This window comes from Gambusia affinis, linkage group LG23 (genome assembly GCF_019740435.1).
Source record: "Gambusia affinis linkage group LG23, SWU_Gaff_1.0, whole genome shotgun sequence".
NCBI classification, from domain to species: Eukaryota; Metazoa; Chordata; class Actinopteri; order Cyprinodontiformes; family Poeciliidae; genus Gambusia; species Gambusia affinis.
In genome coordinates this window covers 13,149,569-13,204,285 of record NC_057890.1, presented here as the reverse complement: position 1 = coordinate 13,204,285, position 54,717 = coordinate 13,149,569, and the positions used below count along the sequence as shown (strand labels likewise).

Below are 54,717 nucleotides of genomic sequence, written 5' to 3'. Positions count from 1 at the left end.
AAAACGACATACTACTATACTATGTGCAAAAAGACATACTATACTATGGTAAAAAACGACATACTATACTATGACGCCAAAATGTGCAAAAACGACATACTATACTATGACGTCAAAAATGAGAAAAAACATACTATACTATGACGCTCGAAAATGTGCAAAAAACGACATACTATACTATGGCGTCAAAATGTGAAAAAACGATACTATACTATGACTGTCGAAAAACTACATACTATACTATGACGGCAAAATGTCAAAACTATGACATATACTATACTATGACGTCAAAATGTGCAAAAAACTACATATACTATACTATGACGCCGAAAATTGCAAAAACTACATACTATACTATGACGTAAATGTGCAAAAACCATATACTATACTATGACGCCGAAAATAAAAAACGCATACTATACTATGACGCTTAAATGCAAAAACTACATACTATACTATGACGTCGAAAATGTGCAAAAACCACATATACCATACTATGACGCCTAAAATGTGCAAAAAACGACATACTATACTATGACGTTGAAAATGCAAAAAACGACATACTATACTATGGCGTCAAAAATGTGCAAAAAAACTACATACTATACTATGACGCCGAAAATGTGAAAAAACGTATATACTATGGCTTAAATGTGCAAAAAATCATATACTATACTATGGCCAAAATGCAAAAAAACGACATACTATACTATGACATCAAAAACATTAAAAAAAACGACATACTATACTATGACGCCAAAATGTGCAAAAAACGTATATACTATACTATGACGAAAATGTGAAAAACGCATATACTATACTATATGACGTCAAAAAATGAAAAAATGACATACTATACTATGACGCTTAAAATCAAAAAACATACTATACTATGACGTCAAAATGTCAAAAACGACATACTATACTATGACGCCGAAATGTAAAAAATGACATATACTATACTATGACGTTAAAATGTGCAAAAAACGACATACTATACTATGACGTCAAATGGAAAAAAACATATACTATACTATGACGTCAAAATGTGCAAAAACGACAAACTATACTATGACGTCGAAAATGTGCAAAAAAATGACATGATATACTATGACGTCTAAAATGTGCAAAAATCTACATATACTATGCCGACGTCAAATGTGAAAAAACTACATACTATACTATGACGTAAAATGTGCAAAACGACATACTATACTATGACGTAAATGTGCAAAAAACCACATACTATACTATGACGTCAAATGTGCAAAAACGCATATACTATACTATGACGTCAAAATAAAACTACATACTATACTATGACGTGCCGAAAATGTGCAAAAAACGACATACTATACTATGACGCCAAAATGTGCAAAAACTACATACTATACTATGACGTCCGAAAATGTGCAAAAAACTACATACTATACTATGACGTCAAAATGTGAAAAACGACATACTATACTATGACGTAAAAATGTAAAAACACATACTATACTATGACGTAAAATGTGCAAAAACGATATGCTATACTATGACGTGTCAAAATGTGCAAAAAAATGACATGCTATAATATGATCAAAAACGAAAAAACGACATACTACATACTATGACGTCGAAAATGTGTAAAAAACGACATACTATATACTATGACGTCAAAAATGTGTGAAAAACGACATACTATACTATAACGTCATACTATACTACGAGGCCAAAAATGTGCAAAAAACCACATACTATACTATGACGCCGAAAAATGCAAAAAAACCACATACTATGACGTCAAATGTCAAAAATCTACATACTATACTATGATGCCGTAAAATGCAAAAACGACATACTATATATACTATGATGTAGAGAATGTGCAAAAAACGACATACTATACTGTGACGTCTAAAATGTGCAAAACAACATACTATACTATGACGCCGAAAAATGTAAAAACCACATACTATACTATGACGTCGAAAATGTAAAAAATCCACATACTATACTATGACGAAAATGTGCAAAAAACCATGACATACTATACTATGACGTCAAAATGTGCAAAAAACGACATACTACTATGACGCTTAAAATGTGCAAAAACTACATACTATACTATGACGTTTAAATGTGCAAAAACCACATACTATACTATGACGTGAAAATGTGCAAAAAACTACATACCATACTATGACGTAAAAATGCAAAAAAATTACACATACTATACGTCAAAAATGGCAAAAAACGACATACTATACTACATTAAATAAAAAAACCATATACTATACTATGACGCCGAAAATGTAAAAAACGACATACTATACTATGACGCCGAAATGTGAAAAAAACTACACATACTACTACTATGACGTAAAATGCAAAAACGACATACTATACTATGACGTCAAAATGTGAAAAAAATACCATATACTATGACTAAATGTGCAAACGACATACTATACTATGACGTCAAAATGTGCAAAAACGCATATACTATACTATGCCGAACGAAAAATATGAAAAACATACATACTATACTATGACGTCAAAATGTGCAAAAACGACATATACTATACCGGCTAGTAAAATGCAAAAACTACATACTATACTATGACGAAAATGTGCAAAAAATACCATACTATACTATGGCGCCAAATGTCAAAAATCCATATACTATACTATGACGCCGAAATGTGCAAAAAACGACATACTATACTATGACGTCGAATGTCAAAAAACCACATACTATACTATGACGCTTTAAAATGTGCAAAAACCACATACCATACTATGACGTCAAAATGTGCAAAAAACGACATACTATACTATGACGTCAAAAAAAAAAACATATACTATACTATGACGTCAAAATGCAAAAAACTACATACTATACTATGACGTCAAAATGTAAAAAAACTATACTATACTATGACGAAAAATGTGCAAAACATGACATACTATACTATGATCAAAAATGTGCAAAAAACGATATACTATACTATGACGTCAAAAATGAAAAACCACATACCATACTATGACGTCCGGTAAATGTAAAAACATACTATACTATGACTATGAAAATGGAAAAAACGACATACTATACTATGACGCTGAAAATGTCAAAAAACTACATATACTATACTATGACGCCGAAATGTGAAAAACGACATACTATACTATGACGTCGAAATGTCAAAAAACGACATACTACTACTATGACCGAATGTGCAAAAACGACATACTATATACTATGACGTCAAAATGTGCAAAAACACATACTATACTATGACGCCGAAAATGCAAAAAACGACATATACTATACTATGGAAAATGTGCAAAAACGCATACATACTATGGACGCTTTAAAATGTGCAAAAACTACATACTATACTATGACGCTTAAAATATGTGCAAAACACATACCATATATGACGTTTATAAAATGTGCAAAAACGACATACTATACTATGGACGAAAAATGTGCAAAAAACGACATACTATACTATGACGCCGAAATGTGAAAAACATCATACTATACTATGACGCTTAAAATGTGCAAAAACGCATATACTATACTATGACGTCGAAAATGTGCATAAAACGACATACTATACTATGACGTCGAAAATGTGCAAAAAACGACATACAATACTATGACGTCAAAATTGGCAGAAAACACGACATACTATACGATGACGTCAAAAATGTCGGAAAAACGACATACTATACTATGATGTCGAAAATTAGCAAAAAACTACATACTATACTATGACGTCGAAAATGTGCAAAAAACCACATACTATACTATGACGCCGAAAATGTGAAAAAACACATACTATACTATGACGCCGAAATGTGCAAAAAAAACCACATACTATACTATGACGTCCGAAAATGGCAAAAAACCATACTATATACTATACTATGACGTCAAAATGTAAAAACATACTATACTATGACGAAAAAACTACTATACTATACTATGACGTCAAATGTGCAAAAACGACATACTATACTATGACGTCGAAAATGTGCAAAAAAACTACATACTATACTATGACGTCAAAAATGTGCAAAAAACGACATACTATACTATGACGTCGAAAATGTGCAAAAAACGACATACTATACTATGACGTCGAAAATGAGCAAAAAAACGACATACTATACTATGACGTCCAAAATGTGAAAAAAAAGACAAACTATACTTTGACATCGAAAAAGTCCCAAAATGACATACTATACTATGACGTAAAAATTGGCAGAAAAAACGACATGCTATACTATGACATCGAAAAAGTCCCAAAAATGACATACTATACTGTGACGTCGAAAATGAGCAAAAAACGACAAACTATACTTTGACATCGAAAAAGTCCCAAAATGACATACTATACTATGACCTCAAAATTGGCAGAAAAAACGACATACTATACTATGACGTCGAAAATGTGCAAAAAACGACATACTATACTATGACGTCAAAATTGGCAGAAAAAACTACATACTATACTATGACGTCGAAAATGTGCAAAAAACGACATACTATACTATGACGTCGAAAATGTCGAAAAAACGACATACTATACTATGATGTCGAAAATGAGCAAAAAACTACATACTATACTATGACGTCGAAAATGTCGAAAAAACGACATACTATACTATGACGTCGAAAATGAGCAAAAAAACGACATACTATACTATGACGTCGAAAATGTGAAAAAAACGACATGCTATACTATGACATCGAAAAAGTCCCAAAAATGACATACTATACTGTGACGTCGAAAATGAGCAAAAAACGACAAACTATACTTTGACATCGAAAAAGTCCCAAAATGACATACTATACTATGACGTCAAAAAAGACAGAAAAAATGACATACTATACTATGACGTCAAAAAAGACAGAAAAAATGACATACTATACTATGACGTGGAAAATGTAAAAAAAAATGACATGCTATACTATGACGTCGAAAAAGTCCCAAAAATGACATACTATACTGTGATGTCGAAAATGAGGAAAAAACGACATACTATACTATGACGTCGAAAATGAGCAAAAAAACGACATACTATACTATGACGTCGAAAATGTGAAAAAAACGACAAACTATACTTTGACATCGAAAAAGTCCCAAAATGACATACTATACTATGACGTCAAAATTGGCAGAAAAAACGACATACTATACTATGACGTCGAAAATGAGCAAAAAAACGACATACTATACTATGACGTCGAAAATGTGTAAAAACGACATACTATACTATGACGTCGAAAATGTCAAAAAAAATGACATGCTATACTATGACATCGAAAACGTCCCAAAAATGACATACAATACTGTGACGTCGAAAATGAGCAAAAAACGACATACTATACTAGGACGTCAAAAATGTGCAAAAAACGACATACTATACTATGACGTCGAAAATGAGCAAAAAAACGACATACTATACTATGACGTCGAAAATGTGAAAAAAACGACAAACTATACTTTGACATCGAAAAAGTCCCAAAATGACATACTATACTATGACGTCACAATTGGCAGAAAAAACGACATACTATACTATGACGTCGAAAATGTGCAAAAAACGACATACTATACTATGACGTCGAAAATGTGCAAAAAACGACATACTATACTATGACGTCGAAAATGTGCATAAAACGACATACTATACTATGACGTCAAAAAATACAGAAAAAACGACATACTATACTATGACGTCGAAAATGAGCAAAAAAACGACATACTATACTATGACGTCGAAAATGTGAAAAAAACGACAAACTATACTTTGACATCGAAAAAGTCCCAAAATGACATACTATACTATGACGTCAAAATTGGCAGAAAAAACGACATACTATACTATGACGTCGAAAATGGGCAAAAAACGACATACTATACTATGACGTCGAAAATGTGTAAAAACGACATACTATACTATGACGTCGAAAATGTCAAAAAAAATGACATGCTATACTATGACATCGAAAACGTCCCAAAAATGACATACAATACTGTGACGTCGAAAATGAGCAAAAAACGACATACTATACTAGGACGTCAAAAATGTGCAAAAAACGACATACTATACTATGACGTCGAAAATGAGCAAAAAAACGACATACTATACTATGACGTCGAAAATGTGCAAAAAACGACATACTATACTATGATGTCGAAAATGTGAAAAAAATGACATGCTATACTATGACGTCAAAAAAGTCCCAAAAATGACATACTATACTGTGACGTCGAAAATGAGGAAAAAACGACATACTATACTATGACGTCGAAAATGTGCAAAAAACGACATACTATATACTATATACTAAATAAAATGTGCAAAAACATATTCTATACTATGACATCAAAAAAGTCCCAAAATGACATACTATACTATGACGCTAAAAGACAGAAAAATGACATACTATACTATGACGTCAAAAAAGACAGAAAAAAATGACATACTATACTATGACGTCGAAAATGTGAAAAAAATGACATGCTATACTATGACGTCAAAAAAGTCCCAAAAATGACATACTATACTGTGACGTCGAAAATGAGGAAAAAACGACATACTATACTATGACGTCGAAAATGAGCAAAAAACGACATACTATACTATGACGTCGAAAATGTGAAAAAAACGACAAACTATACTTTGACATCGAAAAAGTCCCAAAATGACATACTATACTATGACGTCACAATTGGCAGAAAAAACGACATACTATACTATGACGTCGAAAATGTGCAAAAAACGACATACTATACTATGACGTCGAAAATGTGCAAAAAACGACATACTATACTATGACGTCGAAAATGTGCAAAAAACGACATACTATACTATGACGTCAAAAAATACAGAAAAAATGACATACTATACTATGACGTCAAAAAAGACAGAAAAAATGACATACTATACTGTGACGTCGAAAATGTCGGAAAAAATGACATACTATACTATGACATCGAAAATGTGCAAAAAACGACATACTATACTATGACGTTGAAAATGAGCAAAAAAACGACATACTATACTATGACGTCGAAAATGTGAAAAAAACGACAAACTATACTTTGACATCGAAAAAGTCCCAAAATGACATACTATACTATGACGTCGAAAATGTGCAAAAAACGACATACTATACTGTGACGTCGAAAATGAGCAAAAAAACGACATACTATACTATGACGTCGAAAATGTGCAAAAAAAGACAAACTATACTTTGACATCGAAAAAGTCCCAAAATGACATACTATACTATGACGTCAAAATTGGCAGAAAAAACGACATACTATACTATGACGTCGAAAATGAGCAAAAAAACGACATACTATCCTATGACGTCGAAAATGAGCAAAAAAACGACATACTATACTATGACGTCCAAAATGTGAAAAAAAAGACAAACTATACTTTGACATCGAAAAAGTCCCAAAATGACATACTATACTATGACGTAAAAATTGGCAGAAAAAACGACATACTATACTATGACGTCGAAAATGTGAAAAAAATGACATACTATACTATGACGTCGAAAACATGTAAAAAACGACATACTATACTATGACGTCGAAAATATCCAAAAAATGACATGCTATACTATGACGTCGAAAATGTGCAAAAAAATGACATACTATACTATGACGTCGAAATGAGCAAAAACGCATATACATACTATACTAGGACGTAAAATGTAAAAAAACCATACTATACTGTGACGTCGAAAATGAGCAAAAAACTACATACTATACTATGACGTCGAAAATGTGAAAAAAACGACAAACTATACTTTGACATCGAAAAAGTCCCAAAATGACATACTATACTATGACGTCACAATTGGCAGAAAAAACGACATACTATACTATGACGTCGAAAATGTGCAAAAAACGACATACTATACTATGACGTCGAAAATGTGCAAAAAAATGACATGCTATACTATGACGTCGAAAACATACAAAAAAACGACATACTATACTATGACGTCGAAAATGTGCAAAAAAATGACATGCTATACTATGACGTTGAAAATGTCAAAAAAACGACATACTATACTATGACGTCGAAAAAGTCCCAAAATGACATACTATACTATGACGTCAAAATTGGCAGAAAAAACGACATACTATACTATGACGTCGAAAATGGGCAAAAAACGACATACTATACTATGACGTCGAAAATGTGTAAAAACGACATACTATACTATGACGTCGAAAATGTCAAAAAAAATGACATGCTATACTATGACATCGAAAACGTCCCAAAAATGACATACAATACTGTGACGTCGAAAATGAGCAAAAAACGACATACTATACTAGGACGTCAAAAATGTGCAAAAAACGACATACTATACTATGACGTCGAAAATGAGCAAAAAAACGACATACTATACTATGACGTCGAAAATGTGAAAAAAACGACAAACTATACTTTGACATCGAAAAAGTCCCAAAATGACATACTATACTATGACGTCACAATTGGCAGAAAAAACGACATACTATACTATGACGTCGAAAATGTGCAAAAAACGACATACTATACTATGACGTCGAAAATGTGCAAAAAACGACATACTATACTATGACGTCGAAAATGTGCATAAAACGACATACTATACTATGACGTCAAAAAATACAGAAAAAATGACATACTATACTATGACGTCAAAAAAGACAGAAAAAATGACATACTATACTGTGACGTCGAAAATGTCGGAAAAAATGACATACTATACTATGACGTCGAAAATGTGCAAAAAACGACATACTATACTATGACGTCGAAAATGAGCAAAAAACGACACTATACTATGACGTCGGAAATGTGAAAAAACGACAAACTATACTTTGACATCGAAAAGTCCCAAAATGACATACTATACTATGACGTTAAAATGTGCAAAAAACGACATACTATACTGTGACGCTTAAAATGAGCAAAAAACGTATACTATACTATGACGTGAAAATGTCAAAAAATGACATGCTATACTATGACATAAAAACGCCCCAAAATGACATACAATACTGTGACGTCGAAAATGAGCAAAAAACGACATACTATACTAGGACGTCAAAAATGTGCAAAAAACGACATACTATACTATGACGTCGAAAATGTGTAAAAAACGACATACCATACTATGACGTCGAAAATGTGAAAAAAACGACAAACTATACTTTGACATCGAAAAAGTCCCAAAATGACATACTATACTATGACGTCAAAATTGGCAGAAAAAACTACATACTATACTATGACGTCGAAAATGTGCAATAAACGACATACTATACTATGACGTCGAAAATGTCGAAAAAACGACATACTATACTATGATGTTTAAAACAGGTAAAAAACGACATACTATACTATGACGTCGAAAACATGTAAAAAACGACATACTATACTATGACGTCGAAAACATGTAAAAAACGACATACTATACTATGACGTCGAAAATGTGAAAAAAACGACATACTATACTATGACGTCGAAAAAGTCCCAAAAATGACATACTATACTGTGACGTCGAAAATGAGCAAAAAACGACAAACTATACTTTGACATCGAAAAAGTCCCAAAATGACATACTATACTATGACCTCAAAATTGGCAGAAAAAACGACATACTATACTATGACGTCGAAAATGTGCAAAAAACGACATACTATACTATGACGTCAAAATTGGCAGAAAAAACTACATACTATACTATGACGTAAAATGTGCAATAAACGCATATACTATACGATAACGTCAAAAATGTCGGAAAAACGACATACTATACTATGATGTCGAAAATTAGCAAAAAACTACATACTATACTATAACGTCGAAAATGTGCAAAAAACGACATACTATACTATGACGTCGAAAATGTGCAAAAAAACGACATACTATACTATGACGTCGAAAATGTGAAAAAAACGACATGCTATACTATGACATCGAAAAAGTCCCAAAAATGACATACTATACTGTGACGTCGAAAATGAGCAAAAAACGACAAACTATACTTTGACATCGAAAAAGTCCCAAAATGACATACTATACTATGACCTCAAAATTGGCAGAAAAAACGACATACTATACTATGACGTCGAAAATGTGCAAAAAACGACATACTATACTATGACGTCAAAATTGGCAGAAAAAACTACATACTATACTATGACGTCGAAAATGTGCAATAAACGACATACTATACTATGACGTCGAAAATGTCGAAAAAACGACATACTATACTATGATGTCGAAAATGAGCAAAAAACTACATACTATACTATGACGTCGAAAATGTCGAAAAAAACGACATACTATACTATGATGTCGAAAATGTGCAAAAAACGACATACTATACTATGATGTCGAAAATGTCGAAAAAAACGACATACTATACTATGACGTCGAAAATGAGCAAAAAAACGACATACTATACTATGACGTCGAAAATGTGAAAAAAACGACATGCTATACTATGACATCGAAAAAGTCCCAAAAATGACATACTATACTGTGACGTCGAAAATGAGCAAAAAACGACAAACTATACTTTGACATCGAAAAAGTCCCAAAATGACATACTATACTATGACCTCAAAATTGGCAGAAAAAACGACATACTATACTATGACGTCGAAAACATATAAAAAAAACGACATACTATACTATGACGTCGAAAATGTGCAAAAAAATGACATGCTATACTATGACGTCGAAAATGTGCAAAAAAATGACATGCTATACTATGACGTTGAAAATGTCCCAAAATGAATACGACATGACGTCGAAAATGAGCAAAAAACGACAAACTATACTTTGACATCGAAAAAGTCCCAAAATGACATACTATACTATGACCTCAAAATTGGCAGAAAAAACGACATACTATACTATGACGTCGAAAATGTGCAAAAAACGACATACTATACTATGACGTCAAAATTGGCAGAAAAAACTACATACTATACTATGACGTCGAAAATGTGCAATAAACGACATACTATACTATGACGTCGAAAATGTCGAAAAAACGACATACTATACTATGATGTCGAAAATGAGCAAAAAACTACATACTATACTATGATGTCGAAAATGTCGAAAAAACGACATACTATACTATGACGTAAAAATTGGCAGAAAAAACGACATACTATACTATGACGTCGAAAATGTGAAAAAAACGACATGCTATACTATGACATCGAAAAAGTCCCAAAAATGACATACTATACTGTGACGTCGAAAATGAGCAAAAAACGACATACTATACTGTGACATCGAAAATGTGCAAAAAACGACATACTATACTATGACGTCGAAAATGTGTAAAAAACGACATACCATACTATGACGTCGAAAATGAGCAAAAAAACGACATACTATACTATGATGTCGAAAATGAGCAAAAAACTACATACTATACTATGATGTCGAAAATGTCGAAAAAACGACATACTATACTATGACGTCGAAAATGTGCAAAAAACGACATACTATACTATGACGTCGAAAATGTGAAAAAAACGACATGCTATACTATGACATCGAAAAAGTCCCAAAAATGACATACTATACTGTGACGTCGAAAATGAGCAAAAAACGACAAACTATACTTTGACATCGAAAAAGTCCCAAAATGACATACTATACTATGACCTCAAAATTGGCAGAAAAAACGACATACTATACTATGACGTCGAAAATGTGCAAAAAACGACATACTATACTATGACGTCAAAATTGGCAGAAAAAACTACATACTATACTATGACGTCGAAAATGTGCAATAAACGACATACTATACTATGACGTCGAAAATGTCGAAAAAACGACACTATACTATGATGTCGAAAATGAGCAAAAAACTACATACTATACTATGATGTCGAAAATGTCGAAAAAACGACATACTATACTATGACGTCGAAAATGAGCAAAAAACGACATACTATACTGTGACATCGAAAATGTGCAAAAAACGACATACTATACTATGACGTCGAAAATGTGTAAAAAACGACATACCATACTATGACGTCGAAAATGAGCAAAAAAACGACATACTATACTATGACGTCGAAAATGAGCAAAAAAACGACATACTATACTATGACGTCGAAAATGTGAAAAAAACGACAAACTATACTTTGACATCGAAAAAGTCCCAAAATGACATACTATACTATGACGTCAAAATTGGCAGAAAAAACGACATACTATACTATGACGTCGAAAATGGGCAAAAAACGACATACTATACTATGACGTCGAAAATGTGTAAAAAACGACATACTATACTATGACGTCGAAAATGTCAAAAAAAATGACATGCTATACTATGACATCGAAAACGTCCCAAAAATGACATACAATACTGTGACGTCGAATGAGCAAAAAACGACATACTATACTAGGACGTCAAAAATGTGCAAAAAACGACATACTATACTATGACGTCAAAATTGGCAGAAAAAACTACATACTATACTATGACGTCGAAAATGTGCAAAAAACGACATACTATATATACTATGACGTCGAAAATGTCGAAAAAACGACATACTATACTATGATGTCGAAAATGAGCAAAAAACTACATACTATACTATGACGTTGAAAATGTCGGAAAAAATGACATACTATACTATGACATCGAAAAAAATTACATACTATATACTATGACTTTGAAAATGTCGAAATACATGACATGCTGTACCATGACGTCAAAAATGTCCCAAAAAATGAAATACTATATTATGACGTCGAAAAAGTAAAAAAAATGACATGCTATACTGAGTCCGAAAATGTCCAAAAAAATGAAATACTATACTATGTCGAAAATGTCCAAAAAAATGTAATACTATACTATGACGTCGAAAATGTTGAAAAAATGACCAACTATACTATGACGTCGAAAAGTTTGAAAAAAATGACATACTACTAGGATGTCGAAAATGTCAGAAAAAAATGACATACTATACTATGACGTTGAAAATGTCTAAAAAAATGAAATACTATATTATGATGTCGAAAATGTCGAAATAAATGACATATTATACTATGACGTCAAAAATCTGGAAAAACGTCATATTATGATGTCAAAAAGTCGAAATAAATGACATATTATACTATGACGTCGAAAATCTGGAAAAACGTCATATTATGACGTCGAAAATGTCATAGTATAGTATAAGTCTTCAGTCTAGTGATTTGGTCTCAACTATCTCTTTTTTTGAAAGGTAATTTTGTTTACAGAAACTTCATAATTTATTTTTTGTTTTTGTTGATTTCTTTATTTATTCTGAATATTTCAAAAGTCTTCAAGTTCCAGTGTTTAAATGTTCATTAGAATTTAAAGTGGATTGATACTTGAGAATGTGTTCTTGCATTTTTATGCCACTATTACTTGAAAATGTTCTCAAAACAACAATGTTATCGCAATAAGTTCTGGGATAGTTTATCGATTCATCGTCCAGCAAAATGTGTTACCATGACAGGCCTATGTACAGGTATAATTTCATTGATTGTTTTTTGGATGGCTGTGGAGGAGGTAAGCCGTCTCATCCTTTTGCCTCGCTTCCTGTGGCGTCAGTGTGGAAGCTGCTGGTCCGGCAGCAACAGCTACAGACCAGAGGAGAAACGGGAGATCACAGCATCTGCTCTTTCTGGGACCTCTTCCAGTTCTGCCTCCGATACAGCGCCCCACTTCAGGAGGATATCGAAAAGTCATGTCTGCATTTGTGTCATTTCTTAGTCCAATTGCCTGAGTTTCTTAAAGTAGTCCACACTATCTGGGCAGATGAGTGAGGTAAAGTGAAACAGCTAAGGAGAAATGGGAAGCAGCCAAACAGTGACAAGCACTGGCTCTGAGCCCTCTGGCTCGATGCGGGAAAGCAATAAAGGTGGCGTGCAGCTGAGCTAACAGCTGACAGAAACAGGAACCGATCCTTGGCCAAGGTCAGGAAACAGATCATGCACATATGCACCCACATCCACACGGGGTTGGAGTGCAACAGCAAAACGGGGTCAAACAACACCAGGGAATTATGCTGCTGTGACCCGGCACTCAACACGGTTCTCAGACTGAATGGACCCGGAGCAGAAGGACAGCACTGTGTCTGTGTGATACAACGTAGGTGAGGAATTCATGTGAATAGTGATCACTGATACCAGGTATAGTCCAAATGATATAAGCCTGATGCATCCTGTAACATTTGAAATGCTCTACTGACCAGCATGAAACCCATAAATCCTGTTATTGTCATGACCCATTTAGTACCATTTGCAACAACATGTCAACAAGTAATTCAAGTATTCAACAAGAGGTGTTCAAAGCAGCCCCTCCAATGATTTTGACCCCTAATCTGACTGCAAATCAACAAAAATACAAATTTGGCCACCGGCACAGTGTTGTTTGATTAGGGCAGAATTATTACCAACAAAGTTAAATCTTCCTACAAAAAAAAAGTTAGTAGCAACAAAGTTTTTATATTTTAGTAACTGATTACCCTTTGAATTCATGGTAAATACTAAAGCAGACTCACAAAATTTAATCTCAGGCTAAATACAGAAGAGCTTTCAAACAGAGTGATCTAAATTATGTTTTAATTTCCTCTTATACATACATTAATTTCCAGAACTGAACAGCAAATTGTCTTAAATATCAACCAAAGGTGTGTACTTTTAGCCTACGTTTGTAATAAACAAACCAAAATTAAACATGAACGACAAATCTGATCGATTCCACAACTTGTTTAGACACAAAAAATACAAGAAAAGGAGAAAACTGATTTGGATTTAACAAGGTTTCTCCCAGAAAATATGCTGAGCCTGGTGGCTGGGCGCTCAGCAGTCATTCATCCAGCGGCCCGTCTGTTTTTCAGTTAAATTTTTTTTTAAATTGACAAGAAATTTGAAAATATCACTTGGTAATTATGTGTTATTGGAAGATTAATATCTGAACACCAACCATGAAGTCTTAAAAAACACAAACATTAAAAAATAAGCAATATTAAGCCTGGTGGGGGCACAAGTAAAGCCTGGTGACCCACCAGGCTTATAATACAGTGAGGGAAACCCTATTTATCATGTTTATCCCAAAGGGAGCTAAATTTAGTTACTCTTATTGAGTGAAGAAAATATATTTTTTGTTATATTTTCATAGAACAAAACCCTATTTTGTCAAGTTAGTTTTTGCATTTAAAATATTCACTAACAAATTAGCTTAATTACTTAGTTTGTTGAATTTAGCTTATGAGAATCATGAAAATTGACCAGGATAATGGATACATTATAAAATGACCCACTTGTTGCAATCATAACCATCTCCTCTGAGAATTTGCATACCTGGATAAATGTGTGACTATTTTACACAGGTGCCATTGTGATTGGTTGGCTGCTATATAATCTACATGTATAATAGTTTGCAAAGCCACCAGCTTGAGAGATAGCAAACACTGAAAAATTAATGAGAATGTGTGAGTGAGCGGGACAAAAAGAGAGCAGAATAGGTGTTAGACAGCAGACAGAAAGCTAGAAACAAAACCTTTTTAAATCCTTTTCTATTATTCTGCATTTCTGAAAACTCACTGCTGCTCGAGAGACTAATTAACTTAGCTGAAGCATTTTTTTTTTTAAATAAACATGTTTTCCAGGTGGATATTAGAATCTGAATTTAAAATAAGTTTGTAAATCAAATTTAAAACTAGAGATGCACAATCTGGGATTTTTAGCCTATATGTTGATATACTAAAACTCATTTGGCCGATAACTGATAACCGATACCAATGCCGATATTTTGGTCCAATACCTACTTACTGAAACTATATGGCTTTCTCTACTGTGGAAATAAAATACTGCATTATCTTTGTCAATTTAGCAAGCTACCAAATGCAAATGTAGGCTGAAAATGATGTAACGCTTTCAACTTTCATTATGCTTAATGTCAAATTTATTTATGACATTCGCTCTCTCTAAGACAATGTCAACACTCAAACACTCATTGTCACTTGTTCATCATATAAAAACAACAGCTTTTATATTTGTGAGTTATATTAAATTTTACAGCTAATATCAGCAGATACTGATACAATGCCGAAAATATGGTGCTTCCCTATTTAAAACGTATCAAATTGTAACTTCAAGATATTAATTTTCTCTGCATCACAATTAAATGCAAACTTAATTTGCATTGCATCAGCTTTTTACACCACAACAAACATCTGAGATTGCTGCATCTATGGAGGGAGCACGGTGTTGGTAACTCCAGATAGCTGTAATTACTTTGTCAAAGATTAATTAGGCGAGAATAAGCTGAATTAATGAGGTTAGTACAGACACCTCAGCCAGGCCTTAGAAACTGAACACCACTTCAGTTGAGAATTCAAAGGGTGTGAATGAATGAATGATTGAGGTAAACTGACAAAAGAAGAAGTGGGGAAAAAGTTGCATAAATCAGTATTCCTCCAACTTTATAGAAAGAAAAAACTAGAATCACACAAACGGTGTGAACAGCAAACAAGATCTAATCAGAACCAAGTAAACATTCTCACTTATTTCTCCTGTTGCCTTGTGAATGAAAAGAAAATCCTCTGAAAAAAACAAGTGCATAGTATCTGTCTGAGCATCACAGCACACTCTGAATCATTCAAACTTAAGCCTATCGTGTATCGCACCGAATCTACAATGCAGCATAACACCCATGACTATTTATCACTCCACAAACAACAGTAAATAAAGCGACACACACATCAACTTTTCATTCCCCCGTCATGTATCTGCTCAGAGGGCTGCACCGTGGCTGATACAGTTTCCCAAATCTGACAGTCGCAATGCTCTAAGTGCAGCAACAGTAACCAGAGACCCCCCAAGATAAATGGCTCCGAGTTCAGTGTCAGGGAGTAGGCAACTAATGTGGTCCTGTTTTGACCAGATAACACACACTGCTGCTGCGTGTGTGTGTGTGTGTGTGTGTGTGTGTCAGCTCATCGACTTTCTAAATTTATGCAGGACAGATTTATTTAGCTGGTTCTCATCGTAGAAAACAGGAGGCAAGGTCATGGCAGCCATGTTTTACCCTGGAACAACTCTACAGAAATAGTCTGGATTCATTTTCCTACGACTGCTTTTTAAAAACAAACATGTACAACAACATTTTAAGCTCCAACTTGGTAGTTTGTCATTGATTCCCGTCTTTTACAAGCACTTAATAGGAGTTGGTTTAATTAACATTAGTTTATAGCAAATCATATATAATGTGCATCCTGCACATTTAGAAGAAAATATTTCATAGCAAACCATTCAGAAGGTTAAGATTCATTATAGTCATGATGTTTTACTCTAATTCAGTCTAATTATTCAAGTATTAATAACTAAAATCATAGCTTCAATAATCGACAAAAAGAAGCAAAATTTTTGTCAAATGTTCACCTAAAGTCAAGTGCAAAACATTCAACCATTACAATTCAAAATAGAGTAAATCAACAATCCCAGTATCTTAGATTCAAATCTGCATTTTAAAGCTACAAACTGAAATATATTTTATTGAAATATTGGACAGAGCTATGCAAGACTAAGAAAAGAGGCGGCTAAAAACTTTAAACTGTCAACAAGATTGCTGCATATTTTTCTTACAAAAAACATGCAAGAAAATCAGTAAAGGCACAAGAGAAGAAGAAGAGAGGAAGAAAAGTTAAAATACAAACAAAAAAGAAGGGCAGACACTAGCATGAAAGGATGGGCAGAAATAAGGAAAAAAAATATTTTTATATTTTTGCTATGTTTTTCCATATTTATGTATGCCTGAAAACCATTTAAACTAAATGCACACCACACTTTTCAGATTATTTAAACATAACAAAACATGCATTATAACAAAACAACTGCATTATTTTACTTTTCTTCCACCTCGCAACAATTATGTTAGGTTGTGTTTTTCTTTCACATAAAATCCCAACAAAAACATTTCAGTTTGAGGTTGAAACATAATGCCTATATTATAAAATTAAAGTACTGCATTAAAAATCTGCTTTCAGCCATTATAATCCTCTAAAACCAGCAAATACGTGCAAAGTTAGCGTCACACGTCAACAACAGCAAAGACCAAAAACTTCAGCTGACCCAAAACCACAGGTAAAATGTACAAATTAAACATTTCAATACAATAAACCAAGCTGTCTTACCTCCATGTGTGTTTTCATTTCATTAGCCAACATAGTGTTCATGGGTCTCATGCATAAAGCGTGCATGTGCACAAAAAATGTGCTGCGCCATATAGCACAAGTCGGCATATATAAAAATGAACTTTGCGTCAAAGTTTGCGTAAATATACCCGCACCTTTTCGCTGGCGTGAAAATGTGCGGGAGTCACGCAAACTTTTTCTGTGGACAATATCAACCTACAAAGCGTCAAAAGTCACCTAAAAACACTGAAATCTGACTACATTCGGTGTTATTTAGACCAAGAAGCACCAAACCCGATGTTTTTCATGATTTTAATATTTATTGTTTCAATGTAAACGATGAAACTGAACCGCATTTATCCTCAGACAATAAGCACTCAAAATAAAGAAAATTAAAAATAAAGGTATGTGAAAACCTTGCTCAAATGTAAATAATACTTTTCCTCAGTTTTTGTCTCATAAAGAGGTAACGCATTGGTCATAAAATGCATCTGCGGGGTAATTTCATTCTCACTAAAAGAAGAAAACAGGGTTGCATCAGCAGATTAACTCAAACTTGCTGATTAAAAATAATCAACAGGTTTGATTATTTTTAAGGTGATCAATGTGTGTAAGCAATCACATGTATATAAGTAGCTGCGCAAAGGTGGGCCGCGTAATTGAGGAGCACTTTGTAGTACCGGTACCGCACTTTTCTACATTTTTGCCTACGCCAAGTTTTAGTGTGAAAACTGCGCACTCTTTTATGCGTGAGGCCCCAGGTGTGGCCAGAATTAGCTTTAGTCATCTTACTAATTTACAGCGGAAAACTTACTTTCTTCCGGCACTTTGTTTCTTTAGTCCCAGTTATGCTCGGAACGGAATGTAGTTGCTAATTTGCGGTTTGTTCCTCAAATTTTGCCAAACCAACCAACAACCGTGGCTTCCTCGTTGCTGTTACATTTGCGCATGCGCAGTTGAAACTTTATTGAAATTTTAATGTAAAACTCCTAAGTCTTATTGCGTTGATTTTTCACTAAAATGTGTATTTTAAGACATGTAATTGTTCATAAATAAGTATTTAAAAGCCCATCAGAACAAATATAGCAAATAATCTCCATTTTAAATTTTTTAAATTAGCCTACTCAGTTGCACTTTTTCTTTTAAACCGATGCTATTTTTAATAATGACAGTTTGTTTTTCTTAGAATGTAAATTTTCTCATGCTGTAGAATTTCTGTTTTTATATTTTAGATCAACATGTATTTTTATGGCAAGTCCCAGAAAGAGCAATGTGCTTAAAAAGAGGGTACAGATTATGGCTTTTACCTTGTAATTATCTGGTCCTGGTTTAGCTCTCACTTCATCCCTAAATTTAAAACTTCTCACAGAAAGTGGGCCAAAAAAAACAAGGTGCCGCCATCTGTTTCGACCAGTTGCAGAGAGGGCACATGAAGACGAGAAAAACAGAGCGAACAGTATGAGGGTGAGTATAAACACAGAAATGGCTGCAGTAAGGCACACTGAGAGAACACAGAGCAGCTTTGGGAAATAATTTTGGAGCAAAATTAGAAGTAAAGATAATATTTTCCTATCTAAACTTGAAGCTGGTTCTATAAGAGGCAAAAACTTGAGGGTTCTGCTTTTGGGGATTTAATTCAATCTGCAGTGCTGAAATAAGATTGTATAAGATCTTTGGGACTATGTGTACTGATGTCTTTCTAACTCCTGTCAGAAACTCTGCTGCAGTATTTGAATCCTCATGGAGAGACTTACTGAAAGAAAAAATTGCAGAAATTCTTTAACTTTGAAGGAATATTCTTTAAAATGGTAGCATTGTGTTAAATGTACAAAATAAAGTGATTCATTCTGGTCTAAATAAATGTTTTTTGGCATTCATTGAGACCATATTTGATCTATTCATGGCAGATTTCAATGATCCACATCATGAGTTGTTTGGGATTTTACTCACCCATAGATAGTGTACAGTAGAAACCAGATATTTACAAACTGTATAAAAGGTTGTTGCCATTTTCAAACATTAAGTCATTAGGTTAGGATAACCAAAACAATTTGCTAAATGCAACACAAATATATCATTTGGGGAATGAAACAACTTTACCAGACCATCTTAACATCTTCCTAGAGCGGGATTATGACTATAGGAACAATCCAGATCAATAAAGACAAGCACAAGGTACAACAATTGATGTAGTTTAATCCTGAATAAATTACAATCTTTTAACCACCAGTAAACAGTATCAATATATTAGGATAAAGATGTGTAGAAATATGATAAGAAAACTAACCAGAAAATTTTCAACGCACCAATCAGACACTAATTTTAAAATGCACTTAATTATTACTATTATTAATTTTCTACATCTCAAATGTAGCTTAAAAACGGACTCCTTCCAAGAATACGCAGTTACTACAGCAGGTTTAACAGTTTAAAAGTTACAGAAAGGCCTCCTGAAAGATTGTAACTTTCACTTCAAAGTGCTCAGAATAAGAAAAAGTTTAAAAATAGGCATAAAACATGGGATTCAGAGCTGACAAAGTGGTAGAAAACATTATAAAAGCACAGCATGAATCACAACTTCCCTATAAATTATAAATCACGTTTTTTTCCCCCCTGTATGAAACATTTACCTTTGATCCAAGCTCAAATGAACAAACGCTTTCCAAGTACAGATAGTCCCCCTGGCTCTGAGTGAATGCAATTTTAAATGTTTTTAAATCATTAAAACTTTCCCCATACCATTTATTTTTAATGTGCGTCAAATTGCACCAAAAGTTTCATGCCGGCTGGTGGACCTGAAAAGGCAGAATAAACTTATACAAAACATGCTCCTGTAATGCCAGTAACTCTCTTTAACATTAAGGCAGAAGTGGAAATTAAAGGCGAAACATAATTTATACTGAAGGTAAAGTTTAGAGATGAAACATGAAACATTTACTTATTTATGCATATATGAACAATTTAAAACCATTTCCAATCAAATGGTAATGACATGCAAGAACAGTCAGAAAGATTGCTTTCACACCAAGTTCCCAAAATAAAGAAAAAAGTGATTAACATTTATTATTCACAGTTAAGACGCATGGATCATATATTTTTTTATCTCCATACTGATATTCTCTCAATATGTATATATATTTGTAAAGATCCTTTTTTATTCTTCCAACTTGTTTTAGTGTTTAGGTTTAACATCCTCACAAGCAGAGAGGCACCAGAGAGGTACAAATGGTTTGAATCAGATCATTTTCAGTTTGACTGTAAACTCAAAAATCTGATCTTTTCACAATGCTCCATACATGACACCCATTAGATTGTGCTCACAACACTCTTCGGTGTGGAAGTTGTTACTGAAGGAAGCACTGATGTGCAGGAAGCCAGTTTGTACCTGCCTCCAGGTAGCAAATTGATGCAAAGCAAAACTTCAGTAGTAAAGTCGCTTTGTTCAATTCTGTCAAGCATTTAATTTTTGTTTCTTAAACGCTGAAATTTGCTAGATTAGAAAATGTTGGCCAGCTAACGGAAATCCCAAAAATCACACAGAGAATGCAGTTCACATTAACAATGCCAGCCATTGATTCAAGAGTCTAAAGAAGCCATCGTAGTTTTATTTTCAATTATATAAATCTTGCTTTGCTGCACCATTTCCACTCCCTGATACAAATGATCTGACTGCTAGAGAGAAATATTAAATGAGAAATATAAACAAGTGGAAATAGGTTTCACAGAACCCTGAGTTCAGCAATCTACCACAAATCTCTGACTGGTGCATCTCTAAACACAACATTAAAGTCAAGTAGTACCAAAGAACTTGATAAGCTGGTATTTACTGCAATACCTTCCAGATAATGGCTCATGTTTGACTAATAACGGTGAAGAGAAAACATGTAAACTTGCTCTTGCTGCTACACATTTTTCTGAATAGTAGTGATTTGTTATTGTGATTGCACTTGTCCTGTCCTCATGCTACCCTCTTTAGGATGTAGAGGATACCGATGTTGTCGATGGTGACGAAGGTGGAGAAGTCGGGCGACACGTGGATCTTCTTGAGGGCGCTTCCTGTCGGATAAAACGTCTGCAGGGATTCACCTCTCGCCACGTTCCACCACTGGATGCAACACAGAGAAGAGAGAATCACTTCATTTTCAATATTTCCAAACTTTTACAGTGAAGTACATTGAAGCGATTCCATCGTTCAGCTTTTTAGATATGGAATAACTTGAATTAAACATACTTTTCAACATAACAGGTGACTCTGAGGTATTTCTTCCTCTTCTTAATGTAACCAACAATGATGAATGCCAACATATAATTCCATATCTGCTACAACACACTTATTAATTGAAGAAAACTCCACATGAGAGCTTTAGGAGGTATATAAAAACGGACCAGGATGGATTTGTAACATCGGGTAGCACAAACGCACATGGAGAAGCTCACATTCCCCCTCGGCTTCCCTCACCAATTCGGTTTAATCTGTGCTTAAAGCCGACATTTTTTGCACAGCAGCTCAGTCTCACCGGGAAAAATCAAAGGCACATCAAGTCAATCATTGATGGCTGGGGATGAGTGTGTTTGCAGACGCTCATCTTTGACAATATTTAGCATGATAATGTCACATCAAAGCAGGGGACTGCAACCTCTTCCAGCTACATAAAAAAAAAAAACATGAGTCACATCAGTGGGTTGAAGCTTTTACTGGAGCGTTCTAGTTGTAAAGCCTGTGTGATGCCGACTGTGTAAATCTATTTAACATGGGAGGCGAGCTCCTCCATTTCCACAAACAGGAAAACAGCAAAACAGAGGAGAGGAAATAAATGTGACTCCATCCATCGTCCAATCAAGTCTGACTATCTTCTGTCTCACTTCCCAGAGCAGCTGTGGTAGATCTATTAAATGTGCCTTGATTAAATTACACACGGGTAACTGTGTTTACTGCTACTACGGTTGTAAATTGAAGATATCATATTAAAGAGCCTGAATACAAATTCATAACACATTTTTTTATGTTTCCCAAGTAAAAAAAAGGATAAAAACACAAACTTTTGTTGGCCTATTCTATACGTTTCCAAATAAAATGCTATGAAGTTTGTGGTTTTATTGTGACAAAATATGAAATAAAAAACACTGGACTATATTTCAGATGTTTGAGTGGAATTGATTTCATATAATTTAACAGCTACACAAATGTCTGTGAGTGAACGTTTCATCATCCATCTGTTACTGGTTTTATATATTTTTAATCTTATTATTGCAACTTTGTAAGCTTTATTTTTACTGAACACCCTGGAAATTTTATTGTAGAAAAACATGGACTTTGCTCATAAAATTTTTTTTTTTAAATCAGTGAAAAGGATATTAAAACTTCAATGCATTTGTGAAATATACCACATCCAAAGAGAGGGAGCAAAGAATAACTGCTGGTATTTCACACCCACCTCAAGATGTTTAGTGTTTACCTACCATGATGAAATTGTCAGATGTTTAGTTGAACATCAAAGCTACGCTCAAGGCTTAAAGAGAGTCTTCATGACATCTAGTTAAAGTAATTTCACATTTCTGCATGACTCGTAAATATAGATACACACACTAGGGACGCTAAATCACACCCTTTTAGACTTTCTGATGAGAAATAATTACCAAAACCAGCAAATGCAAGCATGCAGCAGCGATGGTGCATTTCTTCAAGCCAAGGTCAGCCATATTTATGCAAATAAATAGAACCATACACCTAAATTATGCTTCTAAATAAAGGTTCAAATGTATGCATTTTGTGTACTCTGGGAGACAAATTTTAAAAAAATATATAAAAATCATCCTAAAACTGTTAAAGCTTGTGACTTGCAGTAGTTAAGTGTGGATGTAAAAGGGAAGGCAACTCTTTTGATATAGCACCTTTCAGCCGGAGACAATTCAAAGTGCTTGTACAAAAAAGTTAAAAACAACATACAAGAATAAAATAAACTAAACACAAAAATAGACAAAGTAAACATTAAAAAATTTTAAATATAGAGAACGAATAGAATAAAAAATTTTAAGAATAGGCAACTTCAAATAAAAAGATTTTTAACCTAGTTTTAAATAAACTCAAGGTAGGGGCAGTTTTATCTGATTAGACAATTATCTGATTATCTAATCAGATAATTTCAGTAAAATTATCTGATTAGGTTTACTGTCACATCAACTGGAACACGGCTAAAGCTAACGCCTCCAGCGAGTTTCCATTACATTCACGGCAACAATTCATTATGCGGTAGATGAAATCTGGAGTTTCTGATGACAAGAAGACAAGAATAGATGTGTGAATGGAAGGAGGGAGGATGAAGGAAAAGCTAACATTTGAAGATATAGTAGAATCTCCATGAGAGTTAAGATAAGAGAGCTGCCAGATGTAGCTCAAACAAAGGAATAGAGCTGCGATTCTGAAGCAAACACACAGGCATCTTCGCAGACATATATACTGGTAAAAAAAGAAAAGAGCAGAGATAAAACAAAAGTGTTTAAATGAGCCGAGTGGCAGGATAGTGGGAGAGAAGAGAAGACAACAATGTGTGAAAATCTGGTTATTTTCAGAGTGGGCCTGGTTTTATTACAAGAAAAGTCACAATTCAGAATAATTAACACGTCGGGGCGATGATGAGACTCAGAAGGAGACGTGCATTTTTATAAGTTTGTACTTGAAAGACTTTTAAAGACAACGAAAGGTTAAAACAACAGAAAGTTTGAAAAAAGTCTAGAGAAGACAATGGTTTTTAACTCAAATTCAAATATTTGTGAAGAGGCCATTTTTTAAATATGGAAACTGGAAGGAAGAGAGATGGAGGGCTAAATGCATGAAACGGACAGACAGACGAACAATGGAAAAATGGAAGGATTTATCCAAGATTTATACAATGGGACAAAAAAAAAGTTTGAGGAAGGCTAATTTTTTAACAACTTTTTGATTTCGAACACACTTATAACAAGAAAGCGGTTCAGCTCCACTTTTTGCCAACTCTGTGGGAATCCTCACACTTTCTGGAGTCTCAGAAACACACAGGGGCCCTTTGTGGTTGTGTGCAACATTACCCATACCCCACAACAGATGGCTGATATCAACACCATCTCTGCAAGGCAATTGATTTATGGGACTTAGTGATGCAAGTAGATGCTAAATGACTGCGCAGTGTGAGAACACGGTTTGCATTTTCTGAAATTTATCAAGTTTTATTGTTTGCTGAGGCAGCAGGAAGTAACCAAAGTCCTGCTAGGACAGCTATAGCTAATTTTGCTGCTCAGCTGCAATTTAGTATGACATTTTAAAATAATTTATAATGATTACAGATAATTAATCATTAATATACTGGACAGATGCCCATTTTAAATATGAAGACAGCTTCAGACTCAGCAAACAGCTTTTTAATTAATTTAAGTAACTTTGGGCATGCAAGGGTGAACTTTGATTAATGTTGATACTGCTACATCTGTAATACAGTCCACTCTACAAAACAATTAAATAGAGAAGCCTGATTTATTGCAAAGTTTAGGATTAAGCAACATCAAGTGAAAAAGTTGGAAAATGCAAATGTGTTACCAGATTTTATGCTACTATATCTTGGTTTTAAATTTGTGGGAAAAAATATTTAACAGTGTGCTCATCTACACTTTTAGCTTAAGTTGTGTTAATAGACTAGTTTTTTTATTGATTAATAAAAAATATATCAGTTAATTGCATGATAAATTAAAATAAACTCAATAACTTTATTTGCTTGATTTATGGTTTTTATTTTTGCTCTCTTTTCACCAAAAACTGAGCGATAAAAGTCTTCAGTCTGATGCTTTGATCTCAACTACCCTTTTTTTTTTTTAAAGATAATTTTATTTACACAGACTTCATATTAATTTTATTTGTTGCTTCTGTTGTTTTCTTTATTTATTCTGGATATTTCAAATGTCTTCCAGTTCCAGTGTTTAAATGTTCACTAACATTTAAAGTTGATTGAACTTTGAGAATGTGTTCTTGCATTATTATTATTATGCCATTACCATTATATTATTTGAAAATGGTCTCAATTTTATCATTTTATCATTTATCGCAATAAGTTTTGGGACAATTTATCATCCAGCAACATCTGTTACTGTAAGAGGCAAAGCAGATGGCTCTAAATATTAGATAGTTGACTTTCCAGTGAAAAATACTTACTACTCATAAATACGCCACAAAAACCTCATTTAAAAATACCCATTTAATATTTTAAACTTGTAAATTAAGCAATGGTTTTTGTTTCTTTTGAGTTGTTTGATTAATATGCATTTGTGCTTAATTTCTTGTATTTTTCCAAGTCTATTTGTCTATATGCTATATGCTGGAACTTGTACTTAATAACTAGAAATGCTTATGATTTTTTTCTTCACTAGCTTGTTTTTCTTTTTTAGTAAATACATTTGGGTTTTTCCTGGCAAATGAAATGGTCACAATCCTAACGCAGCATTCAGGCAAGCAGAGCAACACCAGAACCGATCCAAGGCATTCAGCGTTGGGTGCTAAAAGCTAAATAGGGCTGCTTATTCAGGCTACATGAGGGAGAGTGAGCACAGCTTACATAACAAAGAGAAAAAAGCGACAAAACTGTCTTGTGTGTGTTTGCAAAGATCAGAATAATGCTTATGTGTGAGTGAAAGGATGGTTGGGTCTTTCACAGTGTTGCAGAGAGGAAATCCATCTTCCTCTTACATAAATAGCCCAACTACATATAGCCCAAGGGGAGTAGATACAGTTTATATGTAAAAGGAAAAAAAAGGAAAATCAATTCACAACAATGGATAAAGCCTGGAGAGGAAGATTAACGTAAGAAGAGAGCAGGTTCAAGTGATTTTATCAAGAAAAAGTGAAAAATTTGTAAGTGTTCTTTGCGACCGGATCAAGATTCTATAGCTGAGGGACAAAGTGGGACTCTAAGCTAAATTATTCATCCAAGGTTTCATCTGCTGAAATATTTATGGCAGTCAATCCATTGAATGTTTCTTCTCGACACGTTATGGGACTTCATTCCCTTTTTATAGGGATTTCCAGCAGATATCTATTAAAGACCAGACAAGGACTGCAGGAAAATGGAGGCGAGTAAGGAATGTAAAATTTGGAAAATTCAAAGGTCAGCGTACTCTTTTTAACGTGAACATTAAGAATAAAACCTGGAGACGGAGTAAAAAACTACTACACACACAAATATCTCCAAAGTAAAAATCTGATGTTTACTTCATGGCACTAGGTTACCAGAAAACACACTCATCTCTTAGCAACAGATTAACAACAAATATTGTTGTTGTTCAAAAAACACAAGATTTGTTCTGCTCTTTGGAAATGCTACTTATTTTAACAAGAATTGTGCAGTAGGTGAATTTGGCAGAAAAGCTAAAATTTTTATTTTTTGTCATTGATGGCAACAGACTTTCAACACAAAGGTAAAAATCTGATTTATACTTCGTGGCAGTTTGTTATCAGAAAAAAAAAAAAAATCGCTCATCTCTTAACACCAAATTAATTATTGTTTATTAAACATAAGCTATTTTGAAATACTGTTTATCTGCTTAGACACAAGAAATTTATTAGGAAGGGAGAAGGGAGGCAAAGCCACAAAGAGGGAACGAAAATCATCCAAATAAGGGAGATCTGAATTTTGGAGAGTACTGCTCCATTTCCAACATAAAGAGCTCAGCAATAAAAAGAGGATGTGCGCTAAACTGGCTGGCCTGCATTCAAAATCCTTCACCTATTAATCAAACAATATTTTATTTATTTTACTGTATGAAGATCAGAATAGAGGAAAGTAGGAGCTTGAAATAAAAAATACAAACTACACAGAATGATTGAAGTTAGGTGAGTTAATTAATCCACTCATTTAAGGAAACACACACCATCTTACTGAACCTTTTCGTCCGAGTAATCTGCAGCTCTAGCTCCACTCTCGAGTTTTATTTTGGTGTGATTTGCTCGCCCAGAGAGACCATTTTTTCCCCCCATTGCAGTCAGAAAGACAATTAACCCTGGCTTAATGAGCAATGCGGGAACAACAACTGGCAGATTAATATTTCACCAGCTTGTGTTTATTCCCCAAGACGAATGAATCCAGGCCATATTCACTCTGAACAAAAACCCCATCAAAGTTTTTTTTTTCTGTTTTACAGAAACAAACGCCAAAGCGGAGTCAGGTCATGCAGCAAACATCTGGGTGATGAACAGAGTGCTTGCTAAACTATGTGATAGCTTGTAATAATGGAAAGCAGAAAGTTGAAGTAGAAGGAAATAAGATGAAACGAGGCAGATGGGGTTGTTTGACTCTTCAGAGTGTGTGAAGGTATTTTTAGAGGCAGGTCTGCCTCTACATTGGAGCTGCACAGCGGGATGTTTGTTTCTAGAACAGCGTGATGGAAATCAAAACTCCGACTGCTGCCGTAGCCAACACCATGGCCCGTTAACAATGTCTCATTTAAATATCCGTCCTGTCAGAAGACAGCAGTCATCAAAATGTGTCATTTATGAAAAGAGGGACTGAATTGAAAGCTACAGGATGGGGAGCTTTTTAATATCAAACACAGCTTTTATTTTGGCTCCTAAACAACTCCTAAGACTCACCGTACTCCAGTGTGACAGAGAAACAATAAACTGTCGCTATAGTCTAAGAATAACACGATGAGAAGGTGGGAAAGTAAGATGACTTCCAATCAAAAGTTTGAAGCTATTAATAAAAAGTCAGGCCTGATTATATTTAGAGACTGTTGACAAGGCGTTATATTTTTAGGCTTTTATTGCAGCTTGTCTGTGGTACATTGTAGAGGCCTGGAGAACAGGAGCTGTATTTGTAGTAACAGGAAACCTGTGGTGGCTTTGTGGTGGTTTGAAGCCACAGAACCAATTTAGTAAGAAGATCTGCAACCCGTTCAGTTGCGTTTGGTATTCAACCCATCAGTCGTAATGTGAACACATTTGTCGGAGTTAAGATCGATTTTGATCCGCAAACCGATTCCAAAGGGAAAAAAACAGATATGTCAATGAGCCTATCAATAATCATTGAACTATCTGCTAATTTTATTATCTTAGAAAACAATTTCATCTATAGGTTTTTCAAGTTTTTCACTGAAAAAATGTCACACTAACACTATGCTGGCAGGCAGGTTAATAATTGGATATAATGGGAGACCAACGGAGTAATTTCTTATACTTTTCTATTTAAATTCTGGACTAAATCATGTGACTGCTACTCTGTGTTTAACCAGTCATAAATATGATCTCATAAAAACAAACAGGGTTATGAAAGAACAACCTGCTTTGAAAAAGGTTGTTTCCTTCAGCTTGCAGGATGGATTAGTCTGGTCAGAATATGAGTGCATTTCCCTTCGCTTTCTGCTGCTATGCAACCTTTCCTACTTTCTGACAGGTTCTTTATCCATCAGCTTTCTCTCGAGGGAAGGTCAGAACAACCTTCGCTCGTTTATTTCATCTCATTTCCCTGCAACCACACGTTTCTTTGAGTCCTCCTGTAACACTTCAATGGCCGCCGCAGAGGTCTCATAAGGACACGGTTAATGACGGCAGCTCAGGCAGAGAGCACATAAAGAGAATCGGACCTGTTCCGTAGTCCGTGTTAAAAACACAATCACAAAAGAAACCTCAAGGCACAAGAGCGGAAAAAAATCCAAGAAGTCTCTAAGGCACAGGAAGGAAGCATGAAGGTCACAAAAGTCGATAAACAACGGAAATGACAGAGAAAAAAATGAAATTAATGTGTGAAACGGTGAGATACCTTTGGAGGAAAACAGGAAGAAAAGGTTTTGAGGGGAAAAAATACAGAATGAATGTGAGAAAAGTATAAGAAGCCAAGATAAGGCAGTATTATGGTTTTCTCTTACTCCTCCATCACAGGGAACTCTGATAGCCGAAGTCTGTCAACAGAGATGACAGGGGAGACCAGTTGTCTTAAACACAGCAGTGCATCTTGGTACACACCACCTGGAAATGTGTATGCGTTGTAGATGAGCTCTATATGAACGTGTTTGAGTGTTCAGGCCTGGAAAACCAAACTTTTTGTGGGAATCCTGCACCAGAGTATTGGCAAAAAGTATTCATATTCCTTAGGGTTTTTCTCAACATTTTATGATGCTACAAACACACCTTCATGAATTTTAGTGGGATTTTATGTGTACAATGTAGTGCACAATCATCAAATAGAAAGATGATTTACTTTTACAAATAAAACTAGAGAATTGCACAACAGAAAGCTGGTGAATACAATGTCCCGTTACCGTTAAAATCTGTCACGGTTACAAAAATATGTGTCAAGATTTAAAAAGACACTTCTGTGCTTTTGTTTTTTTTTGGGGTTTTTTTCGTTGTTGTTGCAAGATGATGGTGTGAATTATTCTGGGCTTCTGGGTAAGAGTGAGCCTGCAATCACGACAAGCCTTTTCACACCTGCTACCTCTTGGAAAGCGACACTGTGACGGATTGTCTCGTTGTCAGTTAGAGAGTGTGCATGTGTGTGTGTGTGTGTGCGTGTGTGGGCGTGTGTGTGTGTGTGTGTGTTAAGGCTGAGTGTGAGGAAGGACCTGGAGCAGAAAGAGGCCAGAGAACCAGTTAGAGTCCTCTCATAGGAGCGGACCACACAGCTACATCAGCCGTCTGTTTTACAACAAGATGGACCAAAACACCCAAGATTCTTGTTACGTAAAGAGCCACACTCCCGATAAGATGCATGAAAAGAGCTTAATTAAACTCTCTACTCCGGTACCTTCTCACAACGGGGAATTAGACATGCATATACTCCCACACAATGGCCCGCTGCTTTTAATTACTCTAATACAAGTCAACCAAGCATACAGACAAGGGGGGAGTCATAAAGCATACAGTGAGAACAAGGAGGGCCGAAACGAGTAAAAAAGAAAAAAAGAAGCTGGTTGAGAAATTATTAAGGCAGAAACACAGACAGCGGCGAGTTAAAAAGCAAACAACGAGACAAACAGACACAAACAAGAACTCTCAAGGCTGAGGGGATCATTGTTGCGTCAGTCTGAGCGGCGGCTCTGAGAGGCATCACCTGCTGTCACTTCTCCTGCTTCTATCAGACCAATAACAATGTCGCCCTGCTCAGCAGCAGCCGCTACACACCGAGCCGCTACACACCGAGCCGCTACACACCGAGCCGCTCCGTGAACAGAGCCGAGATCAGAGAAGATTTGAAAGCTGAAAACTCTCCACTGAATTTGAAAAGACAAGCAGCCTCTCCGCTTTGTCGGCATTAAAACTACAACTCTCTTCCAGGAACAACAGTCAACAAGAAATGATGTGTAAGTGTTAACCCCGTGAAGGTGCACAAGATTTTGATTTATCTGTATCTTTTTGATAGTATAAACAATGTTATGGTGATACAAAGGTAATTTAGTAAACTAAATATTATCAATCAAGATATTGCGTTTTACTCAATGCATTTGATTCTCCTTGATGAAATATCCTCATGAGGCATTCAGATCTTTCTTCCAAGATTAACAAAACAATAATTAGAAAGGAAAAATTAATCTATGAACTGGTTTAATACACAATTAAAACATCCCTTTGACCACATTGATATTCAAGAAATGAAGATTTGACGTCTGGGAGACACTTTTAATCTCGTTTTACAAGTGCATTAGATAGAAAAGACATTTGTTGACTCCAATAAGAGATGCGCAGGAAGACATGCCGACAATAATCATTAACGCAGATGGACCACTAAAGATAATCTCTGTGCTCTCTTGCTCTGCTGGCTCTATTATCCGTCATCAGAGGCAGACAGTCCGTGGTGGTAATTACAGTGACTGGCAGGACTTTCTCTAGAAGTCATATGGCAAAATAATCCATCATCTCGTCACGTCCAACCAAAGACAAGAAGACGACGAGTCTGAATAAATTTGCGGGGATGATTGAAAGTTGCGGTTGCTTCAAGTGACATTTTTGTGTGATCTCTACTTTAGTGAGAAGGAAACAAAATCCCTGGTGTAGATAATAATAAAAGTAAACATAAATTTATATTAGAAGGAATTAGTGTTCTATACAAATTACAACATTTTAATAACTACAGTTTAGTTTTTCAGTATGGGAAGAAAAACTAAAGCTTTTTGAACAGCAACATGTAGTTACAGATTATGAAATTAAATAAAAATATGTATTTTACACATAAAGAGGTGAAAGGTGTGGTGTGCATTTGTATTCAGCTGCCATAAATAAAATTATTTCCCTCCATTTGTAAATAAAGTCCGTGTGTTTAGAATTTTATGAATCCAGCTGTTCAGTGAAAATTGGTATTAGAATAATATGCTAGGGACCATAAAATGCATTAATTGATGCAAGTAGCATACTAAAACAATTTATTATGGTTCAGCTCATTTCCAGAGTCTCTAATCTCACCAATATCTATCAGCTCTGGGTGATATCACGACATGATTGGCCCAAACAGCAGCAGCATCCACTGCTATCAGCTGAAACATCAACCCACACACACACACAAGCACATGTCAGCTCCCACACATACGGCATCAGGAGTTATCTTCAAACATAAACCCTCATCGATCAGAAGTGCTCTCCCATGGGAATTACATCACTGCTCAGCAAATAGCCAATCAGAGGCGGGCTGAGATCAGCCGCTCCGTGACCCCATCTGCTATAAGAGTCACATCACAAGGTGGAACAGAGGTAATGTTTGCAGTCAATCTTTAGATATGTAACTGTAAAAAGATGCACTGCTTCATTACATGGGCGACAGAAAAGAAAAGCAGCTAAACTGAGCCTCATTTTCTTCTGATTGTTTGGTTAAAGTGCTATTTTAAGGCCTGCTAGATTGGCAGACAGCGACTGCCTTCCTCCATCTGCTCCCTTACGCCAACTCCAGCTCCAAATGTCTGATGTTTAGTCATTTCTCTGCCTTCCTTACCAGTAGTCGTCCTTGCAATAAATGCAGGCTTATCTGTGAACTGCTGGGAGGCTTACTGAATTGGCTGTGGCAGCCGGTCGAGCTGCCAGAGTGACTGCCAGCGTCGCCTCAAACGCAAGCCGGAAGTTTATAATTCAAAACGATCTAGTTGGTGTCCTATCAGCCGAATAATAAATTCAACACTTCCAAAATATAATGTTTTTGCTATTATCAATTTCTCTAAATCATGATTTTTTTAATGTCGTATTTTATCAATATTTTGAATGTCAGCAGTATTCTGCACAAATGAGTAGGAGATACTTCCAACAATGTCATGGATTCTTTGTCTCTCCTCTCATCTTCCAGATTCTGTAACCTTGATTTCAAAACGAATTGCAAACTTTAATTTGAACAGATGACTTTGGACCGATGAGTTCTTTTTCTTCATATCCCAGATACGTTTGATTCTGAGTGTGGTGGCTCTTGATGAACTGATTCAAGTCTTAGTTCGGTTGTGAAAATCCCCAAAGTTCTTACACAAATTTTGCTTTAAAATCTTCTCAAGGCTTCATTAATCCCTGTTGCTGGGACACAATTTGCTACCACACTTTTTCCTTTCACTCAACCTTCTATGAACAGAGTTGAGTATAGCACTCTTTAGCAATGATCTTTTGTGGCTTCCCCTCCTTGTAAAGGGCATCAATTACCATTTTCTGGTCATCTGTTCAGTCAACAGTCTTCCCCATGATTGTGTATCCTCTTGAGCTATATTGTGTTTAACTAACACCCTCATGTTTAATTGGATAACTGAGAGAAACTTGAAACTTCTGAAGAGAAAAATATGTTCTCTACTGTGAACTCCACATAAATCTTGTGTTTGCGTTAGCATACCTTGATGTAGCCTCCGGTAGAAACGAGCACAGAGTTGTTTGGGGAGAAGTGCAGATCAGTCACCCAACCTCCATGTACAGAATCAGTGGCGTCTTTACTTTCCTGGGAACAAATCTTCAGTAAAGAGCCATCTGTAACACTCCAGATCTGTGGCAAAAAAGAAAAAACTCCATCATACATCATACACCTGATGAAAATCCATTTTCCACCGTTGTTAGACAATCAGTTCTCTCCATTATTGGCAGCATGACTGAACACTTAAGTGCAAAAAACATTTCAGTCACATCCTGAGATTCTTGTTGACTTCTCATGTTTTTTAGGATCATAAAACATCTTTATTACATACTGAAGAATCCATTTGTTCCCATTTCAAACAGGTGGATCAGAAATATACAGATAACTAGTCATTGTTTCCCCACTGTTACTCCGCCAGAGGAATTACTTTCCAATTGTTTACGATTATGTGAGCGCGTGTCGCATTTAAATAGCTCATTGATCCCAAGCTACAGGCAAACTGAGAATTCATCCTGATGGGAATTTTTCACGACTGTATTAACAGAACATTCATTAGTAGTAACTAAACCCGACAAAAATGCAGAGAATCAAACATGCAGGAAGTATCTAGGAGTATTAATCTTTTTATTTTTTTAAATTTGCAACTTATCAGTTTTGATCTGACATGTGAATGTGTATAACATCTTCTTCTAATTTATTTTGATCCAAGGTTTCCCCCAGAAAACTTGCTAAGCCCTGTGGTTGGGTCTGAGGGCAGTCATTCATCCAGCCGTCCGTCGTGTTTTTGAGTTAAAAAATGTTTAAAGTCAACAGAAAATTTTAAAATATCACTTGATAATAATGTCCTATTGAAAAGATGAAAGATTAATAGCTGAACACCAACTATAAAGCCTTAAAAAGACTAAGATTTTAAAAAGTCTTAAAAAACAAAGCAATGCTAAGCCTGGAGGGAGCACAAATAAAGCCTGGTGGCCCGCCAGGCTTACAATACACTGGGGGAAACCCTGTGATCATCTTAAAGGAAACTGGTTGCGTTTTTACTTTTCCCCCCAAACCAGTGCTCACACTTGATCCTTTTCAGAAGTGTAATTGTTGCAGTGTAACGTATCTGCATGCATGATGCCCTTGACAAGTCCTTTAAGGCCTTAATTTCATGAACTAATTCCAACAATATCAGATATCAGTAAATTTAAGAATTACATAACAGTTTAACAAATCACAAACTGTTTTCTAAAGAATCCAATCCTTTAGGTGTCGATATTCTCAATGGCTGTCTCAATGCCAAGAGCATTTAAATGATCTTTTTGTGCTTTGAGCTACAAACTTCAGGCTGTGTTTTAAAGAATCTGGGTCCATTTTAGAAAAATCCAGTTCAGGTTTTGAAGCAGATCTGACTAAATGCACTCCAGATTTAATTAAAAGCACATGAAATAAGTCTTACAGGTAAAACCAGAAGCTACAAATCAAATTCAAACTTCAGGGTCATTAGCATGTTGAGATGTGCCACCATAGCTTGTGTAGGACAGAGGAGGACACACTCCCCCCTCGTTGGACAGGGAAAGAAGAAAAAAAGGACAATTGAAAAATCTTTCAGCGCAAAACAGTTGCCTCCCTTCAGCAGGATGCCGCCAAGGGTAGGAAGTCATACTGCACTGCACATCTTTGACACGAACACATTACATATTATTCTGTATTTTGGCCACAGAAACGAGTGGAGATTTAATTGAATTTCTTGCAATTAGATTGAATTGAACAAGTCACTTTAAAATAGTGAAACTTTTAAACTCTCCACCTGCCACTGCAGCGTTTTCTGTTGCATCTCTCATTACTTTAGACTACTTAATTCAACTTTGTGTGATTTTTATTTATTCTTTATTTTTGCACATGAACTTCAGGTCTCCAGAGCCTTAGAGATCCAATTTGCTCTCTCTGTCTCCTCCCACCAGCAATCGTCTCCTCCTCCTCAGGCTCTCCCTCTACTTCCTAGTTTACACCTCAGCCTCCTGTCTTTCATCTCAATCCCTCCTCACATGCATCCACTGCAGTAATCATGATGTATTAGTAAGCACTTACTCTAAATGAGTGACGACATGTAATTAGAGGATGATTTCTGGGAATAAATGTTGACGGCTCTAATTACTTTTTGTATTCTGAACAGGAAATTAGATGGTTTGAGGCGCTGTCGCTGCATTCAGTCTGCAATGTGTGATTAAAAAAACCCCTGCTGCAATCCCTTTAATTTACCACAATACAAACTGCTAAAGCAAAATGGACGGCTGGATTTCATGAGTACGCACTCGGATCTCTCCGTTGTCGTCTCCCGTAGCGAGGCGTTTGCTGTCCCAGGAGAAACGGCAACTTCGGACGCAGTCTTGGTGACCTCTCAGGGTGAAGACACACTGCCAGGATTCGCAGCTCCACAACTAAACATGGGGTGAAAAGCAAAATTATGCAGAGAAAATAACTCTTTCAGATTTGATTAAAACCTAGTCTACATAAAAGCATGCATTTAGTAGAACTGAAATGAGTTGCAAAGTTCTACATACTCGTGACAACCTGAACTGCGATTAAAACTCTTTTCTTTTATAAAAATGCAAAAGAAAATAGAAAAGAAAGAGGACCCAGAAGGTAAACTGTCCCATCTGCTCTGTATAAATATAAACATAGCAGCGTTTGCTCATACAATAGCAGCCTTTGCCCTGATAAATCTTCCATAACTTGCTTTATGATGCTACAGCTCCTTTGTTTAAAATCTCTTTCCCATCACCAGGTTCCTTTTCAACCTCCTTCACCGTCACATTGTGTTACATAATAAATAACTCAACCTCTAATTATGCACTTCATTTGGCAGGCAACACTGCAAGAAAAAAACCTGGGAAAAGTGGGGTAAGGATGAGAAAAGAGCTCAACAGAGCACTTTGTGATGCTTCTGAAAGGCTTGAAAAGGCAACACTTTCTGGTTTGACCTCGGGACAGATGGAAACCAGGGACATTGGTGGTTGTGTTGTTGTTTGTTTCTGTGAGCCAGAAAAGCCCCGATTCGGGCTGGAGAGCAAGGACTCTGTGGCTGGCTGCTGACCAGCCCGATAAACACACACACACCTTAATTATGATCGCTGCCAAATCCGTAAAAACACACACTTGCTGTGGGAATCCAGGTTGGCGGGTAACCAAACCCAAATTCCCACGTGAAACTTGGTAGCAGCGGCTCCTGATTGAGTTATTTAACAAAAGGTAGAGGGATCGTGTTGGATTTGGTTTTGGTGCCATAATCAAAATGGTTGAAAACAAGGATTGCATAACGGATGGAGACCCTGAAGCAGCAGCTACAACAACATGTTGTGTTCTGCAACTAGCAGTTATTTTAGTAATTGATTATTCTGAAGATTAATTGGATAGAGAAATTGGCACATTTTGCGGACTTTTTATTTAACCACTTAAGAAAAATCATTAGAAATGCAAAGAAACAATTCAATTCCTCTTTTAAAATCAGAAAATAAACATTTTACTCCCTACAAAGCGATAACACAGCACTCCTTTACTGTACTCTAACAATTATACAAAAACAATGTAGGGCTAATCTGTTGTTTTTAGATTAACAGATTAATAACTGGATTTTAAAAGGTGCTTAACAGATTATTTTTTTTATTTACAGAATTAGGTTAAAACTACACCAGATCTGGGTTGAACATATTGACAGAAGACATTTCTTTTTTTATCTTAAATGCTAAATTTATTTATTTATTGTAAAGTTTTGGCTTGATTATTGATCTGGCTGTGTTGTTCTTTCAGCACATAGCCTTTTTTGAAGCTGCATATTCGAATTAACAATTAATCAATTACTAAATTAGATGACTATTATTTCAACAATAAATTCCTCACAATTAATTTGATTGTTTCAGCCCTACGTTGCAGTTTAATTTTACATAATTTGAAATGTATTGGAGCTGTTTGCTTTGTAAAGTGACATGACATTGGTTTTAATTTGACTCTATATACAAATAAACAAAATTGAAATGAAATTTGAAGAAAAGTGGATCTCTCCCAGCTTTTTAAGTCAAAGTCAGCCCAAAGTCAGGCAGAGTGGTGTTGTTGTATGGCAACCTGGCAAACGCTACATCCAGAGAGGGCGGTGGGCCGGCTAACCTGCAGGGCTCCTTGGCTAGAAGGACCTTGAGTCACATTGGGACGTAGAAGGACAGACTAACCTGCAGCTAAGTCACCAGGCCTGCAGCCATCTGATGCTAGTCTCTAAAGTCTCCCGCCTTCCTGCATGAGAATTGTTTTTTTACCCTCGAACTTCACTTGAAGCAACACATTAATGCAAAACAACCCTTGAGAAAACAAAGGGCTTTGAGAAAAATTGTGGATGTGCAATAGGTCACGCTGTCACCCCAGGGCAGAAATAGATACGTCTCATCTCGTGTGTGTGTGTGGGCGTGTGTTTGTTGGTGTTGAACCTTAGTGGTCTTGTCAGCAGAGGTGGTCGCAAAGAGACATCTGTCTGGCGAGACGTGACAGGACAGAATGGCTCCCTGATGAGCCCTGATGTCCTGCAGTTTCTCTCCGCTCTCAATGTCCCACACCTGGCAGCGAACAGAAGGAGGACAGATTATTTATGGTCGGATGTTACGCTGCTGTTAAATGCAGTGGCAACGTGTGTTTCTGTGTGTCACTTTCACCTTCACAGTTCCATCAAAGGACCAGGAGAGCAGTCTCGAGTCATTTGCTGAGCCGGAGAGCAAAGAGAAGCATCGAACTTGCTCCTTGTGACCCTGAAGTACTTTACACTCGCCTGATTTCCACTTCCACACCTATACAAGGTAAGAAGGAGAGCGTTGTGTCAGCAGCAGCTTCCTCCTGCTTCAGATCAAACATAGATGTCTGACATCAGGACAGCTTTAGTGACTTTTGTTACTGAATTATAAAAAGGGTGTTCGATCATCACAATATCTATCAAAAAAATTGAACAAACACAGAGAGGCTTTTTTTTCCTGGTACTTGAAGATGCTTTTTGGTATCAGCTTAGTTCTTTTTAGCTCAAAGGAGAGGTGAGCGATACGAACTCGAAGCTTATCGAGATATTTTGTGGTATTATCGTCAAAAGCACAAATACTGATTTTGACAAACATTCCCATTTGTGATGTGCTTCTTTAGGACACCAATCACATAAGGAGGTGTAGTTAGCATCGCTAAACTGCACACAGTATTTGATCATATTTATTGATACCCTCACTGAACATACTGTTTTGGGAGGCTTTAAACACCATTAGTTGGAATATATCACGACAACAATAAATTAAAATTCTTATGATGAGGAATTTATCTTGAAAAATGATAAACGACACAATAAATGCTGAGCCTAGAATTATCTGATATTTCTACATTCTAGGTAAATGTTTGAAATGAGTGGATAGATGCAAAGCTGAACCTTTAGAAGTGAAGAATTTCTGGAATCGCAAATATTATTTGTATATTTATTAAATAGTCAAAAACATCACAATTATTAGGACTTTAAAAACCAGTAAAAATTATGGAAACAATTCTGCTTTGTGATATTTTTTTTTAACTACAGAACCATTTTCACATTATTGTGACTCTTCTAAATAAAACCTTTCACACGTATCGTGTGCAGATAATTAATATTTATGAAGGAGAATGAAGCATTTTTCCAACTACAGACTTAGATTAGTATCTTATGCCCAAAAGTCGAAAGTAAATACAAAATGCATGTGTGGAGTGAAAACTCTGGGCCTGCTGATCCAGATCGACTCCATTATGGACGCTGGTAGATAAATCAGCAGAAACTGGGAGGCTGAACTGGGAAGCCGATAGAGGCAACCATCAATCACATCCTGCTGCCTTTTCCCCTCCTTTATTGGTCTGAAGGTTAAAATCCATCATCAAACAACATCCGTTTCATTTACATTCACTTTGCGTTTGCATTTCCATTTAATTACACACTTCCATTTCCTCACAAGCACATGTCAGGCAGCATGAATCTGAATATTTTCTGAATAAACGGCGGACGGGCTGAGAATAGCGATGCTGCAGGCGGCAGCCGGATGAATACAAAATGAGAGCGCCGTGTTGAACGGAGCGCTGCAGTGGACGGAGTCCGTGGACAAAACCCAAGGATGGCGAGGAAAAGAAAGAGAGGGAATGAGAGAGAAACAGCGAAAGGGAAAATAAACAACAAAGCATGAATGGTGAGGTCAACAGAGCGGAACAGCCTCATATATACACACACATACATATACGGCACTCATATACAAACAGAGGCAGTTGCTTGTGGTCAACAGAGGAACAAGAGGAGATAAAGAGCTGAGAGGCACAGTGGAGGAGGGATGAAGAATGGAGAGGTCAAGAGGCCAACGGAGAGTTTAACAGGTTAAAAACACCAGAGACCCAAACACTGCTGATGAACGATTCAGTGCTGCAGGTACTTTAGTCAAGGTGAGGGATCGGCATGGAGGCGGAAAAATTTATCAATATCCAGGAAGAAAAATGGGAACCAGGTTAGGAGAGAAGGAGAACGAATGTCCCATTAAACTGAGAGGAAATAAAAGTGAAGGATGGGAGAGGGAAGAGACAATTAGTTGGGACAACAAAATATAAGAACTAGAAAGAGGAGGGAAGTATAACCTACCCTGATGGTGGTGTCCTCGGATGAGGTGATGAGCGTTTGTCCATTCTGGCAGAACTGGCAGTGGAGCACGGTCTTGGTGTGTCCCAGCAGAGTGGCTAAAAGCTTCCCTGAGGGCAACGCCAACACCTTCACAGAGCAAACACGGAAACATGAGCAGCTCAAAAATCTAAATAACTCAGCACACAACATGCCGCAATTTGGATGTGTATTTAGGAAGGAGAGAAAGAAGGTTTTATGATGGACAGCTGGACAGTATGGCTAAAAAAACGCATCCAAATATAAGGCTTTAATATCAGTCGATGACAATAATTATTGATGATTTTTATGTTTAAAATGTCTGAAATAATGCCAAACTGGTCATGTAACATTTTATTGACAATTTCCACTTCAGCTTTTGCACTCCTTTTTTTCCTTCCACTTCAATCCGACGTTTTCATTTTCAAGCAGTTATGAGGCGCAGTGTCAAAACCTTAATCCTTAAACTGGTTGTTGCTAGGTAACCAAAGAGCGAGTGAGTTAGTTGATGCCATCCACATTGCGTAGCCGGTCACAAGAGCTTGAATGGAGGTTGAGAAAAAATACCCAGCATTTAGGACGGCCTGTAAGTCATAGGTTACATAGCTTGAAGCATAACAGATGGTCAAAAAAAAATCGCTGGTTCACTTCCAGACTCACTGGACCTTTGCTGAATGTCATTCCAATGACCTATTTTCAAACAGCTCTTTCCCTTTCTAACTGTGATCATAACGTTTCAGTTTTAACTAGTAATCAATCGCTCAAAATAACAAAAATCAAGTGTAGCACAACACCTGTGAGTCTTTGAGACCTAAGAAAAGCTGAGCAGTGTTACAACATTTGGGATTTTAGCGTGTTCTAGAACAGTCAGAGCTCAGATGAAAGAGTGTTGAAATGTCTGAGCAGACAGAGCCTGAGGCTACCAAGTTCGTCAAACTTCAAAAACTGGGCTGCAAGCTGCACAGGCCGTGCGAAGAAGCTGTGGGACATAGTTGACATGGAAGAAAGAATGCAACCTAATAAGAAAGGATTTTACAAACTAAATGTAAAAGCATTCATTCTGATTTTGTCAATTTGAAAACGAAAACTTTAGTGTGTTCTCCTGGGAGGGAAATAAAACTCTGAAAAGTGTGGCCTACATTTGCATTCAGCTCCATAAGTGACAACTTATGGGGATTTTATCAACAATATCTAGAAACTCAAAGTTATTTCATTTAAGATTCCAGGAAATGTGTTTGTGGACATGTAGTGGACTAGATTTAGGGTTGGACTTTGACTGGGCCATTTTAACCCATTAATATAATCCTATCGAAACTTTTGCATTGTAGCTCTGACTTTATGTTAAAGGTAATAGTTTTCCCGAAAGAGTCATTAATAATTAGCTGGCTTATGAAGCCATCTGGTTGAACTGGATTTTATTTAGCAAAAATTAAAAGTGCTGTGCAACACTAACCAGAATTTTATTTACGTTCCAAAATCAAACTATGTGCAATTTTGGATGATCAAAGAATGAACCAGCGGTTATAATAATCCCTTTGCTATTGTTAATATTCCAAAGAAGCAAACAGTCATTTCTATTCTGTCTCCACCGTACAATACCTGCACCCTGCCTGTGCACTGAGCTACAGCCAGCAACACCTCCCTGCAGGAGGTCAGCAGTTGACGGATCCTGCAGCCAATCGTCCTCAGGACCCGACTAGCTGTCAGCCCTGACACCTGCCACACAACACAAACACGCACAAACACACGGTGTATTCCTGCGTACCGGAAGCCCACAGGCAGACTGTTCTCTGCCCCACATTTTTCACTAAAAGGCGGTCACTTTTGTGCTTTAGCAAGGCAACCAGACATCTGACAATGTCACGAGAAAATGTTGCTAATTTTCCTCTGGATGCACTAGGGAGAAATGCATTGCAGTGATTTGTGGCTGAGGGGCTTTATCACAGGGCGCCACCTGGTGTTAGCAGAGGAGTAGAAGCAGAAACATGCTGGATATCTCTCCTGGTAGATGTAGGCAAGTTTGAGTGATTTTCCAAGTCAGAGTAGCAGAAAAGAGTAAGGTATGAAATACAAAAGTGCTTCAGTTTCAAAATGTTGAGGTTCCCAATAAGTGATGTTGTTTCAAGTCTCTTTTTTGGACATCTTTAGATGCATGTGCTTGATTCCAAAAGTTGCCCTGCATCTATTTTTGCAGCTGCAGGTCCTAATCACTTAATGGAACTTTAAAGCTTTGTCCAAAAATATTCACTTGTCTTTTTTTTTTCTGGCAGAAAAATGGTTCTCACCCCTCTAAGTTCAAGAGATCAACCCATCTGTGCTGCTGTTTTATTAATTGCTCCATTAATTATCTCGTGGGTCAGGAGACTGGAGAAAAGGTTCTGGAAGGTCCAGACAGGAAGAGTAATTAAAATGCTTAACTTCTCCAGGACTTCTATGCCACTACACTGCAGTCCCAAGAGACTCCAGTTTTATTGCAGAGGGATAACTTTGAGGGGAAGTCCGAATGGGGAAAAACAAATAAAACAAAGTGACACAAACAACCCCGGCAATATTCTCTACACCAAGTGGGGCAACAAGACGACAAAGATCTGCAGGAAGCAAAAAAAGAAAACAAAGGGTATAATAGAGCAGGATTAAAAATCAGACAAGGCAGTGCTGTGAAAAACTAAGTTCCTCCTAAACTTAGTAACAGAAACATCTTCCATCAAGCGTTTGAGCCTGACTTTACTTTGCTGTTTGATTTAATTGTTTTTATTCAGCCACATTGGGGAGTCTTAATGAATTACCATCTTAAGATTTAGGTCAATGCTTTGACTAGGCCATTCTAAATCTCCATTTGTTTGAGCCATAGACAGGTGGACTTGCTGATGTGCCTTCAATCATTTTCCTGCTGCATAACTGAAAAAAGCTTGAACTTAAGGTCAGGAACTTACGACTGAACAAGAAAAGACTCTTCAGGATTTTCATCAAACCATCACACCACTACAACCATGTTTCATTTTTAGTAAGATGTCTTTCTTTTCCTGAATGCAGTTTTTTAAATAAACAAAATGCCTTTGCATTCCTTTTGTGTTCAGCGATTTGTAACTCCAAACCTTCCCAAATTATAAAATGATAAACACCCACCCTATCTGAGCTAAATTACATCCTGAGATATAATTTGCATATCTCAGGATGTGAGATATGTGTAATTTTTGTAAACCGGACACTTCCAGGAAGGTTCCCCACTTATCCATTTTTTATATCTATTTAGGGACAATAGCTCTCTCTGATTCACAAAAGTCACTTAGTAACTCTTTCCAGACTGATGTCACTGACTATTGTGGAGTTTCCTTCAATTGGTGTGTGAAGTGTTGCTTTTCCCCTCACATAAGGGCATGTTGGTTTACATAGCTTTCAGCCAGTTAATAAATGAAATAATCTTTTACAAACTGCAACCAGACACGATGTTCTCTGGTCATTTTTGTCTGATATTAAAATATGTTTAACCTGAAACACAGAAGTGTAACAGAAAAACTTTGTAGGACTGTATGTTATCAGAAAACACAATTTAACACAGCTTAAAAAAGCAAAAACATCTGTATTAGCTGTCATAAGCCCAGAAAAGTATTAAAGTTTCAAAATACACACATCAAAACTAAAGCCGTTTACTTATTATGATATTTGATATCAAATTGCTAAATCTGTTCAACTAATGTCAAACATAAATGATCTTAATTTTTTGTTTTTGGATGAAGAAAGTGCAGAGATAATGTAAGAAGATTCTTCATTTGAATAAAAAGGATGAAATTCCTGTTTATCTTGTGTTTTTTACCTGCACAACTCCGTTCTCTTGTCCCAGAACCACTGCAGACGGATTCCTGCACATACATGTAGACCGGATTCTGAAGGGCAGCTCCTGCGACTGGAACAGCACCGATCCTGTTCTGCCATCCCGCACCTGTGATAAAAACACACAAAACAAGGGGACAAAACCGTATCATCATACAGTTCAGCTTCTTTTTTATTGAGAAACCAGCTTTCCTAATAACTCACCTGGAGTCTGTTGCAGTTGTCTGCAGCCGACACGATGATTTCCTCACCATTAAAGAGAACGTCCGAATCTCTCTTCAGGCAGACGGCTGAGGACGTGTGGACCTTCTCGGTCTCCCATAACTGAAACACATGACAAGCAAGACATGTGAACCCCCACTCTGCTATCAATACATTTGTGCTTCATTATATTTGTCCAGTGTATTTAAATAAAGCTGAATTGATCCAACAAATGATTTAAAAAATTATAAGAGTTTTAAGCCAATTTTAAAGAATAAATACAAAACTTCACAATTTACGGCAGATATTTCTACCAACGAAAAAACACAGAAAGGAAGCAAACACTGCTAAAAATAAACCCTGGTTTATTATTACAGCTTTGTTTTACCAGACATTTGTTATGATTTTGTGCTTCTTTATTTATGGTTTTAATGTGACCTGGTGTCAAAAAATTAAGTCCACCCAGACACAATCACCCATTCCAGCAAACACAATTTCAGTACCTTTACCTGACTTTATACAAGACTTTCTTTCCAAAGACTTTGCAGGTTTAGAAAGGGCAATGGTAGCAACGTCTCCATCCGTCTTCATGTCCTTTGGCAGGATTCTTCACCCGCCTTGTACTGCTAACGGTGGCAGTAGTGTGTGGCAGCCTCACCTTTAACTACTATCCAGTAGCTCAGTACTGTAAAATGCTTTGGGTCCTTTGGCAGTTATTATGCAATAACTGCCAAAGGACAGACAGTCAAGGAAGGAAATGGAAACTCATATTCGTCATCCCATTCGGAGGCGGAGTTCTGACGGAGTACGGCAGAGACACACAGACTTTAACATGTTTTGCTTTCCTTGGAAGAAGACATGTTAGTCCAACACCACAGAGCAGTGTGGGCTGTTTGAAGCCAGAGAGCTGTGACTTGTGAGGTTTGTTTTCTTTCTCCTCTACTGGTGGGTTCAGAGCTGCAGTTCTAACCCAGGGTCATCCTGACCACAAGAGGCTCAAATCCACTCTCAGGTGGTTCTGACCCGTTACACAACCTCAATCTTTGTCTAGCCCTGGAAGTTGCAGATTTCCCAGATTACATCTGACAGACTTGAATAAATGTCACCACATGCTGTTCACATCAATATTAAAAACTGTTTAAAAATTTTTTTTTTTCTGTTATTAGAATCTAAAATAAACCCAGGATAGCAGTTCCTTATTTCGTATGTCCAAGTTGGCCAAACTGTCAGACACCAACAACTGGAGGAACATCCGACTTCTGTAACAGCATAAAATCGCATCACATGGATGAAAACTCTCACCCTGATTGTCTGGTCGTCGGAGCAGGACAGCAGCTGAGAGCCGTCTTTAGAGAACTGGACCCGCTGGACCCAGCTCAGGTGGCCGCTGCAGTCCGCCCGCTTCTTCTTTTCTTCAAGATCCCACAGCTTAAAAGAAACCACACAGACACAAATAACAGCTATTACCACACTTAGAAATTATACAATTTAAACTACATTTGAAATGCAAAAGATTTACAGAGCTCTTCACACTGACTGGCACTTATGGGAAAAATGCATAAAAAGGTATAAATTAGGATTGCTTAGCAACAAATGCACTCACATCTATCAGTAGGAAATCATGCTTTAAACAATTTATTTTAAGGTCTTTTTACATATCTTCTGAGGTGCCTCTAAATATGGAGGACACTGAAAAATATTCCCCTCGTTTCAGAAGAAATTACAGGAAACTAAGTACTAGCATAGCTAGCTAAATGAGTACCTCAATGGCATAATTTGAGAATGCTAATGCCAGCAGGTTACTGGCAGGACAGGCGTGACAGTATTGCACTGTGCTCAGACGGTTCGTCTTAATATCCAGCAACATGTCCGACGTCTGGACGTCAAACACCTAAAAAACAGGAATTTCAAGGCATAAGGACACACGTATATTGCGTAGAGCTTGTTATATTTAAAAAGGATGTACAAGAAATCAAAAACGGCAAAACTTTGCAGATGCAAAACAAGAGCAGGAAAGACAGAACAGAAAGTGGTTTTTAACTAATTAACAGACACATTTGAGGGCTTTCATCAAATAATATTCAGAATGTGGTCATTCATCCTGACTTGCATTCGTTTCAAATTTTTCTGCATTAGTTCTCACCAAGGCAGCATTTCTGGCGGCACATATGATGCGTTTGCCATCTGCGGTCCAGGTGCTGCACTTCACAAGAACGTCCTCATCATCGCTTTCTGACAAGAAGCTCTTCACGTCGATCGTCTTCCACTCGTTGGCTGCAGACACCTGGAACAACTGTGTGAACACAAAGACAAAAAAACCCCAAAGTTATAATATCAAGCATGTTATTTATTGAGGGTGATTAAGGCAAAATGATCACAACATGATCAACCAAAAATCAGTCCAGATTTAAAATATGTTCATTTAAAGATATTTCTATTTGGCACAGATTTTGTTTTACTGGATTTAAAATTTCTGCAGGGAGCAACTCGCCTACAAACGTTTAGGTTTTAAATAAAACAACAACTAAAGTCATGAATGTATTCATCTAAATGGAAGTCACCTTAACGGTGCCGTCATTGGAGGAAGTGGACAAATAAGCATCATCAGGAGAGAAACAGCAGTGGTTCACCGGCTCGAAGTGACCAAACATGGTGTTCTGGGACGACGGCTTGTTCAGATTCCAAATCTAAAGAAACAGAAATAATGCACAATGTGACAAATGCTGACATAAAAAAATAAGACAAAGTGAAGAGGAATGTAGAGAAAAGCCAAGCTATTTCTCACCTTGACATTTAAGATGCTGTCGTTGGAGCATGTGGCCAGTAGGAGGCGCTGTGACATGTTGGTGAACTCGCAGTGGTTCACCTGCTCTTCATGCTCCTCTTCAAAGATCCTCAGTAGTTTGCCTTGCTGGATGTTCCACACCTGCAGGGTAAAATCTCACGTTTAAACAGAAAAACGTAGCCTTTTCCATCTGTAAGTTAGACATTTAGTTGCTTTTATTCATAAGCTGCTGTGATCAACAGCTAATGCTCACCTTAACTTTTCGGTCACTTGAGCAGGTTGCTAGAAGATGGTCATCAGGGGAGAAGGCGCAGCAGAGAACTTCTTCATCGTGAGCCTGGATCTCTATCAGCTTCTCACCTGAGGTACTTTTAAATACCTGAGAGAAGAGTTCACTGATTAAAATCGAAAAAATCAAAACGACAGAGATGAGATTTATTTGGTACATTACTGAATCAGGAACGCATCTAATTTTAAAATCAGACTTAGTAATTAATTAAAAAGGTGATTCAATGTACAAAACTTAAAGGGATGTTTACAAATGGATTAATACTTAAGATTTGTAATAAAATTTTTTAAATATCTACATTTTTAGTTTAAAACATTGCTTCATATAAATTGAGATAAAGAAAATAAAAACTGAAAAAACCTATACTAATAGTTCACATTAAGGAAAAAGGTTTAAAATAGATAACAGACATATGTACATGTTAAATAAATACACAAGTAACCAATAGTACAATGTATGTGGTTACATAATTAAGTATATAACAATTCCAAAAATTCTTTTGAAGAATTCTAAACATATGTAATATACATTAAAAGGAAATATTATGTAATCAATAAATCAAGAATTAAGGATAACTTATCGAAAATGACAGAAATAACTGAAAATACAGTTTAAAAACTGAAAGAAGCAAAGGAAGAAACACTGAGATAAATAAATAAAAAGAAAAGGACATATATAAATAAAAAGCTAAATAATATAATAACTATTTTATTTGACAATATTTATAAGCAATCCGTTTTCTTTGCCTTTCTGGGTGTAATATTGCTCCAGATACCTTCACATTTTTGCTGGCTCCACAAGAAGCGATTTTGGTTCCATCGTGGGAGAAGCAGGCAGAGGAGATGGAGCCCAGGTGAGGGTGGATCACCAAACGGGACAGATTTTCTATGCTGCTCTTATTTCTGTAAAGACACACAAATACACTCAAAAACACAGAATGGAAGATTATGAAAAGTATTTTTTCCTCCTAAAGTCATTACATACAATATAATTGAAGAGCTACAAAATAATTGTTCCCACTCCAGCTTGACTAAGCCAAAACTAGAATTTTGCCTTAAAAATAAAACTGTTTTCATACATTAATTCAAAGTAGAGCTTCCCAGCGTTGGCCAGGTGCAGCGCCTGCTCCCGAGCCTGTTTGTAGACCGCGGAGGAGTGCGGCTGAGACAGAGCGAGCTGCACGACGTCAGGGAACGGACGCTGCTCTAGGTGGTGGCCGTTCAGCGACAGAAACTCCTGGAACTGGCTGCAAACTTCACTGTTCTGGGTGGGAACAAAGCAAAACATGCAGAAAAACTCACAACCACCACAAAAACAGCAGCTAAATTTGACGTGTTCCACTGACCTCTTTGTCCAGAATGGATCCGTACTCCATGTAGTCGTTGATGAGGGGCGCTGGACCCAGTACCTTCGCCTTCATCCTGACCCAGTCCAGCGAGAACATGAGCGAATACAGCTCCTTCCCAGAACAAAAGAAGACATGATGAAGACAAGCTGAACTTGTCTAACTGAATGGACATGCTGGACCGGAGTTGAGTTTCACCTGGAACATCTGGGCTTTGGCCATGTGATAGGTGAGAAATCTGATCCAATAAAGACGAGCCTCGTCTCCAGCGGTGGGAGCAGCCTCTCTGTAGTGATGGTTGTACTGGTTCACCACCTTACTGTGAAGACTCTGAAATGTGGCAGGATATCACTGATTAACAATATACCTGAAATTGTTTTCCAGTTGTATTTATTTTAGATATAACAAAGGATCAGGTAACATGGTGGCTGCTCGTTTTCTGATAATCAGAGTTATTTAGAGTTGGCATGCTAAGATACAAAAGAAAGGGGCCAAACCTCTATCTGATCTCGGTTCTGCTCCACCAGGAAGTCCAACTGGAGGTCATGAAGGTAGTACAGGTTCAGTCTACTGTTGTTGTCTACAAAAAGCAGGGACCTGTTGACAAACTCTTGGAGAATGTCTTCCACTTCCTCTGGCTCCAGATCCCACAAAACACACAATATCTACAAGAAAAGAAAGAGGAGTTGTTTATGTTTTTTTTATTATTATTTTTGATCTAGATCATAAAATAGTCAAGTTACTTTTCAAGACATCATCAAGTAAAGGACAGTACTGGAAAAGAAAAGAAACTTATAGCCTCTGTAGTGAATTTTTGTCAAAGTCATAAAGTTCAGTCACTGTAGAAAATTTTGAGTGTTTAGCTGTTTGTTCATAAAGAATTGAAAAGTGTAACAGGAGTGTACTGCATAGAAAAACCTTAGCGGGGATCTTGACGTCCTTTTGCAGCACAGTTAGGTCTTTGTAGAGTTCCCGATGTTCGTCTGGTAAAACCTCGATGCTCGCCGCCATGGCCTGATCCAAGGCGTCGTAGTCGTAGGATGAAGACTTCCTTATGCGCTTGAACTGCTTCTGCCGCAGCTGGCGGAGGTAGTAATCCCACCGGTTGGGTTTGTCTTTGAGCAGAGCGCCGACCAGAGACACAACCAGGGGAGAGCCTGAGAGGCAGATGATGTGTGGATTAAAACCACAGTTTAAAAGTGTAAATGATTACAATTTACTGGAATGCCAGAGACCAGTTTAAATGTTTTTTTTTGTCTTTTTTTCAGTTTACAGACCTTTACATTCTTTGACAATGTCACGAGCCTCCACAGGAAGCGCGTTTTGATTCATTTTAGTGTACAGGGCCAGGATCTCCAGCGCCTTTCTGTCATCCAGACCACTTTCTACTTCCACCTCATACTTGGCACCTAAAACATGAAGCAGATAATACACATAGTGTGAGTAGAGCTGCTGTTTTTTTCTTACTTTAACAAAGAAAATGACATACATTCAAATAGACGGCATACCGCTAACAGAATCAGTGAGGCTCCTGTTTCTGGTGGTCAGAAGAATTCGACAGTGAATATCAAACACTTTGAGCACCGAGCTATCCCAGATGTCATCGAGGATTAATAGAGATCTAAAAGCAAAAACAAAAGATAGTTAAAGATATGAACATGAACAAAACTCTAATTTACTTTTCATTCCAGAACTACAGAATCTTGCAAAGAATTCATAACATTTAGTCACATTCAATGTATTTTATTGTAATTTCAACACAGCCAACACAAAGTAGTGCATACTTGTGCAGTTTGAAGGAAAAGGAGACATAATACCAAAACAGGATAAGTAGGCTTCTTAAAAAATTGGCTGCACTGGATTTTATTTTGAGGTGTCACAATAAAAGGGGTGAATTTTAAAGCAAGCCAGATTTTTGAGGAAAAAAAATAAATAAAAAAAATCAGATACTGTTTTCCACACAATTTTAAATAATTTACTATCCTGGTAACTCACAAAGAACCCCAATAAAAAATCAGAGTGAAATACTGTAGTTAGGGGTTGTAACATGTCAAAAATATAAAAAATTAAAATACAAGAGGAATGAACGTTTCTTTAAGGGTCAGTAAATCAAACAGAATCAGACCTTTAAATTACACCTGGTTATACCACTACTGTTTGATAACGTATGAAATGACTGCTAGTTTAAAACATGATTTTTAAAATAAGGAAATAAATAGTAATATTTATCTAACAGAGATGATCACTCGATCCCGAGGAACATCTGGCTTACCTGGGATACCTGCGCAGCATCAGGAAGCGCAGGCGCTCCTTTGCTTCATCCAGAGAGGTGGGTGGCCGCTGTTGCGACTGGGAATCCAGGCTCTGCTCCAGGCGAAAACACAATGACTGGATCTTCACCAGCAGGTCTGATTTCTCCAGCTGACCGATGGACAGCCAATGAACCCCACTGGGGAAACACTCTGTGGACAGGAGATGGGAAGAGGTTAGAAAAAGAAACAATGACCCCTATTTAGCAAAACCTAGAGTTCATGTTTTCTTTGAGGTATTTAGTTTTCCACCTTCGATGAGTCTCTGGTCTCTGACAGCCTCGGCAGCGAGCACAGACTTTCCTGACCCAGCCATGCCGAACACCGTAACCCAGCCGCCGGCATCTTTCTGGAGCAAATCAAGTTTCATCCTGACCTGATTCAGCAGCTCTGGTCTGCTCACAAACACCACAGGCCTCTGTGGGACGCCACCTTCACTCAGCATAATTTGAACTGTTGAGGAAAACAGAAAAGAGTCGATACAAAGTGTCCAGATTTAGAATGCGGAAAACATTAGGGTGAAACTTAGCCACTCCACTATTTCTCACTTCTCACCGTAAGTTTCGGAGCTGTCAAAGGAGCCCTTTCGTCCATTGAAGGAGACACCTGGTAAGTCTTGATACAGAGGTTTGGCCAGATCGTAGTACGTTTCTTTAACCAGCGCATTATAGAAAGAAATGAAGGAGCGATCATCTTTCCTCAGCAGCAGCTCGATCAGTGCTGCAGCTTGGTCTTTTCTGGTGGGCTGGAGAAAGAAATCACTGAAATAAATGGAGGGTTGGGGCAGATGTAGTTTGGTTGCCTTTCAATGTCGCTTGACTTGGCTCACCTTAATCCGGACCTTCTCCTCCTCATCCACAGTGATCACACCATCACTGATCATGTGGTCCATGAGGTCCTGCGGCTTGATGTTCTGCTCCAGTTCATGGCGCAAGCGCAGCAGACTTCTCCGGGTCCGCTCCTGCAGCGCCATCAGTGATGAGGTCACAGACCATTCAGATGCTAAAAAAATCCAAGAAAAAAATAAATCCATATTTATTGAAATAGGATATTCAAAAACAGGGATGGGAAAATGGGCCAACAGCAACATAGATTCTGAACTCTACTCAATTACACTCTTCAGAGTCTTTCCCACATAATTATAATTTGTCTCAAACCAAAAGTTGACCAAACCTTTGGTTAACTTAAATATGTATAGAGTTAATTAAAAATGTATTTGTTCAAATGTATCTTTTGGAATTGCTGGAAATATTCATTATTCTCCCCACTTGTAATTTTGTAAGGAAAAGTTCCCACTAACTCAGCTGTCAGTTCTTACCAAAACATGGCTTTTCCACTGTCAATAAGTATATTTTTGGAAATTGTTTTGTATGATTATACAAAATGCTCACCTTCTTTTGTTTCCAAACACAAACTTTGTTGCACCTTCTTAAACTGAAAAGATTTAAGGAATGATTTAAACTACCACATGCAACTAATACTACTCCATATAATTTGTCATATGACTTGTATAATAAAAGCATTACTTCAATTCAGAAATAAGAGTGTACAGATCACATGTATTGCAACAATCAGCTGATGCAATAATTATTACAAAAGTTGCAGCAACCAGATATTGAGTGCAAATAATGTAAAGTGCATGAATATGATTGATGCATTTTTTGTTTTTGTTTTAATTATTATTACAAAATATTTAAATTCTGGGAATCTGAATTTTACGTTCGCATGAACTACATGACTGTGTGTTACAATTCTATATCATATTTTCTTATACTTTTAAACCGAATTCATGAAATAAACTAATTTCTAAATGGTTTTCAAACTTACAAATAAGAAACTCTGTGACCAGGTTTCAATTGTGAAAATTGTCACAATTAAACAACTAAAATAGAAGCTAATTAAAATAGAAATTACTGTCAGATTAGTCAATGGTAAAAAAAAAATAGCCTAACAGTGAGGCGGACAGAAAATGATGTGGACAAAGTGTCAACTCACGCAGGATGAGACAAATACACCGGAAGACAAAGAGGAGGACGAAGGTAGAGATACTATCAGATGTTACTGAAATATATATATATATAAAAAATATCCGGTGTTTTTAGGAAGACTAACTTAAAAGTCCTTAAATTCAAATGGTTAATGAGAAACTGAACTATCAGACTGAATATAATAGACAAAACCCACAGTTTTAGTATGACACCAGTGTCGCCACAGCATATCTCATACACTTTGACCATTTAAAGATATGTCTCGACAAGCTCACACATTCCGAGGTAAACCGGAACAAAGAAAGTAGCAGAAAACAAGTACTCACTACTATCTTCTGTGAATAAATATTAAGCTATCTGTTGAAAGATAATCCTGAAAGTTATGTCGCGTTTTTAAGATACGTTCAAGCCACAAAATTTATATTTCTTGTTCTTCCGACATGTTAACACGCCCAATATGAGTTTCAAGCTTCCGGGACAGCCAACAATAACAACTACTCCACTTAGAGACAACCAATCACATGAAGATATGTATACCACGTGAGCAATGAACTCCCGAACTAACGGATCGGTTACTGGGTAAACTGATGCTGCGTTCAAGTAATTTCATAACTGTCGTAAATTTTCCTTTAACTCATTTTTCTTAAACATATTTCAAGTTAGTAACACGCAGATATACCAAAATATGATTTTAATAGAATAAAGTACAGGTCCAGCAGTATTGTGTGTTGTTTTACTGTGTGGTACACAGTTACATTTGACTTCTATAACAAATACGTAAAATATATACATTTCGATTTTGGTCTCGGAAATAGTGTGGTTATAATTTTGTGCTGTTTATTTGACTTTAATGTTACCACTTTATTCAAATTTGGTGTCATAAAAATAACTGGAAACAGGTCAGTTCAACACTGTAAGGTGCCTTGTCAGCTGTACGAAACATACTACACCTGAAGGTAACTGGTGACGTGTACAGATGACAACATAGGTTTGTTCCAATGTAGAGTCACTGGCATATTAAACAACGGCATACTTTCAGTATCAGGTGACTTCAAAATTTTCTTTAGTCAGAAATGTAATATACTTATTCCTTTGAATGTTAAACATGTTTTCTTTGGTATTTCCAATAACAGTATGTCTGGGAAAGAATATATTATCAATTTTCTTATTCTGTTGGCTAAGTTCCACATACATGCCTGTTATTTTGCTAAAAACAAACCCAACCTCACTGTTTTTAGAGCTTATGTA

At 36.5% G+C, this 54,717-nt stretch overlaps 1 protein-coding gene and 1 long non-coding RNA gene across 3 annotated transcripts; one reads left to right on the top strand and one right to left on the bottom strand.

The window, feature by feature from the left end:
* The first annotated feature begins 13,618 nt into the window (after positions 1-13,618).
* LOC122826178 lies at positions 13,619-22,337 on the top strand. Its single transcript, XR_006369745.1, has 3 exons — positions 13,619-14,192; positions 19,606-19,700; positions 22,213-22,337. It is a non-coding gene; the product is annotated as an uncharacterized LOC122826178 (long non-coding RNA).
* Positions 20,416-53,938, bottom strand: apaf1 (apoptotic peptidase activating factor 1). 2 transcript variants are annotated; one of them, XM_044107726.1, is made up of 28 exons: positions 53,796-53,938; positions 52,311-52,483; positions 52,037-52,226; positions 51,734-51,934; positions 51,445-51,634; positions 50,681-50,793; positions 50,450-50,581; positions 50,091-50,329; positions 49,670-49,837; positions 49,371-49,502; positions 49,173-49,286; positions 48,906-49,090; positions 48,603-48,729; positions 47,792-47,917; positions 47,539-47,679; positions 47,315-47,440; positions 46,897-47,046; positions 46,516-46,644; positions 46,056-46,181; positions 44,757-44,876; positions 44,536-44,661; positions 42,321-42,437; positions 40,707-40,832; positions 38,740-38,871; positions 38,518-38,643; positions 36,355-36,480; positions 34,043-34,189; positions 20,416-22,341 (listed from the first exon to the last, which is right to left on the bottom strand). In XM_044107726.1, exons 2-28 carry the CDS (start codon positions 52,452-52,454, stop codon positions 22,195-22,197), a joined length of 3,900 nt encoding a protein of 1,299 aa, XP_043963661.1. In that variant the 5' UTR covers positions 52,455-52,483; positions 53,796-53,938; the 3' UTR covers positions 20,416-22,194. The 2 variants fall into 2 exon arrangements, with proteins under 2 accessions (XP_043963661.1, XP_043963662.1); XM_044107727.1 differs by lacking the exon at positions 42,321-42,437.
* Between the last annotated feature and the right edge of the window lie 779 nt (positions 53,939-54,717).

Excerpts from the sequence above, each read along its gene's own strand:
- apaf1 (XM_044107726.1), bottom strand. The coding sequence starts at position 52,454 with ATGGCGCTGCAGGAGCGGACCCGGAGAAGTCTGCTGCGCTTGCGCCAT. Across the intron at positions 51,935-52,036 it reads TGACAGCTCCGAAACTTACG|TTCAAATTATGCTGAGTGAA; the intron begins GTGAGAAGTGAG and ends TTTCCTCAACAG. Across the intron at positions 49,838-50,090 it reads ACGTCAAGATCCCCGCTAAG|ATATTGTGTGTTTTGTGGGA; the intron begins GTTTTTCTATGC and ends CTTTTCTTGTAG.